Source organism: Castanea sativa, chromosome 4 (assembly GCF_040712315.1).
Source record: "Castanea sativa cultivar Marrone di Chiusa Pesio chromosome 4, ASM4071231v1".
NCBI classification, from domain to species: Eukaryota; Viridiplantae; Streptophyta; class Magnoliopsida; order Fagales; family Fagaceae; genus Castanea; species Castanea sativa.
Window position 1 is genome coordinate 43,623,093 of NC_134016.1, and position 56,786 is coordinate 43,679,878.

General features: G+C 33.0%; 5 protein-coding genes across 7 annotated transcripts in view; 4 read left to right on the forward strand and 1 right to left on the reverse strand.

Annotated features, from left to right (window-relative positions):
- Window positions 1–402, forward strand: part of LOC142631038 (plant UBX domain-containing protein 10-like) — a 1,930-nt gene extending 1,528 nt beyond the window's left edge. The window contains exon 4 of the mRNA XM_075805095.1: window positions 11–402. Coding sequence (XP_075661210.1) covers window positions 11–238 — 228 coding nt within the window. The 3' untranslated portion in view covers window positions 239–402. The remainder of the gene's footprint in view (window positions 1–10) is intronic.
- Window positions 403–15,265: 14,863 nt separating this feature from the next.
- LOC142631621 (protein neprosin-like) lies at window positions 15,266–19,057 on the forward strand. Its single transcript, XM_075805830.1, has 7 exons — window positions 15,266–15,963; window positions 16,069–16,155; window positions 16,311–16,523; window positions 17,124–17,288; window positions 17,564–17,617; window positions 17,699–17,845; window positions 18,418–19,057. Exons 1-7 carry the CDS (start codon window positions 15,577–15,579, stop codon window positions 18,793–18,795), a joined length of 1,431 nt encoding a protein of 476 aa, XP_075661945.1. The 5' UTR covers window positions 15,266–15,576; the 3' UTR covers window positions 18,796–19,057.
- Window positions 19,058–23,486: 4,429 nt separating this feature from the next.
- Window positions 23,487–31,697, reverse strand: LOC142631620 (arginine-specific demethylase JMJ20). Its single transcript, XM_075805828.1, has 9 exons — window positions 31,332–31,697; window positions 30,128–30,298; window positions 29,006–29,168; window positions 28,689–28,806; window positions 27,093–27,162; window positions 26,927–27,007; window positions 25,802–25,858; window positions 25,596–25,707; window positions 23,487–24,273 (listed from the first exon to the last, which is right to left on the reverse strand). The coding sequence occupies exons 1-9, from the start codon at window positions 31,539–31,541 to the stop codon at window positions 23,792–23,794; spliced, it is 1,464 nt and encodes a 487-aa protein (XP_075661943.1). The 5' UTR covers window positions 31,542–31,697; the 3' UTR covers window positions 23,487–23,791.
- A 1,505-nt stretch (window positions 31,698–33,202) lies between these two features.
- On the forward strand, window positions 33,203–36,239 carry LOC142632250 (zinc finger BED domain-containing protein RICESLEEPER 2-like). Of its 2 annotated transcripts, none has more exons than XM_075806677.1 (3): window positions 33,203–33,238; window positions 33,345–33,422; window positions 34,047–36,239. In XM_075806677.1, the coding sequence occupies exon 3, from the start codon at window positions 34,413–34,415 to the stop codon at window positions 36,141–36,143; it is 1,731 nt and encodes a 576-aa protein (XP_075662792.1). In that variant the 5' UTR covers window positions 33,203–33,238; window positions 33,345–33,422; window positions 34,047–34,412; the 3' UTR covers window positions 36,144–36,239. The 2 variants fall into 2 exon arrangements, with proteins under 2 accessions (XP_075662792.1, XP_075662793.1); XM_075806678.1 differs by having other exon boundaries at window positions 33,221–33,238; window positions 33,345–33,522.
- Window positions 36,240–36,706: 467 nt separating this feature from the next.
- LOC142632251 (splicing factor Cactin-like) lies at window positions 36,707–44,092 on the forward strand. Of its 2 annotated transcripts, none has more exons than XM_075806679.1 (2): window positions 36,707–37,009; window positions 38,351–41,134. In XM_075806679.1, exon 2 carries the CDS (start codon window positions 40,188–40,190, stop codon window positions 40,884–40,886), a length of 699 nt encoding a protein of 232 aa, XP_075662794.1. In that variant the 5' UTR covers window positions 36,707–37,009; window positions 38,351–40,187; the 3' UTR covers window positions 40,887–41,134. The 2 variants fall into 2 exon arrangements, 1 of the variants encoding a protein (XP_075662794.1); XR_012843758.1 differs by lacking the exon at window positions 38,351–41,134 and adding an exon at window positions 43,813–44,092 and having other exon boundaries at window positions 36,943–37,009.
- The last annotated feature ends 12,694 nt before the right edge of the window (window positions 44,093–56,786 follow it).

Here is a 56,786-nt window from a genome sequence, read left to right on the forward strand (position 1 = left end):
CATATTTCAGATTTTGATAAGGTTTCCAAATGGTGAAAGAAGAGAGCAAAGCTTCGCAAGCACAGACAAGGTCCAGTCAATATACAGATACATAGATTCATTAGGCCTCCCTGGTATTGGAAACTACAGATTGATATCAAGCTTCCCTAGAAAAGTCTATGGTGTTGATCAGATGGGAATGACTCTCAAAGACAGTGGCCTCCATCCTAGAGCAAGCCTGTTCTTGGAGGCTATGTGACATTAGTCATTGGGCACATGCGCATACATGCCCACATAATCAAATGTATGAAAATTCCAGGAACATATCCAATGTATCTTTCTTTTTTTATTCAGAGAAAGAAAATAAGTGTATCTTTTCTTTTTATTCTACAATGTGCTTTAATTTCTTCACTTGTCACGTCATTGATGTACTATCTGTACTATGGAGCATTTGGACATTAATTCATGCTGAAACACAAATTAGGCTTAGTCAAATAAATGCTGAATTGCTGATCACAGCCATGATCAAAGAGTTCACTTATAAAAACAGCTCGCCCACAATGAGTCAATGACGTCCCAAGTGACCTATATTTGTAGCTTTCTCAAAAAAGTACTTAATACTTATGGTTCGGTTGCAACAATAATCCACCTGCTCATCAGTAATCTGCTGTGCAACAGGTTTTCTAAACATCTCAACTAAAATAGAAATTCTTAATTGGTTTAGAAAAGGAAACAGTGGATTCCCTCTCTCCTTTCGATGAGTGAGTTTGATCCAGAGGGGTATGATAAAAAGATTTAAACCAATGACCTCCGCTTTATAAGACATTATCCGGACTATATTTTATCCAAAGTGCAGATTTCTTTACTTACTATCTTGAAAAAATTATATTTGAGATCAAGAAAGTGGATTCTTTTCTTCAACATAACTTCTTCAACCCCCAATTGAAGGAAAATTCTTGCTTTATATTGTATTTATTACTATCATAATGGAAATTAGTCACACCCCAGGTTGGTAATTTGTCTTATTTATATGCATAACATATCAATAATTTTCATTATATAAAAACATGCCTGATACACCTCATTCAACATATTTGATAGGCTTGTATTACTATTTATTATATTGTTTCTTCTAATTTCTACCTAACTATACCGCCCATCCACTCACTTAAAATAAAGAGATTTGGAAATTTTTTATGTAACAAAGGGCATGCAGGCTGATTAGTCTATGATAGTGCAGTGACCTTGATTTCATAGACTACATCTCTTCCAGAAAAATATGCTCTCTTTATTGAAGAGAAGTGGGTGAATATAGGATTCTATATTTTTGTTGCTTACTGCAACAGTTGCATTTTGTATCTTTCTTCAAATCCCACATTCCAAAGTCCAAACGGGGAACAAAGAATATGAAAAGTAGAAAAAAGAAGAATCATTAGAAAGTGATAGCTATAGTTTTGTGGTTTATTACTGGAAGATTTCTATTCACTTAATGTAGAGAATAAAAGAAAAAAGATGAGCTTATATATATATATATATATATATATATATATCATAGTTTATTTAGCTTATTGCTAAAAATATGCTAAGTATATTTGTATTTTGAAAAAGTAAGAAAAAAAGATGTTTTAAAAAGATGTATATAAAAGCTAAAAAGCAAAAGGTTAGGATCCGTTTGGTACGTATGTTTAAACAACAGTTTTCAGTTTTTTTGAAAATACATGTGGGTAAAAAAATGTATAAAAATACGTGTAATGTTGTTTAAAAACTGAAAACATGTGTTTAAATCTGTGTACCAAACGGGCTCTTAGCTTCTAAACTAGTCTCAAACATGCACGTAAAATGTTTTTATCATTTTGATGAATTATAGTGAGCTGCACAAATTCTCTTCTATCAGTTCACCTTATTCTAATTATGCATCTAATTGACAATTGGGAGTAGACATGAGAATCAAATGAGAAAATTGAAATCCTAGTTGATGTAAGAATCTAAATTTATTCTTCTTTTGGACACTTCCAGATCAATCAAAGAGAAATGATATATTCGTGTCACCAATTTTCTTCACCAAGGTCCATAATTCCTCAATTCTTATTCTTCTAATAATTGAGGTCTAGAATTCTATCGTTATTTTGGCAATTTAAATTTACTCATATATGACAAATAAATAAAGAAAATGACAACTAGAAGATGGAAATTGAGATTCAAGAAAAAAAATTTGTCTTACTGATAATAGATAGATTGTGAAAATAATGCGAACATTGCAATCTAAGGTTAGCACCCTTAACCTTTTTTCCTCTCCCTTGTGTGTGTGAGTGTGTTTGTTTCTAAAAAAAAAAGTAATTGTCCCATATTGCTTAAGAGAGTGTGTTGTGTGTAGTATAACTTGCTTCACCCTCCCTTAAAAGTTATCATGGCTTTTGAGTGGAGTTTGTGGTGTATCTTTGTATTAAAACGTTTTTTTCTCTCCTTTGTGTGTTAGCGTGTTTGTTTCTCAAAAAAAAAAAAAAAGGTTAGCATAATATTTTTTTTTACAATCATCGAATAAGAAATTTGGGATTCTAATATCACTTACACTAAAAACTAATTAATAATAAAATAAAAAAAAAACTGAATAATAGGTTGATTTGTACATTTAAGGACGTTTTTACTTAAAAAAATGTTTTATAGAGTCTTCAAATAACCAATAATGTATTAGATAATAATTGAAGTTCATCATTCCATTTTAGAATAGTTTATTTAGTTTTTTGTTAAAATTTTTTGATAAAAGTGTACTAAAGTATACTTGTATTTTGAAAAAAAAACATTTTATTAAAAAGTTATACAAAAGTTAAATAACAAAAAGTTAACTTATAAGTTAGTCCCAAACACAAAAATAGAATTTTTTTTTAACTTATTTTCTTTTATTTAGTGGATAGCTAGAACAAGATATAGTACAACCCATTTTCTTTCGTTTCTGTTACCACTTAACCAAAGCATAAGCAAAAAGTTTCGATGCAATGGGCTTACAAAATCACACGTGGGCCTACATGGTGTTATCAAAGTCATCAAAAGCCGCCATCAAAATGCGAATGCGTTCAATTGATTGGGGATATCATGGAAAATGGAGATGGGCCAAGCCTGTAGATGGTTGAGGCAGTTTTCCAACCAGCTTCGGCAGAAAAAAGCCTCGGCTTGTCTCCTTAGTCCTTTTTATTAATTTATTTTAGGCTAAAATCTAAAATTCGTTTTTTAAATTTCAATTTTTGTCATTTCAGTCTTATAAATTTTAATTTTGTCATTTTAGTTATCTAAATTTCAAATTTTGTCAATGTAGTATTTCGTTACCCTGTAGTTAAATGATTTCGTTAACTAAGCCAAAACGCCGTCGTTTTAGCTTCTTTTTTTTCTTTTCTTTTTTAATTTAATAATTAAAACGAAATAGGAAATTTTCTCAATAGTTGGAGTTCAAATTTTCTTTTAAAATAAACTGCACAAGATGGACTTCAACTTCAAAAGATGATCCTTTTCGGCTTTAATGAAAAAACTGCGCATAATTCAGTTTCTTTTTCTTACAATTTTATGAATATTTAATGGTAACACTCCTCGTCTCAGTGCATGTCCAACTCGAACTCTCTTTTACAGTACTGGGGCTGGTTAGCACAGCAAAGATGATGCCTTGTTAAGGAATAATAAAACTGAATTGCATATGCCTAGAGGACTCCATGTTCTGATGATGTCTGTCCTTTGAGCATATTCTGCTGATGCTGTGCACGTGTGCTCCATCAGGTGTTGCTTTCCTCCGGTCTCACATTTCCTCCTCTTGATCTCTCACTATTTTGTCAATTGTTTTCTCAGAAATCGGTGAGGCTAGAGGGTATCGGTGAGGTGGGGTTTTCCGTTTTGATTTTCAGGGCAGGGAACGACGTCGTTCCCCTTTCTTTTTTTATTTATTTTTTATTTTTTAAATAACAGTTTTCCATTTTGTTTTAATTACAAAATTAAAAGTAAAAGAAAAGCTAGTTAACAACAACACTTAACTGAAAGATAACGGAATACTTAATTGAAAAAAGAACTGAAATGACAAAAGTTAAACTTAAAAATGTCAGTTTTGAATTTTTGCCTTTATTTTATTAATCTAACTGGAATAATTATTATTATTTTTTTGAGAGAGTTTCAACCTATGACGTTTGTTCTTGATCCCAGATCTCTTATAAAACCATCAGAGACTTTACCAGCTGAGCTAATTGGAACCTACGGAATAATTATGGCTCTCAAAGAAATTATAACATTTTTTTATAAAATTTTAAACTATGGTGTATGTTTCGTGATTGTGTTTTTTATCATCAAATTAAAACACTAATTAGTTTTTGGTATAGACAGAAATTAAACCTCAGATATTTTATTTAACTATCAAAGTTTTTAGTAGTTAAACTAACTAAAACCCATAAAATTGAATTACAAAGGACGAGAGGGTGAAACCAAGTTTATATTTTAGGGGTCAAGGCACTAATCAAATACTGTAATTTTCTTAAGTGATAATCTTTGAACAAGTTAGTAGTTTATTGACCCTTCGGACCTATTCATTAAAAACAATTTATAATTATTTGTCAACTTTTTAAAGTTCAAAAGTTGAACTACATTATCTGTAATGATTAGATTATATTCTTTCAAGATTTGTGTTGTCTTATCAATAAATCTTGAAGGCGTTTGGATTGCGCGTTTGCGCGTCCACGTTCACGTTTGATTTTTTTTTTTTTTTTCAAGCGATTCTGTCACTGATCATTGGTCTTGAACAGTGATTTTAGGCCAATGAATAGTAAGTTTTGGCATGAACAGTATTTTTTACACATTTAAAAATTATTTTACTACAATATTTTTAGTTTTCAGCAATAGATAATCCAAAACTTGATCTAAGAATAGGTTCCACAGCATTTATTATTATTATTTTAAAGCTTATTTGCTTATGTACTTCATTTTTTAAGGTCCAAATGTTCAATTGCACTTATTCTAACTTTCAGTGAAATAAACTCTCAATTAAAAAACTAGTCCAAATGTGCACTTACAGATACATATATTTAAAAGCATGTGTTTTATTATTTGAAAATATGTATTAAATATGTGTGGGTGAAAAAATATATAAAAATACGTGTAATTTTGTTTAAAAACTGAAAATGTGTGTTTGAATAAGTGTACCAAACACCCATTAATTCTTGCAATTAGTTGAAAGTTTGGCATTTTTGTTCCTCAGGAAATTTTAGAAATTGGTTAATTAAGAAGATTTTTGTTTTGCTTTTGGAATGGGCCACCATCTACAGCTATGGGCTATCTGTTTTTTTTTTTGGCTCTTTGGGCCCATTTTAATTTTTGGGGCTGGATTTTTTTCAATAAAATTTTTGGATTGAAACTGGATTTCAATTTTGGAGAGACTAGATTTTTTTTTTTTAGACAAAAAAATTTTAAATCGATATATGTATATCTATGTAATTTTTTCCTGAAATTTTAAGGGGAGCCATGGCCTTTGTGACCCAATGATGTCTCTTATAAAAATGAGAAATTCATGGTTTAATTTGTTAGAAGGGTGTGAATTAAACTAATTGGAAAACTTTTAAAAATATAAAAACTAAAATAAAATATTAATTTTTCCCATATGGTTCCGCCACTTACAATTGTAGAAATAATACAACCCAAATTTAAATAGTGCAACCGATCTCCTTGTCAGTTTCTTGTTCACGATAGCAATGTATTTTGTTGGGCACAAGTTACTGATATTGATGTATAGCAATTGCTTGTGACTTGTAATGTGAAGCAAAAACTGGGTTTTGTTTCATTTCATTATAAGTTAGAGTTCAAACCAAAACAAAAGCGGCAACTTTTGAGTGGGACATAGGGTCTATTTGGGATCTATTTATTTTGCTGAAATTGAAAACTTTTTGTTGAAAGTACTGTAAATAAAAGTAAAAGTTAGTTGAAATAATACAGTGAGACCCATGAGTAGTATCTGCTTGACATTTTGTCAAAATGTTTTTCCAAATCTTTCCTTTCAAAGGAACAACACTTCATGAGTAAGAATTCTTCTCTTGCTACTTCTGTATAATGGGCCACTGAACCAAGGAATTCACTATGAATGATTGTGAAAAAGTCTTCTAGAATGTTACACTAAGCTGCCTGTCTTTGCCTGTATTCTCCAAGATTGATCTACCATTGTCTTAATTTTCTTGTAAGTCTTGCAACAAATTTGGCAATAATTTGTGCAACAGTGTTATTTGGAGCTTGAAATTCAGCTGTGCACCATGAATACATGTTAAAAATCTCAACATGCCATTTGGAAGGGGGGCTATTATCAACGGTGAACAAGTGCTTTGAATCTGTGGTTGATGAGTCGGTCAATCTTATTTGGTAATCAGGAATTAAAGGTGGTGGGGAAATTGATTAGGGCGGAGGACATCCTCTTCTTCTACTTTTGGTTCTGTCATCAATATGCCTTCTAAATCAAGATCAGACAAATCTAAATCTGTGTCATCAATGATTGGGAGTAAAAAAGGTTTTGTCTTTTCTTTAAGGGTAAGAGTTTTGAGGAATGACGAAATTGGGTTTGGAGGGTTAGGGTTTATAGCCAACATGTTCATATCTGGAGGTCTTGAAAAAGCACCAACAGTTGGATCTGGAGGTTGGTATAGTGGTTCTTTGTCTTTTTTTATGGGAGAAGGTTCATTCTGTGGTCTGGTTTGAGGTTCTAGGTGGGGGTAGTGCTGAATAGGTTTGCTACTATTCATGGGCCCCATATAAGCTGACTTTTTACTTTTTGCTAAACACAAACATAGTATTGCAAATTTTCAGGCCTTACTTAAGGTTGTGAGACTATATTTTTGGTCTTTCAACAAATGACAAAACATTATGAAAGAAATCAATTCATGTCCGATGTTCACAAATAGGTTTGTTCAACCCACATAGAGACTTGACCCATCCGATAGATTCAACTGGATCTGAGCCGACTGCCCTCTGACTTGACTACTCCAATGGTCGGTGGCGAGTCGGTTGATGGTCTCCTCCCCCAAAACTCGAAAAAACTTGAACTGACTGATTAGTATAAGATTTTCAATGAAAATTTCTAGATTTGGTGAGATTTCCACCGAATCTAGTGGGATCTCACCAGATTTTGTGAGATTTCTACTAGATTTGGTGAAATCTTATCAGATTTTCATTAGTTTTGGCGAAATCTCACCAAATTTTCGTCATTCAATCTTCAAATTTTCGCCATTTTCAAATCTACTACACCGACCAAACCAACCACCACTCGTTGAAGGCTTGATCTACCTAATTAGATCAACCTCCCAAGTCAACAACGGTTGAGATATGCTCCACCCAATTAGGTTAAGTCGGGTGCAGGTTAAGCCCTAACCCGATTTGATCCAACATGTGGACAGCCCTAATCATGAGCTTTTTCATTTAACTTTTAATTTACTTTGATTATGTACTTAAAAAAAAAAATCACTCTTTGTAAAAGATAAATATACTTTACTTCACTTTTAATATTAAAAAAAAAAAACCAAATAGTTGATATCATTATTGTAAGGACACATTTTACTCCTAAAGCCCAAATGGAGGGTCAATGACCCAAAAAGTCCAAAACAATGAATTTGTTAGAAAGTGGGCTTAAAAATGACTTTCAATGAATTAAATGGACAGTTGTCACAGTAGGTTAGTTAATCCTAGGAAGAATAAAACAAACAAATTTGAGCAAGAAAAGTTCTACTCGGCCAAATTTGAGGATGGTTTGTTCTTATATATCTCTCTTAAATTTATACAAAATTACAGTTCTTGAGTCTACAGTCATTCGTTCTTAGATTTTCTAATCATCCCCCTGTAAATTCCCCTTTCTCCCTTCATCTCAGCCCTCCATGTGTAGATCAGATTGCTGACCTTGATACTTGTCCCATCAGCACTTTCCTGAAGTTTTTGTGAGTATTTGTAAGACTGAATGTTACTGTTCAGGTATCACCTCCACATCAATGCAGCCAAAGAGTTAGCTGTTAAGCATTCACTGTGGGGGTAGTAGGTTTCTTCTCAGTTATTTTCCAACTCTCTTTTGTCTTATCCCTATCTGATGTTTATCCTTGCCAGCATGATTGTTTGTTGCCCTTTTCTTGATGAAGGGTCGGACCTTTGACCTCTACTCTGTTTGGTTGAGGAGGTACTTCTCATTGGACAACATTTTCAGCTCTTTACAACCAGACTTCTTCTACAACCCATTAACCCGTATGTCTTCATTAGTATTTACCTATCCTTGGGCTATCTGATGTCCTTGGGCACGGCCCACAGCCCAATACCTATATCTGGCCCTCCATCCCTACAATTATCATATGACACTCAAGTACTCAACACCTAATCCATCACTATTTGGCTCGTTTGGTTGGAGATTTCTAGTATCGTTATTTAAAATGATGTGAAAACTATGGTTTAAAAAGTGATGTGAAAATATATGTTTAAAGTACTTACAATGAAAAAAATGTGTTTGGTACCATATTTCATATAACATGTTTCATTGCAAGTTATGTGTTTGGCATGTGTTTTTTTTTTATTATTATTCTTTTTTAAAAAGATGACAAAGTTGTACCACTTTATAATTTTTTATTCAAAGAGAGAGGACCGCTGATGTGGGAGAGATGGAATGCGTGGGAGAGAGAGATAGCTCTATGGTGTGTTGTCTAATCCACATGGGCCCCACCAATTTGCATATATTTATGAGCATTTCACTGGAATACATTGTTTAAAACCTAAAAACTACTATGAGGAGCTTTCTAAAATAAGTTTTTAAACACCTTAATTTGAGAAACATTTTTCTAAAACCCTTAAAAAACCCAGTCTACCAAACACATTGTTTTATTTTTGTTTTGGAACAATAGTTTTCAATGTTTAAATACTAAAAACTATTGTTTGAACACTGATACCAAACAACAATACGCTAAACAAACCAACCACCACTAGTTGAAGGCCCGATCTACCTGATTAGATCAAACTCTTAGGCCAAGGACGGTTAAGACATGCTTCGCCCGATCAGGTCAGGTCAAGTGCGAGTTAAGCCTAAACCTAATTCGATCTGAACTATGAATAGCCCTAATCATGAGCTTTTTCATTTAAATTTTAATATACTTTTATTATATACTTTAAAAAAATCACTCTTTTTAAAAGATATATATACTTTACTTCCAGTGTCAGCTCAATGGTATAAGCCATTGATTCGGCCACCTAAGGCCCCAAGTGAAAAAAAAGCCCCTAAATTTTAACCAATAGTATTAATTAAGCCAAAATATTGACCAATAAATAAAATAATATTTTCTTATCAAATGAAATACTAATAAAAAAGAGAAAAAATGTTATGTCCACAACATTTTTCACAACATTTTTACAAAAAATCCCAAATAGCAAATTGTTAAAGGTTGTTATTGACAGCAAAAAAATAATTTTAGTGATAAGTTCAACTAGAAAACAAGAAGCAACTTAACACCTAAAATTTGTTATGAAAAATATTCTGAATGTAGCACTTTAATAAAAGAAAAAAGAAAGAAAGAAAGAAAGCAATTCACAAAAAAAAAAAATTCACAACATTTTTTACAATAATTGAGTTAGCAAACTTTTACTAGTCTTCAATTAGATTCACTATTAACATCACTTTTTTACTCACTACTATCAATCTGCCACATCAACAAATGTAAAAGGTTTTGTCACATTTTTTTGTGTTTATAAACTTTTTATTTTATTTTAAATTCTACATGGTTCATGTTAATTAATAGTAATTTTATATATGAAACAAGATAACCAGTTTTTGCCTTAGGCTCCCAAATTCATCAAGCCGCCCCTGTTTACTTCACTTTTAATAAAATAAACAAAATAAAATAAAACCAAATAGTTGATATCATTATCATACGACACACAAGTGGTCAATACCTAATCCATCGCTATTTTGCATTTAAGTTACAAACAAAATAAAACACACTTAAACCATCGCTTTTTGCATGAAGTTGCAAACAAAATAAAACAAAACGAAACAAAGCAAAAACAAAAGGAGGTAATGCCTTTTCTTGTCCGCACCGTTTTGCAAAACACCACAGGAAGACGCTTTACCATTTCTCTAGAACATAGCGACACTCGTACGTTACGTATAATATGACCATGTTGCAAGCTTCCAATAGTCAAAAATAAACTACAAGAAGACAATCACACACTACGTACCTTTAGACACCACTTTTGGGACCGCAAAATAATGAAGCCTACAATGTCTTGTATCGTATATCACCACAACATACTTCCAATAAGTCTCCCATAGGTCAATTTTTCGACCAGCATCATTATTGCCTTAGGTCCCGTCCCTATTGATCAACCTCCACAACCATAGTCATAGTGTAAAAATAAAGTAGCTATATACAATTAAACAAATACCTTGTTAGCAATAACTTTTGCTAGCAATGTTGGTACCCATGTGATACATACTATACCAATTTAAGTTCATTATAGCTTGTTAGCTTTGAGTCTTCAAGATTTTCAAGTGGGGCTTTAAAAAAGGCACATAAGTTTTTAGCTTTTCTTGGTAGAAATGATAGTGAAAAGAGAGTAACATTTTTTATATACATATCAGAAAGATAACAACACATGGTATCCACTATGGCACTATCTGCATACAAGGTAGATGATCTATCACCATCTTATTCTATCTTCACTACAGGCACTAAGGTGTAGTGGTAATGCACTCATGTATGCTTGGCTAACAAGCATGTTGGTACCAGCTACTTGTGTGGCGTGCTTGTACCATAATGGCATTGCAATTTTGACCATATATGGCTTATCTTGTGAAGAGAAAATGATTTCATATTAGAAATTAGGTGAACGTACTAACATTTCTTTCCAGGTCCAAAAGCTCACTAAAATCTGACTAGCTTTTCAATGGAACTGGATTCATATTGTAGTTTATGCTACGTTCTGGTTAAGTTCATGTGCTTTTCATTTCGAGTGGATCAAAAATCCTTAACTGTAATAGCGTCAACTTTAAATTCATAGCTCCGGCTTTAAACTGCCTTAATAGGTTAACATATTGTGGCAAGTTCTAAAAGCGCTGTATTAAGTCTCTTATAGTAGTGGTTTTCAAAACTGCTGAAAAAAAAAAAAAAACGCTGTTATAAAACAAGTTTTTTTTTTGGTAGTGGTATAATAGTAGCTAATTGTATCCACTTTTTCTGAACCGGTAACCATTGGATAATTATGATTTCATTGTTAATTATCACATTCTTTTGGAATGATGACCTGCATGATCACTCCTACAGCAATGGAATCTCCTTAGGGACATGGCTCTACTATTTTAGACATCGAATTTGCAAACATCAATAAGAATAGTAGAATACTAGAAAGGGAAAGTAAAAAATTGGTTCCCATACATGAGAATGATCAAGAACTTCAAGAGCCTTTGAGAGAATAAAATCTACTTCCTAATATAACTTAGCTGTTTACAGTTTACTCATACGATTCCTCTCTAGTAGCAGAACTTTGCTAATTTTATATATATTTGCTTGGTTGCTACGTAACCTTTTGAAAAGCATGGCAATGGCAGCCTTTTCCAAACAGTAACGTATTTTTATTTACGTACACACTGCCCTTAAACTACATTAATTTTTCTCTTTATGCTTTATATTCTATAACTAATTATAACACAAACTTCAAGAAGATAAAATCTAGGAAGACATGGAAAATATATATTCTTCAAGGTTTGTGGGGTTTGGGATCTATTCTCTCTCAAAGACTCAAACCCAACTTTACAAAGGGGTATGAATATGTATCATACTATGGTTCCAAAAATTAAAGAACCTTATACATTGTGATTGCATGACAGTTGTTTTTTTAAAGACAGTGGACCAATATTATTCTGCAACAGTACTCTTTTATTTTGCCGAATAGGTAGTTGAGAGAGTGAGTGGGTCTTTGTGAAAAGAAGAGATAATTAAAGAACGGCATGAGAAGAGGGGCATTTTGAAGTGGCAAGCACCTTTGCTCAGAACCCCAGAAAAAAGAGTGACCAGGTCAAGGGCCCATACCTCTGTGCTATATATGCCACACTATATTAATGCCAAGCCATGTTCAAAAAGAATTACTACTAGTAGCTTGTAGGTTTCTACATGGGAATATATATATATATGGTAACTTTCAAAAGGGAAAAATGGCTTAAATCTTAAACTATGCAGTAAAACACTCATCTTTTCTAAAGTATTTAGCAAAATACTCTTATTTTGAAACTCAATCTCTATATGAAACTAATCAATATTTTCAAAATCGAGTTCTATATGTATTTTTAAGCGGAGGTCAATATTAGTAATATAGAGTTTCTACTTAAATTTTCAAAAAAAATTTAAGTAGCAAAATATGCTAATGCTGAATTTTAAAAAATGGATATTTTGCTAAATACTTTGGAAATATGAGTATTTCGCTACATGATTATTGCCCGCTTTCAAAAAGCTAAGTTACAAAATTTTTACACGAAAATTTTATCATATACTTCTTCATGATCCTGGCCATCTTGGTAATTCAATTTTGATTAAATGTACTGCTTTTAACTTGCACGGTTTCACCTTCTATTGGAACTGGAAGTACTGATGTGTGTGTTGAATTTTCTTGAGTGAAAACTGAATGTAGGGGCCCTTTTTTACCTCGACAAACAAATGCCTTTTTTAATTTATCTTCTTCTATTTCTCTTCGGAGTTCTGGTTGAACTTCTTAAAAGCTTGAGTTATGACTGACATGAACCTCAAAAAATTCAAAATGGAATGCACCATAAACTCATGGACATCTAAAAAGTAATAAGCAGTGCTAGAGACACTTGAGAGAATGTCTTCTAATTGGTGTAATGTCATTTTCACGAGTTTATTATCGACATTATTTTTTTATTTTACATTAATATCAATAGGCTATTGCAACGATTGATTAAAAATATTATGAAATTTGTTGGCTCAATAGAAAAGCAAAATCGTGGAACATGGAAAATCACTTCGAATAAAAAAAAAATAGAGTTAGATCCCATGTGAGGAAAAATGTTAGAATATTAATAAAATGATTAAATTTACTAATTTTTTTATATGAGATAAAAATCTTATTCTAGTCTAATTTTAGCATATATGCATGTTTATTTTGGAGACTTGAACCCTGACATTTACCCCTGACTCCACAAAAACTTGTATTTGTGGAGTGATTATCATGTCAAGGGTACGCTCACTGCATAAGAAATTGTACTTATAAAGTGACCATCACGTTAAAATTGTATAGTAAATTCACCATTTTCTAATAATATAAATAATGTGTCTCTCAATTTCAGTAGTCATTCCAATGGTACCGAAGACTTTAATGGTTTAAATAGGTGTCGGCACAGTGGTCTTCGACTGCATTGACATCGTGTACCGATGATCCTGACGTTCATAACATCTAGCTAGCAAGCCCCACTGATCAAATAAAGGCACTATGGTCCTACAGCATTATTATTTCCTCGTGGAATTATTACAATGATTTTATGACCCCTCTTTGGAGTAGAAAATATAATCTGCCTCTTGAAAATCTGTTAAGTGTGTTAGCTAGACTTTTGGAATCTATGAGGCATGCATTGCGGCCAAGGTAAAATAAAAAACATGGATATCATAATTGTGTCAGCTACCAAAGCACACTTGTTTTGTTTTTTGTGCTTGATAAAAGAAAATATATAACTGATTGTGTTAAGCTTCACTTTCATCTCATTTATTTGTATTGGTATATGCTTTTACCATTTCTAAACCGAAATTATTAAATGAGTGTTTGTTTGATTGGTACTAAGCAAATAGGTAGCAAAGTGGAAGATTTAGCCTTAATTGCTTCATGGACAAAAAAACTACATAAATAGTGGTAATAATCAAGTCACCCATATATCAACCAAAGTAATAAATGAGTATCATGTGAGAAGTTGAGATCACTTTTGAAAAATGAGCATAAAATTGAATAAGATAGCATTCACTCATTGGTTATTTAAATTTTTTATTTTATTTTATATTATAGATATGATATGATAGTATTTCAAACTTATAGCATCCGCTTCATGATGATTGCTCTTTATCTTCAAGTCAAGACATTGATTTGTTTTCATGATAATTGCTCTTTATCATCAAGTTAAGACACAAGACACTAATTCGTTATTGGTACAAGGGGGATTGAATCCAAATCTCATATTCGATGCAAAAAACTTTATGAGTTGAACTAACCCACCCACTTATTAGTTATTACATAAGTGATTTGCATATAATCATTACTAATAAATTACAAAATATACTTTTACCTTATGAACAAGGAAGAGCAAATCTTAAACAGCAAAAAAAGGCACATGGTACAAAATTTGGTCTAACACAAAATCATTACAAAAAAAAACTTTTGAATTTCAATTATCAACAAGCTCTTTCTAATAGTCAAAAGCAATTGCACAATTTATTTTCTTAGGTTAAAAAAATTATACCCATTTGGAAAGCATGGAAATTATTCATCATCATGGTTTAATTGATACTATGATTAGAATGGTCCACCAAAATCCAAATGTCCAACTGTGCTCTAGTACTCCTACTGCACTGGATAGTGGAAACTGCACCGTGATATCATATCATAAATCTTGACCTCAAATTTTCTGAAACAAACATAGAATAAGAGAAACAGCACCAACGCAAGACCCCTAACTCTTCCTCCCAAAATGGAAAGAAAGTATTACAATGTAAAAAACCAAAAGAAAAAAAAGATTCTGCAGGTGGGATATAACTGAACACAAACTGATAAATTAGAATACTAGACATACTAGAACACACAAACTAAAGTTATTAATTTCCAAATTGGAAACTCTTTGTTACAAAAAACAAAAGTGGAATAAAAAATTTCAAAACAGAAGAGATGAACAAAATGGTAAACCAATGAAGTGTGATTCCTCTCTCTTGAAAATCAGAGAAAAGAATAAAATAGAATCCACACTCATTGGTCTGGTTAAATCCAAATCTAATGTCATCTCTCAATCTTATTAATTTCCAATTTGGAAAACTTTGTTACAAAAAACAAAAGTGAAATAAAAAATTCCAAAAAATAAAAAGAGGAAGAGATGGACAAAATGGTAAACCAATGAAGGGTGATTCCACTCTCTTGAAAATCAGAGAAAAGAATAAAATAGATTCCACACTCATTGGTCTGGTTAAATCCAAATCTAATGTCATCTCTCATTCTTAGTATTCCTTTTTTTTTTTTCCTTTCTTTCTTGGTTGTAGAGTCTTTGTAGTCACTATAGGTCTATAACAGAAACTGTGAAACACCCTCTCTCTTAAAGACTCAAATATTGGGAATTTTAAAAAACTCTTTTGACCACAGGCTGTTATGGGCTAGACTTAAGAAAAGGTACAGCCCCCACCAATCCAGGTCTTTTTTAATATGCTCGTGCTTGAAATTTCTTAGGTGTCAGGGAAAAAAAAAACAAGACACTATGCTCTTTATCTGAGAGTGAGAGAGGTTTGTTTATAATGTTGGAAATGGTGAAGAAGTGAGAAGTAGAACTAAAGATTGGTTATTTTCTTTGAACGGTTTCTACTGTTTTGTATGGACATGAAGGAAATAGATTCAGTTCCATGGACAAAACATAGAAACAAACCGTGTTGTGTAATCCATCACACAACAGGACAACAACACCAATGCATACAAACACTAATTGTTGCGCCAAAAAAAACAACAGCACAACAACAACATTCCTCAAATGAACTTGTTGCTTCACATTCTCCTACTTCCCACAAAACTCACTCTTCAACCATTCCCATGCTTCTTGTTGCTTTCCTTCTTGTAGTGTCCTTGATTAGCCCTGCTTTCTCAGATTCCGGTCACTCTTTACCGGCCAACCAAACTTTTCACCCGGCTTCACAGTTGAACAAGCTGAAGCGGATCACAGATTATCTCACCAAGATCAACAAACCTGCAGTGAAGACAATTCAGGCACCTAAATTTTGTGTATTTCATGGTGTTTCTCTATGTGTCAACCAATATAAATTGTTGTGTTTTATGGTTTTGTGATCTGGGTTCTTGTTTATTTTGCTTCAGAGCCCTGATGGTGATGTTATAGACTGTGTTCTTTCTCATCTCCAACCAGCTTTTGATCATCCTGAGCTTAAAGGACAGAAACCATTGGTAATTTCAAAATTTTCTTTTTCTTTTTCCCTCAAGATCATTGATATTCAAACAAGAAAAGAAATTCCACTACTGCTTGGTATTTGAATGTTTATAAAGATTGTTTTTGGATAACTATAGATTATGTGAGATAATAAAAGTCTTCAGTTCTACAGGATCCACCAGAGAGACCAAAAGGCCTTAACACAACAGATACAGTGGCAAAGAGCTTTCAGCTATGGGCAGAATCTGGTGAATCATGTCCAGAGAGTACTGTTCCAATTAGAAGAACTACAGAAAAAGATGTTCTAGGAGCAAGTTCCATTGACAGATATGGAAGAAAACCAGTAAGACATGTGAGGAGAGACTCTTCAGGAACTGGTCATGAGGTTGGTATTCTAAAGCAATTTCAAGTTTAGAAATAAGAAAATTTGGTAAATGGAAATGAAAACCGAATTCTGGAAATCTGTTTTCTTGCAAGTGATATCTTATTAAAGCTTATGCAAATTTTTTCCAGATTTGATTTTTGTTTCCATCGTTTGAAAGGTTATGTGTTATTTTCATTTTTTTTTTCTCATTCCTAGAATCCTTCCACCAATAAGTCTAGTTTAACACAAAAAGCCAAGCTTCTTTTTTTTTCCATTTTACCTCAATCATTTAGAGTGTTTTGGTAAATAGGGAGCAGACAATGATAAGACCTTAATTGTAAAAATTGGCTTTGAGTTTCAGAGTACTCTGTATTACGTAATATTGAATTCATATGTTATGAATGTAATTTGGATAATGGGTATGCTACTGCTTGCTCAAGAAGTATTTTACTAGTTTTTCTAATTCTTCTGTGCTAAAATCTAATAATTAGTTAAAGTCAGAGTAGCTCATTAATAAAATGACTCATAATGTACCATATTCTTCTCAACCTGGACAGACTTTTCTTTATATTTCACATCTGTATATTTTAGTATCTAAGCATTGATAATTTCATATTGCAGCATGCAGTTCTATTTGTAAATGGAGATCAATATTTTGGAGCAAAGGCTGGCATAAACGTGTGGGCACCTCAAGTAACTGATCGATATGAATTCAGCTTGTCACAAATTTGGGTCATTTCTGGTTCCTTTGGCCATGACCTGAATACCATTGAAGCTGGTTGGCAGGCAAGTGTATCATTGTGTGATGCTATGCATTTTATTAATGAACAACCCATTGAACTTTCTCTAGTAATACTAATTAAACTTCCAAATAACTACACGTGTATCATTTGAATATATTTAGTTGTCACTACTATAATACAGAATTTAGTTTATTCAATTGTTGACGACAAAGATTTTCATCATTTGGATTAGTTTTTGGAAGCTATTCAACTACTCATGGGTATTATTACAAAGGTTTTTATAGAGTTTAATGAGATATTGTAATCATATTTCTTCAGGTTAGCCCAGATCTGTATGGGGACAACAATCCTAGGTTCTTCACTTATTGGACAGTAAGTATTGTCCACTCTATTTTCCTCTTAAATATTTGAACCATAATAACTAGTGCTGACATTTTTTCAATATAATCACAGACTGATGCATACCAAGCAACTGGATGCTACAACTTACTGTGCTCAGGCTTTGTCCAAACCAACAACAGGGTTGCTATTGGAGCAGCAATCTCTCCAAAGTCCTACTACAATGGTAGACAGTTTGATATTGGCTTAATGGTTTGGAAGGTAAGCCTTAGCTTCAATCAATTGACAAATAATGTTACATAGTGTCTCCTTTGAATAAAATCCTAAAAAAAAAACATTTCGTTCAACATTGCATAATCATTAATTCGGTGGCATTAAAGAACTTAGAGGCAAAATACCTTTCTTGACATAGTTCTTTCTGATTTTTTTATTATTAAAATGTAAGATTCTCTTCTTTTCCTTTTAAAAAAGGCTTCCTGATGCATGAGCTTCTCTTCTTTAATAAAGCACTAACTTTTTTTTTTTTAATTATTTTTTTTAAAGATTGGGTTGACTCCCACCATCTATTATAAATTGAAGAATTAAAAGCATACATTTCTTTTTTTTATTTTCCCTAATATTTAGTTATTTACTCTTCCATTAATGGTTGTGATTTCTTTCCCTTCATTTGTAGTTAAGACTATATAATAAGATAATTGGACCCATGTTAGGGAAATTCATTATGTTTGCCTTTATGCAGTCAAAGACATAATGAGAAATAAGGAAGACTTAAGCAATGTACATCCAAAGTTTAGCCAAAAAAGTCACTAGAACATAATTTGTTTTGCGTGTAGGACCCTAAGCATGGACATTGGTGGTTGGAATTTGGATCAGGACTACTGGTTGGTTATTGGCCAGCATTCTTGTTTAGTCACTTAAGAACTCATGCTAGCATGGTTCAATTTGGAGGAGAGATTGTAAATTCTAGATCATCAGGTTATCACACATCTACTCAAATGGGTAGTGGCCATTTTGCTGAAGAAGGATTTGGAAAAGCTTCTTATTTCAGAAATTTGCAAGTTGTTGATTGGGATAATAACTTGCTTCCTCTAACAAATCTTCACCTCTTGGCTGATCATCCAAATTGTTATGATATAAAACAAGGGAGAAATAATGCTTGGGGAACTTACTTTTATTATGGAGGTCCTGGAAGGAATGTAAAATGTCCATGAAGAAAGAAAAAAAGCACAGGATATAGAGAGTAGCCTATATATTTTTTTCTCTTTTTTTTTTCTCTTTTTTTTTTTTTCAAATATGAGTTTTTAGTTTGCATCTTAGCCTTGACATGGTTTGGGTGTCATAAAAATTTTCCCACAAAATTCCATTTTTACTAACGAGTTACCCATTATTCATCCCACCTTTGGGAGTATGTAAATTTGTGGAAATACAGATTATCAATAACAATTGAGTGTGTGATGTTCTCAGTTCTTCACCTTTCTCTTCCAAATCCTTGAATTATATGAAAAAATAAATAAATCAATCAATGTTACAGGCAGGATCACGTTGTCAACACCCTTAGGCCTTAAGTAATATTAGCATCCTTGTGTGCTATTTTAAAAGAAGAAAAAAAAAAATGAGGTGTGGACTTTTTTTTATTAAAAAAAAAATTTATTAACCTTACTGTTTTTTTAACTTATTTGTCTTCATTTTTTTAGGTAGTAATATTAAATAAATGTCAGGAATATTTTGGAGTATAGAAAATTTAACCCGAAAAAAAAAATTATATTCCAATCATATATATAAAATTTACGATATGTTAACCTACCAAACCTACAATTACATTGTCATTTAGAAAACCCATACCACTTCCACAAATATTTATTTTCTTTGAAGGGAAGGACAATCCAAATGTGCTAGTGGTATTTTATATATGGCTTTGCATGTGCGGTGCATCAAAGAAGCAAATTCTGAAGGAAACAGACAGATTTACACATTGGACAACTTTTGCATAATATTATAATCTATACATTAATTTGGATCCCAGCTTTCAAACAATGAATTAACTAAAGTAGTGTATCTAAGCAAACACAATACATTATTCATATTGTTCCTATAAGTAAGCACAATACAATAATTATTAAAAGAAAACTGAGATATTGAAATACAATGAACCCAATACCAACAACAACAAACAAGCATTTTCCTCGAACCAAGTTTGTGCTATCAAATATTGACTTGAAGTTGAGAATTGATTAATACCAAATTGGGAAACATATAATTTTCAATGTCATTTGTCTTTTGCAGTTTCTTAGAAAAACTCAGTGCTATTCCCCTTTGAGCCAGATGTCCTAATCTTAAAAAGTCAATGGCATAACCACTTAAAACAGATCTTAGCCAATCCTCAAAATAATCTTCAGTTGATAAAAAAACAAGGGGCAGCCTTTGCATGATAGAAGCATAATATGATGTCAAATTATTGCCTCACTCCTAATGTTCACACTCTATAAACACCAAATATTAGTTTTAAAAAAATGTGGATACTGATATCCAAACTTTGTAAATAGTTCTCTTGTATGTATGAAAGGTGGATATTGAGGGTGTAAGACAATCACTACCCTAATATAATAAGGATTGAAATCTGATGCAATACTTGTAAATAGTTGTCTAGGATGAATGAAGCGGGGACATTGAGAGTGTGAGACAATCATTACCCTAATAGAATAAGGATTGAAATCCAATGCAATAGTTGTAAATGGTTGTCTGGTATGTATGAAGTGTGGACATTGAGAGTGTGAAACAATCATTGCCCTAATATAAAAAGGATTGAGATTCGATGCAATAATTAGGACGGGGAGAAAGTTCAATTTTTAACTTTCAATCTCATATACCAATTGCACTCGGTGCAGATCTCAATCCGTAAAATAGAATCCAGATGCATTTTCCGTTATGGTTTGTTATGAAAGATCAAGGATTTTCCTTATAAATGATAAGGTAAACACATAGCCAACTATTGTATCACATGAGACTAGGAGCCAAGGCCCAGAAGGAGAGGATTAAGAGCAGTAACCTAAACTAAAGGCTAGTACCTAGTGATGATTGATGAATGCTTAGGCAAGAAATTTCAGAGAGTGTATTGCAGAACAGTTCATATGCTTATGGAAGGAATGTTTGGTTATTGTCATGAAGTTGTCTCTCAGCATCAAAGACATGAATACTGACACAGACACTTTGTAGGACAGAACAGGAAAAGCAAAAGACATAAAAAAGCTGGTTTCTTTTGTTGTAGATGTGAAAGGGTGTGGAAGGAGGGGGAGCAAGGTTCAAACTTCAAACAGAAGCTGTTCTATTCACTTTATTGGGTTACATCTTACAGGACATAAATGATAAGGTCCATAGGTATTTTTGAGAAACATGATGCACTGAAACAAACAAACAAAATAGGTGTGATTGTGTGAATAAACTTTTTCTTTAGCTTTTTTTCACATTGAGAGCTTAATAAAATATTTAAAAACAAAAGTACTTGTTCATTCCTATCTGTTAGGTCTCTTTTTAGTTTTTTCACTTGACTCAGGCTATTTCCAAATGCCGGAGTCAAGTAGGGCTGCCTCTTCCAGTGAATCTACTTCTTCGTTGCTATTACAAACTGTAAATGTTAAGGTGACACTGAACTAACAGTGACTGTTGGATTGGAATAGGATTCAGCCAGATGTATATCGATACATGTCAAGCAAACATGCAATTCGAAACAAAATGAACTACACAAAGAGGATCTAGGATTGTCCTTTCTAACTTTCTTTTCTTTTTTTAATGCATTTCCTTATCGTTAAGACTCTGTTTGGGAGTTCATAAGGGAATGGAATAGAACGATCATAAGGGAATGGAAATGAATGAAATGGAAGGAAATAGAATGCATTTAAGTAAGGGAAAGGAATGAAAAAGAATGGAATGAAATGGAATTAAGTAACCTTGATTGGATATTTTAAAATAAAAGAATGGAAATGAATGAAAATGAATGGAATGTAAGTAATCTTTTTTTGGAGTAATATGAAGGGAATGGAATGGAATCATTTTATGACAATATTACTATTAGACCCATATTTTAAAATAAAGGATTGAATATATAGGGGTATTTTGGGAGTTTTAGTAAAAAATTCATTAAATCTAATTTCATTCCCTCTCATTCCTCCCAATTTCGAGGGGAATAAAAATTTGAGATTTTAAGGGAATAGAGAGGAATGAGTATTTCCTCCTACCCATTCCATTCCCTCCCACTTAAACTCCAAAACAAGGAAATGGACTTTTTATTCCCTCCATTAAAACTCCCAAATAAGAGAAGGAAAGAATATTCTAAAATTATTCTTTTCATTCATTTCCATTCCATTCTATTCCATTCCCTACTCCCAAAACGATGCCTAACTCAACGGCCAAAACTTCTAGCTATAAAAGGAAGTGATAACTCTCTAGCTACCAGCTTGTCCCTGACTCTCTCATGCTCTCTCCAGAGGTCCACATTACTAGCGTGAAGAACTTCAGCCTCATCTATCCTGCTATGAGTGCATTTCTAAAAGCCCTACCAGCTGAAGCCAATATCCCATCATTGACAACTTCAGACCCCAAGCCACATCACCCCTCAATACAACAGACTATGCATGTTTCTCAAATCATATAAAGCGAGATCTAGATTGTAGTCTGTTGCATGTTTCTCAACAGACTATGCAGTTTTGCATAATAATCCTCCCATTATTTATTTTTTCTTCCACCTTTTTTTTGTTCACTTCTTAGCAATGAGCTGTTCAAGAGAAATATAATGCTAAAACTGTCAAATTCAACTCTAAAGCTAGACTATTAGAGATTTTTTTTTTTTTTGGAATAGTACTATTAGAGAATTATGCAATTATCAAATCAACTGTCAGAGAGAACAGAGGAAACAAACGTGAATGTTGGTTGAAACAGAACTCTAATGTTAATCATGTACAAGTGATTGAATATCTTTTTTCATGATAAAAAGCATACATACTCTTTTTTAATTGTTAAATTTAAGTATTATAAACAAATAATTACTACGCAATTGGATAATATCCATCAAATAACCCTGAAAGCACATCATTCAGTTAAATTTGTGAATTACACTAGGGCAGTGAGTATATGACGAGAAATAAGTAGCAGATTCTTTGGAATTAGGTTGTCAAAAAAATAGAGAAAAAGAGAAATCTATAAAAGAGATGGACTTACCACAATGTTCCTGTATTAATGGAAAATGGGCAATTATTAAATAAACTTTTTCAATTTAGTTGGACTATGCATTCTGTGCTTAATTGTATACACACACATATATAATTGTTTTACTTTCTATCAAAGGGATTGTTTGTGGACAAACTTAATGGCTGGAAACAGCGTTGAACTATTTTTGAAAAATTCAAAAAGAAAAACCATTTGAGAAGAATCCACATTTTAATCACCTTGTCCAATTAAATTGAAAATAAATAATTAAAAAAAGTCCTAACAAAAGAAGCTGAGCTCTAAAATCTACACAACTTTATTGAATGAAAGAGTACGGTGGATCAATTAAAAAAGCAAACACCATCAATCACCTATTCACCTTGAAATGTATAAAGTTTTGAAAGGCCATGATACTTTTCCAAAGAAACGATTTCCAACTAAGCACAAATAGCAATAGCACTATGTCCAAAGCTAGGGTTAAAAAACTCATCTTTTAGAAATGATCTTCCATTGCATATCTGACATGACAGTTTTCAACTAAGCACAGAATGCACCGCCAAGTTAAGCATCAATATTTTTATAATTTTATATTAAAACTTTTATACAGTAATAGATAATTTCAGATTCCAAACTTTCACAAAAGCTGTGGACTAGACTGGCTTAATCATCACAGAGATTAACATCATGAATTCAGAAAAGGGGGGAACAGAAAATTTTCTTTTATTGTGCTAGTAATTACAGCAACAGTATTTGACTTAATTTAGTTTCTTTTATGTACCTTGTTCATAACATGAATTAGAAAGCAGCCAATGAACACACACCATTCCCAGAGCTTCACAGTCAGCATTCTTGCTATAAGATCCTCCTATAAGAATGATTCACAATCCAAATAATCACTTCCTGCATACTATAATCATATGAAGAGAGAGAGCCGTACACAAAAATAGCCACTCATAAAAGCAGGGAAAGTGGAAACAGTGTAGCCAAAAATCAATTCTTATTGAACATCTAAGCACCATCTAATTCAGAAGGCAAAACAATTTCACTGTTAATGCCACTGACTATTGCAATAGCACTGTCAATAAATCTAACCAGATCTTTGGCAGTACATATTTGGGAACCATAAGTTCTTATAATATCCAAGCTTGTTAAATCATCTACCAAATCTTTCTTTGTATCAAAACAGAAACTCTGATTCTTGTGCATCATCCCAAATGTTCTTTCCAAGCCCACACACAGATTAAGAAATGTGGGATCATCTAAAGTTTCCCTTATATCCAAGAAGAAGCCATGACTTCCTGCAACACCACCAATAGAGTTGATCTTGACTGCAATGTTCTGGAGAGATCGAAGGTTCAAAGCTAAATGCCGAGCTACTGTGGATGAACTCCAAGTGGGGTTTTTGCAGTCTCTTAGTAAATTGCAAAGTTGGGCCAAGTTTGCCAGGCAGAAGTGTGTTATGAAAATAAAGAAATCATAGAAGTTCATGCCTGTTGAAAAAGAATCAATCAATACAAGATATAGGATTGGCATAATCCCAGTACAGCAAAATTCTCATAGTGCAACTAGCAGCAAGGCATGCAAAATGGGAATTAGTTCTTCTCAACTAAAATGTATATAATGCACAAAATGTCATGGGAATTCTTCCAAATATGCTGTTAGTTCATCTACTAATGACGCAAGTAAATGGGGCTCACTCCATCCTTGATGCAAGCCTATTGTGGTAAAAAATTGAATAGCTTCTTCATCAATTAAGCTACTCTAATTGTTAGTTTGGGCCAGGCTGAGCACGACCTGCTCTATTTGTTATTTTAGTTCATTTCACTTACATTTTAGGTAGAATAGGCACAACTCACTTGATGCTCCCTCAAATTGAAAATAGTTAGTGGCACTAGCCTGGGTACATTTGAAACGAAGAAGAGCTTAAGAACATTATTGAAAATTTAGATCTTAAGTTACATTATAACTATATTAAAACAAAGTAGTACTACAGTTGGCCAATCACATATTCCCTTATAACGAGTTTTTGCCACTATCCTGTTTGTAAAATCAATATGGGGATTCACATTCAAGCTCTTGGAGATTGCTCCAGAAGTTAACACCACCTCTGGTGACTTTGGAATGAAAAGGCAGATCTATTCTGGTGATTTCAGCATGATTTGGCTAGATTTTCTTCCTCATAAGTTGTCCACCTAAGCTATTTTGTTTCTAATATGGTATACTAAAGAGAGTATATTAGAATATCTATAATTATTGGTTGTTACTCCCTCTGTCCCATTTTATTTGTCCAATATTCCACTTTTGGCTGTCCCTGAATACTTGTCCAGTTTATTGAGACTAAGCACTAAATGATGTTTCCTTAAAACGTTAAATCTTCTAAAATGGACAAACAAAATGGGTTGGAAGGAATATTTTACACTGTTTTGATCATGCCCTGTTGAAACTAGAAAGATCAAAATTAACTTAGTTTTTTCCTATGCCTAAATTGGGATATTAGTGATACTTTTGCATTTCATGGCATGTTAAAGAACAGGTTTACTACATGGGTAGGATACCTTATCATTAATTTCAAATCTTCTAGAATATTACAACTCTAGTTCAAGTTTTGCAAGCCATGCTTCCCATCAAACGATATCTAAGGATGGAGTGGAATAGCATAAAAAAGTGTGTGCATGGTTAGCAACCCCAAAGAATGTTAACTTTTTTTGGTTAAGTAAAGAAATTTTATATTAAAAAGCAAAAAGGAGGTTGCCTAGCGGCACACAAGCTGAGTAAAGAAGGACTAAGCAATCCTCTAATATTCATACGACACCTGTGTTAGCCGCAAGATTGCGCTGGCAGAGACCTTCAAAATCATCACATATATCCCTGATGTCTTCTATGTATTCCTTAGCTTCATTGTAGTCTCTCAAAAGTAAATTCCACTGGAAGAATGATAAAAATTGAGAAAGGCTTGAGTTCAATTAGAATAGGCCCAAATATTAATAAATTTACTACATGAATCTAGTATCTGCTTACCACCCAAGAAAGGTTATAGCCATTGAACCAGTTGTGGTTTATTGATATTGTATCTTCCTGAAAACATTACAAATGCATGTTATAAGTGACATTGTCATCCAACAAACATCCAACTTGTAGAAAAATTTAAATGAATTCAGCCTATGATTTAAGTCCCATCTGACCTATCTCTGAGCCTAAACATGTGATAGAAGTTGGAAAAGAACCCGAAAATTGAAGGAGCTCCAAATCAACCATACAAAAAATCTCACATGCTACATCAGTCTAATTAGATCAAACAGTCAGCCAAACAAGTGGGAAATGCCTTCAAATTGTCTAAAAGTACTTAATGTTTGACAATGACCCTAAGGAAAATAGCCAAACCCTTATCATCCCTTATAAGTATAGCCCCCAAATGTCTTTTGCTAATCACTAGTAAAGAAACAGTGTCCCAATTCTAGAATCAAGGGCACACATTCAGTTCCCATAAACTGTAATATCCCCAATGTAAAACCAAACACAGCTATTAGACATACAACCTTAATTAAAGGCAAGTAAACCAAAATGTGGCTTCTGCAGGCCACAGAATAGTTTAAGAAACACATCATGTTAATGGTTTTGTCTCTTTTTTTTTTTTTTCTTTTTTTTTGATATGTAATGGTTTTGTCTCTAATTACAAAGAAAACAGCAGCATATAATATTAATATATATATATATATATATTATTTTTAGGGTAACAAAAACAAAAAGTAGAGCAGATTCACAACTTCGAATCATACTTGATGAGGACCATAAGCCAGATATTGAGAAGAAGAAACACAGATTGCAGAATTTGTTGTCATATATTATGTATACTTGCCTTTAATACAGATATCTTGAGAAATCAGTATTGACTAATGACTTTAATAATGCAGACTATTCAAACACTTTACCTAAAGGTGAAAGAAGAAAAGAAGCATTATTGCATTTTTGCTCGGTTAGGGAAGAGGAATACCACAGAAATGGAAAATAGATAACTTGGACAGCCTTTGCAAAACTAATTGCATGTTCATTAATGACTTGGGATTAGAAATTAGAAAAGCACAAAGAAAACTATATATAATTGCACCACCAAAAAGTAGAAAGAAAAACAAAAGTTTAAGATACCAGATTATGAACTTGATGATACCATCCACTGGGTACAAAGATAATTTCATTTTGTTCTTGAGTGCAGTCCAACCAGATTGCCTGCACAATGAACACACAAGACATAACATATGCAGAAGACTAAAGGGAATTTAAAGTTACTAAAAGATCTAGGCTGGCAAGTTACCTCTGTAAAACCAGGAAATACTTTTTCACTCACATCATCAAAGATATTATACACAGAGCTTTTCATGTTCCTGAATGGAAATTGAAACGGCAATTAAAACAACAAGACCAAAAGACATGCAATAATAGGAACTAACTTCTATCATTATTTTGTATCACTATCAACTACTAATGAAGTTAACATAACATGAGCAAGTGTATGAGAGGATATATGGTCAAATGACCTAATTCTTTCTCCTCCATACATCATTCTACACAACCCTTTCGCATCACTGAGATTTGTCAACATGAGCAGTTAAAAAATACAAAAGTAAGCTCACCAATATACTCTTGACAGGTTTGAAAGTGCCCCAGAAGAAACAAAAAATTAAACAGAAATTTTGAAAAGGCTTACTGAATATCCCATCATGGGCAGCTAGGTGGGACTTATAATGAAATATGATGCAGGGTTTGGTATACAGAGGTGATAAACCTTATGTACAATAAAAACTAAGCCTTAGTTCCAAAATTTTGAGGTCAGCTAGGTGATCAACCTATATCATCTCTTTTATTAGAGGATTTAGATTCTTTTTTCTTTAATTACCAGGGGTAGGAAGTATGTTCAGATCAATTAATGACGCTAAGTGAAACAGAAAGTAGGCTCAAAAGAGCCACCAACAAAAGAAAACCCAACATTTTTCCTACACCACAATTATGACTGAATAATTCCTCAATTAAGCAACCATATAAATTTTTTTTTTTTGGATAAGTAATTGAACTAATTAAACAACCATATAATATTGCTTCCAAACTTTTATTACACCTCAATGCTACTTAGCAAATGAAAATATATATGGTAACTAATTTTTAAAAGTCCTGTCAGTATATTCTTGAGTTTTTTTGTGCACCAATTAACCTGATAGTTAATAGGAACAAACGGTTGCCCAAAGAAAATATGTTTTTTATTTGGTAAGTTACACACACACCCAATGGTTTTGATCCCACAGCCTCACCATCCACCTAGCATTTACAAGGGGAGGAGGTGTCATTTGAGTTAGAGCTCATCGGCCCCAAAGAAAATATGTAGAGGCAGATTACTGTAATAGAATGGATAAATGGCAGAGGTGGTCACCAGTTGCTACTGATATCATACGAAAGTGGATAAATGTCTAAGCTTGTTATAATAGTTAATTGCTGCATAAGAATGGAAAAATTCCAACATATTTATCATCGCAAATCCACATGTGGAAGATGAATAGTACCAGTTGCTATTTATCTTTATCTAGAATGTATCTGATTCTCCTCTATTCTATAAGTGAAAATATCTTCTTCTCTTTTTCTTTTTAAAATTATTAGTCAGTTGACACGTGCACCCAGTGGGTTTTGAACCTACAACTTTACCCTTCACCCTTTCTTTTGGGGGATGGAGAGGTGCCATTTGATCTATAGATCACTGGTATAAGTGAAAATATGTTTACAAGACAAAGTCATTCTTGTCCCAACATACAACCAAAAGGTTCATCTAGAAGCAAGCGCTCTTCCTACATGAGCACATTTTTTTAAGGCCACAAATACTGTCTATCTAATTAATAGAAAGCACAGGAAACTATATTCATACCTGTCAAACACAAGATTATGTTGAGAAGGAGACAGAAAGAGCCATCGTTTCTTCCCACACACATTTGCCGACCAACTATATGACCTGAAAACATCAGCATGAAGAGGAGTCCAAGATCCTACATTAAAATTTAAATATTAATTAATTGAGCATCAGATTACATTTAAACAATAGAAAGGGCAGCCAATTCTCTCTGTTCAAAGGAAGAATCAAGCTTCCCCCCCTCCCCTCTTTCTCCCTTCTCTTAAAATAAGTGGAACATCAATTAAACAATATCTGTAACTAACATGAAAGAGGAATAATATTGGTGCTCAAACCTTTTGCTCCCATATAAACAAAACGATAGTCAGAGCAACTTATTTCATTATTCTCTTGAAAAGTGTCAGGATCCTTATGCATACGATAATTGTCAAGATACAGGTTGAGCCAATCATCACAGAAAAACAGTGGAGTTGTGTATGCTAAATATTCTGGGTACTCCTGAGCATAAGATTAAAGAGGATAAAGGCAACATATCAGACTGCTGAACTAACAAGGATCCAACATAGATGCCTTAGACATTAGAAACTGACACAGGCAAAGTGACACTGCCCCACCAAATATATTGGTGAAAAATAATTCTTTATAAGAAAAAAAAATGCCCAAGGGTATGATTAATATTGATGGCTGAATGATTTGAATGCTAACGGATCAAGGTTTATATAATTTTTTTTTATCAGTAAACCAAATGTTAGGAAAGTTTATGTACATCCATGATACATGTCAAAGCATATAACCAGACTTGAGAAAGAACTAACGGATAGTTCACTTTCCATCTTTGTATAAATAGACAATCAAACACCTTGCAACTTAGCCAGCTTAGTCATTATCAAAGTGGAGTTCCAAAGGGGCATTGTGACTTTTAAATTCAAAACTACACTTGTGAATTATCGCGTATTTGACTCTAGTATGCTGACACATGCATGAATTTTTTTAGGTATAGTTCCTTGCGACATACTCTAATTACATTTTTTCTTTTCAAAAATTTGAAAAAAAAAAAAAAAGGTAATTAGTAGTAGTAAAGAATATATAATAGCATTGCAAATCTCTCTCTCTCTCTCTCTCTCATTGGATATATGAGCCAGTTTTCTTAAATTACTTGTCATTTGTAGCTGATAATAAAAGTTCTTAGCATGATATTGCCATGTCTGTATGCCTTAAACTCTACCAATTATTGCATTGAACACTCATAATGACTTGGTCACTTCACAACCAGGTCATGTTGATTAAACACTAATATAGCTAATTTATTGTGTAAGTTGACTAACTATCTATGGAAATTGATTTTTTTTCAAACCAAGATATAATGTTCTCACACTCTTAACTACTTGTAGAAAGACAATCTTCAATAGAACTGTAAAGTAAGCAGACAAATTAATAAAGCAATTTTTTTATCATGCCTTCACAAAATGCCAGTCCTTCAAATATAGCACAGGATGTCTATTACTGTGATCTGTTAAAGCACTACAATGCTCCTGCACAGAATCCTCCAGCCAGTGGTCAACAAACTCTGAAACAGACATCTCCACTCTTTTCTGATCTGTGAATTCTCTGGTACCACAATCGGCAACCTTTAATTTCCACAGTAACAACTGAGTTCAGTTCCTAATAAATTGATTTATAAACAAACAAACAAACAAAAAAAATGCCATAGATGAATCCTATTTTTATTTGATATTAGAAACAGTTAATGGTGTAACATCTAGTCACTGAACTTTACTAATCAGTAAACAAATGCACAAACTATTAGATAGATCATATTTGGTTTTGACACTACAAGACTTGAGAATTCAATTTTATAAATTTTCTCTAAAATTGAAAGAAAGGAAATTACTTGACATATTTCATAGCATTTAGGTGTAAGCACATACTATTTCCACATCCACATGATTGACACACATTATGGGTTGCATTGTATTTTGTTCATGGTGTTCACTTGCACATACACACAACTCTTACACGTATCAGCAACTAACACAAGCTTTACTTTAAGTGCCAATCCTTAACAAAATGCCTGGTACCAGTCTTTTCTGAAACAAACTCTCCACTACTGTAGTGTAATGACAAACACAGGTGTACCCACTTGCAAACACATTGTGGGCTGCATTGTGTTTCATTCATGGTGTCCACTCACGCTGCGCATACACACAACTCTTACACTTTTTCTGCAACTAACACAAACTTTACTTTAAGTTCCAATCCTTAACAAAATGCCCGGTACCACAATCTTTTCCGAAACAAGCTCTCCACTACTGTTATCACACGCACACATTATGTGTTGTATCGACTTTGGTCATGGTGTCCACTCGCGCATACACTAATCTCTTACACTTTTCAGCAACTAAAACAAGCTCCAAAATTGAAAATTCTCTATGATCATGCCAAAAGTACTTGAATTAACCATATTCAAAAACTCATACTAATATTTCTTATCCTAAGGAACTATACCCCCCAAACCAACATTTCTCTGACCCAAACAGACCCTCGAGCAAAATCAAAATAAATAAACAAACCCATTATTCCACTGACATCTTTCACAACAATGGCATAAAAACCAAGAAACATATATAAAATAAAATAAGGTATTGAAGACCAAATTAGTACCTGAACTGTGGAATTGCCAAAATGGGTAGAGAAGAAATGGAGATTGGGTTTTCCATTATCAAAGACCCAATCTTTACAAGCCCTCCAATCATCCATGAGACCTGTCAGCACCACTGGCTGGTTCTTTTCCATATACCTCTCCACAAACTCACTGTAATTCAATTCTTTCCCATTCACCTTCTCTATCTGACCACCAATTCTGATTCCCATTTTCTCTTTCTCTCTCAAAGTTACAAAGGTTGGGTTTTTTTTTTTTTTTTTTTTTTTTAAGCCAAAGCCAACGAAGGTTGTTTTTTGAGATGGAACAAAGGTTGCTATGGGCTTTGTCTTTGCAGGGAAAAATAGACGAAACTTGAAAAACCAAAATTACATACCCTTACGTTTGGGTTTGATTTGTTCTCATTTAGTCCTTACCTCCTTTAAGGGTTTTTTTTTTTTTAATTTTATTTATTTAGGATAGTTTTAACATTTAGTCTTCACCTTAATGATGGTTTTTTATCATCAGATCAAGATACCAAACTAGTTTTTAATATAAACGATGATTAAACTCCAAAGTCCAAATCTTTTATTCGATAATAAACTTTTTCTTTTAGTTCATCAAATTTAGTCATATTTTAAAAAAAGTCTTCCCAATCATCTTGAAGTATTACTTCCTTTTCTTTTCTAATGAAAATATTTTTCTTGGTCTATCAAATTTTTTTGTTTGAGAAAAAAATTAGGTTCCATTTCCAAAATGATCTTTTTGTCCACCTTCATGTATAATCTGATTTTTTATATAAAAAAAATAGAGCATAATTTTATTAAGTGTTAACAAAACAATGTTTTTGTTTCCCATTTTATTAAAATGGCTAGAATTAGTTACAAACATAGGTAAAAGGATAATTTTAAAAATTAAATAAAATTTGATAGATTAAAAATAAATAAAAATCCTCAACTTTAGAGAACAAATTAAGGACAAGATTGCTGTATTTTTTTTTAAAGGAGTGTAAAATGAATAGAGTAGGGCAAGTCCAAGCTCAAATTTGGCCCAATCATCTCTCTCTCTCTATGTGAGTAACAAAGGTTGTTAATTTGTGAGATTATATATGGGTTTTGTATTTGCATGATTAAAGAACTTATAGCTCCAAAGAAAATTTAAAAGACTAAATTAAATTTCCGCCCTTAAAAGTTTAGGTTATTTTTATTTTTGTCCTTACCTTTGAGATATTTTATTTTGATCAATTAAATTTGAGTTCATTTTTAAAATGGTGCTTCCATAGAACGTGAAGTGATCTACATTATGTTATTTATGAAAAATAGTATTTGGTTTTTTTTTTTATATACGAGATAAAATTTTTACTCTGACCTAATCTAAGTGTATATGTGTGTAAAACTTCTTCTTGGAGGTGGAGACTTGAACCCAGCCATAAGTATTTATATTTGTGGAGTGACCACTCTACTAAGGATGAACGGAGGTTAGTATTTGGTTTTAAATGTTAAGTTTCATTTTAAATCCAAGGAAAATTTTTTAAACTGAATCAAATGAAATTAATCCTAAACTTTAAGGACAAGAGTGTAATTTAGTCAAACTTAAAATTAAGCCCAATTGATTTCAGGCCTTTTGCACTGCCTTTTTCTGGAAAAAAGAATAGAGAGAGCTAGGCTGATCCAGGCCCAAATTCGCGGCCCAATTTATAGATAACATAGAAGTAATAAGTAAAACGCCGCCGTTCCATCACGCAGCGCCGCGAGCGACGGTTCGGTTCGGTTCTGCAACACACCGACCAAAAACGCCGCCGTTCCATCAAACCCCAAAAAAAAATAATTAATTAATTTTAAAAAAAAAACCCCTAAAAATTTAAGAAGCGTCTCACTCACAAAAAACTCTCTCTCTCTCTCTCTCTCTCTCTAAACTCAACTTTTTTCTGGTTAGTTTTTTATTTTTCAGTAAATTCTTTTACTGTGAATTTGAATGCTAATGCGGTGTCGTTTATTTTGGTGATGATGGATTCTTGTCTGTTTTGTTTATGGCAGACTTATATGTTTTTGTAAAATTTAGGGTTAGCTGCTGAGATGGATTCGGATTCGCATTCCTACGACGCGGACTCACCGGTAAATTCTCTCAAAATCCTTCTCATTTCGCCATTCTCGAAAAAAAATTTTAAGAAAATTCGTTACAGTTTGTAGAAAGTGGAAACATTGTTTGGCATTGGTACTTGTTTAGATTTTTTTTTTAATTTTAAGCTACAAGGCTTAAATTGTTGTAATGTTGATTGGAAAATGCATTCATTCAAAACAGATTGGCCATTGTTTTTGAGAATTGTTGTGGTTTGTGTATTTTGTTAGGTCATTTTTTTTTTGGTGCTAAATTTTTAGTTTTTGCAAATATATATAAATATATATATATTATTGAAATGCCTCAGTCCAAGGTCCCTTTTGGAACTTGAGTTGCAGCTCAGTCAAAAGTTCCTTTTGGAACTCGAGTTCCAAGTGAAAATCAAGTTTGGTGAACTAAAGTTCGAAACAGGTAACTCAAGTTAGCAAACTCGAGTTCCAAGCAGATAACTAAAATTAAGCATAAGCTTTTCAGTAATATTTTTTGAAAAACTGAATATTTGGCAAAAAAAAAAACCATTTTGCTAGAGATATTGGTTTTTTTAAAATTTTTTTATCATGTTCTGTCCAGGCATGCTTGATTGATCTTGCTCTTTTTTGTTTTTCCCTCACATTTATTAGATGAATGATGGGGAGGCTACTTCTGATTCTAACCCTGCAGACGAGTTTGAAGCTCCTCCAGATGCATCATCACCCACCGCACAACATCGGGTGAGTACTAAATTTTTCACTGAAGAACCATGTCATGTCTGGGATCATTTTGTAAAATTACAAGATTGTGACCCCAATGATCCCATAGCGGAATGCAATCATTGCATTAAGCGATTCAATTTTCATCATAGGAAACATGGTACTTCAGCCCTGTTGGCACATATTAGTTTTGGTTGTGAGGAGTATCCTTACATTCATGCCCCGGTGGATAAACCAGAAGGTAGTGAGAGAGAAGGTGAGAGTGATGTGACAGAATTTAGCGTGTAGAGATTAAGAATGGGTCTTGCTAGGATGATAATCATCGATGAGTTGCCTTTTAGAATTGTGGAAGGTGAAGGTTTTCTTGACTTTATGGCTATGGTTGAACCTAGATTTCCTGTCCCATCTCGCCTCAATGTGACAAAAGATTGTATCATACTCTATGTTAAAGAGAAGGAGAAGTTGAAGAAAGTGTTGAGTGCCAGCCAAAGGGTTTGTTTAACCACTGATACATGGACCTCACTAGAAAACCTTAACTATCTTTGTCTCACCGCCCATTTCATTGATAGTGATTGGAACTATCACAAAAAAGTCTTAAACTTTTGTCTAGTTCCTAATCTCAGAGGGGAGACCATTGGTAGGATGGTGGAGTCGTACTTGCTTGAATGGGATCTTATTGACAAGATTTTCACTATTACAGTAGATAATGCAAGCTCTAATGATGTTGCTGTGGAATTCTTAAGGAGAAAAACAAAAGATAGAAAGGGTAGCTTATTGTCAAGTGAGTTCCTTCATATGAGATGTTGTGCACACATTTTGAAACTTATTGTGCTAGATGGTTTGAAAGATCTTAGTGAGTCAATCATGAAGATTCGTAATGCAATGAGATATGTGAAGTCTTCTCACTCAAGATTTGAGCAGTTCAAGGAATGTGTGATGCTCGAAAGAATTTCAAGTAAAAATTTACTGTGCCTTGATATTCCAACTAGATGGGACTCAACATATATGATGTTAAATGCAGCGCAGAAGTGTAAGAAGGCTTTTGAACGGATGGAGGAAGATGAAGAATATGACAAATACCTTCGTCACTTTCGTGAAGATGATGGGAATGGGAAAACGCCCATAGGCCCTCCCAATTCTTTTGATTGGGAAAATATTCAAGCTTTTTCTAAATTTCTCAAGCTTTTCTATGAAGCAGCCTTACAATTTTCAGGTTCTTTGTTTGTCACTTCTAATGCATATTTTCATGAACTTGTTTTGATTCAAAGCGAATTAAGTAGTATGTGTAGTAGTGGTGGTGATCCTCTCTTAAAGGATATGGCGGGGAATATGAAGAAAAAATTTGACAACTATTGGGGAAGTATCGATAGAATCAATTCAATGTTGTTTGTGGCTGTTGTACTTGATCCTCGATACAAGTTGAATTATGTTAAGTTCTGGTTTAAGAAGTTGTATGATAATGAGCAAGTGGATGACATGGTAGCCAAGGTGCGGGGTGCTTTAGATAGATTGTATGAGCATTATGCAACCAAGGCCGCAAGTGAAGGTGTAAGCAGGCAGCTAATTTATAAGCCTGATTCTTCACAATTGATGGTTGATACTAACATGAAAGATGTTCGAAAAAGGCTGAATAGTTTATACAAGCTACACTTGGTTGATGAGGATAATGCAAAGCACAAATCTGAAGTGGATCATTATTTATTGGATGGTTGTGAAGATCCTGAGATGGAAAATTTTGATATTTTAAATTGGTGGAAGGTGAACTCATCAAAGTATCGAATCCTTGGCCAAGTAGCACGAGATGTGTTGGCCATTCCTGTTTCCACTGTTGCATCTAGGTCTGCTTTTAGCACTGGAGGTCGTGTCTTGGATCCATTTCAGAGCCCGTTGTCTCCAAAAACAATTGAGACTTTTATCTGTGCACAAAATTGGCTAAGATCTTCACATTCACCAATTGATATGGGAGAGGCAATGAAAGAAGTCGAAGGCTATCAAATTAATTCGGGTAATATAATTTGTTTGATGTAATTTATCTATTCATTAATTAGTATTATTTACTTTTCTGTTCATTTACTTGTCTTTGTTTCTTCTTTTCTCTTAGAACTGGCATAAAAATGCTAAATACTTGGGGAACCTACCATCATTGGTTTTTGAAATATATAGAAAAATAATTTATTTAATAATTATTTAAAATATAAATAAATATATTAAATTAATAAAAGTAGAAAAATGAACTAAAATATTCTATATAAATATAAAAATCTAATTTTCAAATGGAAATCTTTCATACAGCCCTACCACCCACCACATCTGAATAAAAAGGAAATTTATTTATTTAAACAGAGCTTCGTAGAATCATAGCTGGTTACCATGAAACCACCATGTACTCATCTATTGATTTAAATAATAAAAAATAAAAAAATAAAGCAAAGAATTATGAAAGTCAGGTGTGCTTGTTACCACGAAACGACCATGTACTCATCCATTGATTTAAATAATAATAATAAAAATAAAGCAAATAATTAAAAGGAAACCTCCTTGTAAATGAGAATCTTCATGCAGCCCCCACCACCCACCACATCTGAGTTAAAAGGAAATTTATTTATTTATTTAAACAGAGCTTCGTAGAATCATAGCTGGTTTCCACGAAACGACCGTGGACTCATTTATTGATTTAAATAATAATAATAATAATAATAAAGCAAAGAATTAGGAAAGTTAGGAATCAATGACTTGTGGCAAAATACAGGGGATGTGAAATTGTGAACGCACACGGAGAAAGAAAGAACAGAGTCCAATCCTTTATTAAATCCGGCTTTGTTTCAACTTTCAAGAGGGTTTCGAGCATTGCAATCACTACTACTACTACTACTGTAATTTCAATTCCCAAATCTGTGAGTTGTCATTTTTCACACATATTCATCCCTCTTATTTCTTTGCTTTAATTTTTTTCCTTGAAATGAAAAATTCATACCAAATTGTTTTAATTTTTATTTCTTTATTTCTTTTTCTGTTTGTTTTAGCATTAACGTTTTTTGAAAAATTGATCATTTTCCAAGAAATATTTTCTAGAAAACTATCTTATTTTCCTACGTTTGGTAATGATCTTGAAAATAAGACTGAGAGCATTTTCTAGTGTTTGGTATGCTCAAATTTTTTATAAAATTTTTTATAATTTAAAATATGTATAACATGTATATTGTGTAAACTCAACTAATGGAATCAATGTAAATAGTTAAAAAAAAAAAAAAAAACTAAGTATGAATTTGGTTTTCAAATAAAATTGACAATAGATACAATTAAATAGTTTTCCAATTTATATAATCTTTAGTACTCATCTTGCTCATATATTATGGATGGTAACATATATACACACATATATATCAACCATACTTCTCATAATTCAAAATAACCATAGTTCCATTTCAAATAGTTCAAAATGCCACATAGACTAAATAGTTCAACTTGCAAAATAGTCTAGTACAAAGTGTTTGATAAATACCAAAATGCCAAATTGTCCAAACACTTGATTTATATTTGCTTTTAAGTTTTAAGAAGCAGAACACTGGATTTAATGTTTTCAAATGTTCTATCAAGAAGCATTCTATAGTCAAAAACTCGAGGTTTAGAATTTTTTTATTTTTTAATTTCTTCATCTTCTTAGCAAATAGTTTGTTGATTACTTTATTTATGTGGCAAATCAATAAGAATGGACCCATAAGAGACTGCAAGGGTCGCCCTCTACTAACACCAACCAATAATTCCAATCCACGATGGTCTGTTTTCCAGCAAGCTATCACAACAGTTGGAGGGAAACTTGCGAAGCCTGAAATATTGGCTTCAACTACTGTTACACGATTTATAAAACAGTTGGGTTTCTCTCCAATGAAAAATATTCCCGTCTTACTTGATGAGGTTTGACAAGTTTGCTAATCTATGGGAAGAGAAGAGAGAAGCGACCAGAGAGAGAAAAAATATTGTTTCCCGTGACCAAAAGAATAAGAGTTGTAAGCCACGCAAGACAGAGATTGTTTTCCAAAAAAAAATTTCTAGAAAACATCCTATAGAAAATTAGCTTTATTTTGATTAGAGTTTTCCATTGACTAAAAGATAATTTTCCATTGACCAATTTTTTTTATGCTACCAAACACTAGAAAATATGAAAAACTATATTTACAAAATATTTTTCAATGAAACAAATAGAGCGTAAGTATATTTTTTACTATTTCCATGAGCAACCAGGGCGCCTCAATGTCATCACCATCTCCTCTTTCAACACCTCGATGGAAATACGTATATATATATATTCAGTTTTTGTTTTAAATCTATAGTAATTTTTAATTTTACATTTTAATATGATCCCAATTTTTAATATTTATTTGTCATTGAGCTTATAATTGTTTAAACCTATTTGTTTTGGGTATGTAGTTCGCTTAAACGTACTTGTGTAACTTATTGGCTTGTAGCTGTGTATGGTTTAAGATGTAAATAAGCTTCGAACAACGTAAATTGACTTGTGTTGGCTTAGAGGTCATTAATTTTTATATTGATTTTTTTTTTTTTGAGAAAATTTTTTGTTATTGATTTTGGTTGTAGGTTCTTTTGTTATAATTTAACTTGTATGGGAGGATAGTTGTTTAAAATTTCAACTTATTGATTTTCAAAAAAAGGTTTTAACTTATTTGTTATTCTTATTGGCTAGTAGGTTTTTTATTTTTTATTTTTGGGGAAAAAAAAAACTAAGGGGGATACGTGTTTGGGCCCAATTTCATCATTTTTCAAGGCTCAAACAATGTATCCTAAACCCTAAATCTAAGTACTCTATCAATTCAAGGCCTAAAATTTTTTTTTTCTCCTTTTTCTTTTTTTTCCCCTGTTTTTTAGAGGCCTAAAACCGAGAGAGAGAGAGAATGATTTATTATATAAGAATATTATATTTTGTTGATAAGCGTATTTCTTTTAGTTGATCATTTCATTTGCGTTAAATTAATTTATATAGGGGATCATTTAGTAAACGGTTTATTTTTTATTTGACTTAGGTTAAAAAATCCAAAAGTTTAAATGGTTTTTTTTTTCTTTCAATTTGACAAATTAAAATACTAAAAAAAAAAAACCAAAAGGATAATGGAAAGGTGCTCAGGGGTGTTTGCAAAACATTAAACTGTTTCAATTTTAATACAAGTTGAATAAAAATTAAAATTAGTTCAATTTAAAACCCGTTTAGGGTTGAAATCGGTTTTATCATCTTATGTTATATTTAATTCAAAACCTTTTTGTTATGAAATTTTGATTGTAATAATTTGAAGAAAAAAAAACTTTATTGATAACACAAGTTGAAAATTATAACGAAGAAAGTCCGAAAAATATATAAGAGTGAAAATTTTAAAAGAATTTTAGGAAAAAAGATAAGCAAAATTTGAAACTAATTTTGGTGGTACGATTTTTCGTGAAAACATCAAAATTAAAACGAATTTATTTTTGGAAATATGAATTGAAAACACTAAAATTTTGGGGAATGCTTGCAATTGGCATATATATCATACAAGCCTCTCTCTCTATACCCAGAGAAAAAAAAAAAAAAAAAGTGGTTTTGACTTTATTTATTTCAAATACACAGTCGGTCCATCCATGCTCAAGTTTTTAAATTAGGTATATTTTCTTGAGAATTACCTGAGGTTTTTATGTTAAACTCAACACCTATAAAATAAAAAAAATAAACTCAACATAAAAAAAATCATCATATTGGAGTATATATTTTTTGATAAATTATATAATTATTATATGTCATATTTAAAAAAATATATAATATATTTTGGTGTCGGTGGTTTGATATTCGGCCAAGTCCTACATATATTAGGACTCTTATAACCGACTCAGGTAGTCTATATATATATATTAGATGTTTGCCCTTTTTGTAGAACCATAGTTATTTGTGAGAGAGAACCAAAGGTACATTTGAGGTTCTGCGTCTTGTGTGTCTGTGTTGTGGAACCAACATGAAAGAGTCGTCAATTTGTTTGGAAGAAGAAAATAAAGAGGGATGTTTCTTTAGGTGTTAACATTGTTGCTGATATGAAATCAAGATACATTGAAAGAAAGGCAGAGCTTGGAAAGCTGAGAAAGAGAAGGGCTCCTGAAAAGACTTTCAAGGTTCTACGTGATGAGAGAGCCAGAGAACTTGCTCGTTCTCGTCTTTGTGATGAAGAAGAAGCAGACCCTGAACCTGAAAAAGAAGAAGAAAACAGGGCTATGGCTTTGGCTGTTGTAAAAGAACAACAAAGGAGGCTTCAAGAAGCTTTGGCATCAAAGGCGGCTCCTTCTTCAGAAGATAGTTTCGCCATTAATGAACTGAACTTGGACTCTCAGGTTTATTGGTGGCATGACAAGTATAGACCAAGGAAACCAAAGTATGTGAACCATGTTCACACTGGATATGTGTGGAACAAATACAATAGGACTCACTGTGATCATGAAAACCCACCTCCAAAGTTTGTGCAGGGGTATAAATTTGATATCTTTTATCCAGATGTTGTTGACAAAACAAAGGTTCCAAGTTTCATTCTTGAGGAGGACAAGGATTCTGAAAGCAACAATGGTGAGAGTGAGACTTGCATTATTAGGTTCCATGCAGGGCCACCTTATCAGGACATTGCTTTTAGGATTGTGAACAAGGATTGGGAATATTCCCACAAGAATGGCTCCAAGTGTACATTTGATGGTGGTATTTTGCGTCTGTATTTCAACTTTAAACGCTGCCCATACCGCAGTTGAATTGAGTAGCTTGTGAAGATTCTAGAGCCAGAGCTATTACATTACTGATGAGCTTATAACAGAACCAAAGTTAATTAATTTGTGCTGTAGCTACTATTCAATGCATCAGTTTAGTTTTGTGTTAATAAATTTTACTGTTGAATTTTCTTCCAACAGTTTTAGACATTATCTGTTTGATTGATTGTCAATTATTTCAATGGATAAACCATGGTGTTAATATTGTGATTATGAATAGAGAATAATGTTTTTCTCTTTGTTTGGTGTTGGTGGTGATTCTAAGCACCCTAATTGGGTGGTGAAGTTTAGGATTTGTTTGGTTTATTTTCTTTTTCCCTTTTATTTCTATTTTCCCTGTCCTGCATTGATGTCAACCGTCATATATATACTTGTTGTCATAATCTCCTTCTCCCTAGATTTGCACGATGTTTCAAGTAAAGGGAGAGGAATGGATTGTAATTCCTAATGTGAATGTTTGTTCCCGTGCACATGCATCTTCACTCCCATCTTATTTCTTCCTAGGCATGTCATCCTTAAAATACAAAAGGTATCAATATTATCCTCTTCCTTTACAGCAAAGGAGGGTTGCAGATGATCAAATCTTGACACTTCATCTGCAGATTAGAAGAAAAATAAAATAAAATAACCCAATTTTATTTTCTGGAGAATTGTATAGATATCTCTCTAGAGTCATGGTATCTAGGGTAATGGTGTTTCTTTGGCTGAGTAGTGTCATTACTTTGTTATCACTGAAATTATATTTCAATAGCCCTGTTTACTCAATTTAAATAGAAAACAACAGAGTAGCCTAAGGGTTGAGGCTAGCTTACCTTATGAAAAAATATGGGATTGGTCTCTATCAAATATAATCCATATCTAATGTGAACTTTTCAAATTAGTTAGGAAAAAAAAGCCTATCATTGTCATGTTCCAATCATTATTATTATTTTGATAACATGAAAAAAAGCAACACAACCATGAAATCAGAAGCATAAGTACCTGAAACCAACAACAAAGCAGACAAAAATAACAAACAACCTTCCATATCAGCCAGCAAGGGAAACAAAATAGAACAAATCACCAAACCACATGTATGAAGTCCTGAGCCACTACGTTTGCAATTCCATGAATGTTCCCCGGGCACTTTGATGTACATGGCTAATGCAAAGGCTTGGGGATTGATGAGAGTGAGGTATATGGATATGGATGTTGGTGAGGTGTTTGTTGAAGATGCATAGGGGATTGATGGGAGTTAGGATGTTGGTGAAACAGGTACTGGTGAATTGGGGAGTAAGAAGAGAAAAAAGGGAGATAAAGAGTAAGACTGAGGGAAAGGATTCTGGCAAGTCAAAATGCTTGAAGAAGATGGCTAAGGTGAAGAAAAAGATGGTCTTACAGACAGAGAACTGGTATGGGCTGTTGGCTGCTAAGGGGAAGAAGGAAGATGGTACAAAGGAGGTGAAGGCTAAGAAAAGCAACAAAGCAGTTGAGTAATTTCAATTAAAGACTAGAAGTTAGAGATGTTAATCCATTCTCTGACAAATTTTGTTTTAATTGTCTAATACATAGTACTTTGTGTGTTTGTGTGTGTGTGTGTGAGTTTTGGAGTCACTCTGAAAATTCTGCTCATTAACATTACAAATCACTTTAAATGGTATCTTTTTTTTTTTGAGGGTGTCTTTGACTGGTATCTTGATTCTGAGGATAAATATAGAGTTTTTTTTTTCCCCCATACCATTCAAGGGAGAAAATATTACATCAGTTCATGTTACAAAAGAGTAGGACCAGCTGCAGGAAACCAACAAAAGTGCATTGGCATACGAGTTGCCAAGCAAGCTACAGCTCTCAAGTCCTTTACAACCACAGTGTATATCCAAAAGACATCACAGTAAACACTATTTTGATTTAAAAGCCTCAGATCAGTTAGTCTAGTACTATCTAACCAATCAATAGCTGTGTTGTGCCTATAAGTCTGCATAAGACTTCTGCTATTGCTAAGAACCAAAATATGCTGAAAACCTTGACTCTTTGCTGTCAGAACAGCTTCAATCATAGCCTCCAGCAGTGCTCCAGTTGACGTCCGAGCAGTACTACTAATAGCTCCAAAAAACACCTTCTCTCCTTGAACTGTTAGACCCTCATAAACAGTACCATATCTATGAAACTTTCTGCTTCTACTATTTACAATCTTGATAATTATCTGCCAATCCCCTGCTACACTCTGCCTCCCTAATCTGCTCTGATCTGATGCACTCTCCCTTCCTGATCTAAGGCCACTACCCTCCCTGCCTCCAAGACTATTCCTGTTTGAGATTGTATCTCTGTACCTGCAAGATAGGTGTTGAGCCATTAGTATTACTTCCACTGGATTTGGGTTAATCCCTTGGTGAATAACTTTGTTTTTGTGAGTCCATAGTGTCCAAAGTATGGTAAAGACATCCTGCAAAAAACACATTGAATCCACACCATTCCTATTATGACTTGAAATGAGTTGCTCAATCCACTGTTGGACAGATAAATGGTTGAATGCAGTAGTATGAATGGATAGCATAGAGCCATGCCAACAAGCCCTGAGGCTTTCTTCCTCCTCATTACACATTGGACAACATTTGACATTAGTGATGCCCCTGATATGCAGATAGAGTAGTTGATTTTATGTTTTAATGATTTATATTTTCCTTATTTTTAGATCTGAACTTTGGTCTTGTTCTTGTATGCAAATTGCAAAGTTTAAAATTCATTTTGTCCTTGTTATTTTGATATTTTGCATCAAAATGGGAGCAGAATTCATTTCATGGTTATCTATGTTAAATTATACAGCATAATGTTAGAAGTTCATCAAAGTAAAGGGCGAGTGCCTTGACCAAAACCATTAATGTTGTTCTGGTTAAAAGTTAAAACTCTGTGTCGCTCTATTTGCAATTGGCAGGGGTTTAAAATCAAAGTCCTAGAAAATGATGGAAGAATGATGAGTACTAAGTGACAATTATATAGAGGATTAACAGCTCATTAATGATGACTACTTGGCAATAACTATGGATATACGATTCATTCCTCAATGCCACTTTGATATGTTTGGCCCTCAATATTCAATTTGAGATGATTTCTTAGACTTATTTGTCTATTAATTGTAACTAGTATATAACCGTGGATATGCACGGTACAATTAAAAAAATTACAAATTATACATGTATATGGATTCAAATTACTCTCTCTTTTTATTTTATTTTTGGATATACACTAGTTTACTTTTTTTTTTTTTTTTTGGTTTTTGATGATTTATTTATATTAGACTCATTGTCTTTTGCACCTCATTAACTCACCTTGAACAAAAATTGAAAAAACTTAAATAGGACATGTGACGCAAAATTAGATAACAATTGAAATCCAATTTAAAACCTAAATGGATTTTCTCTCAGCTTTACCTATTAATATATATAGACTAACTTGTAACAAATGCATATGCATGAATATACTTAAAAGATATATATTAAAATACATAGTACAATTCTTATATATATAATTTAAATATTATTGATAGTCATTTTTATTATATTTTTTAACTCTTCAAAAAGTCTTAGAAGAATATTATTAACTACAAAATGTAAATTGTCCATTTTTATTATTATTATTTTTTTTTTTTTTGGAGCTAATACGATAGAAAATCTTTATATAAAACTAGTGTAGGGAAGACACCAACTCCATGCAGTGGGTCCCCAGAGAAACACCGAAAGATGAAGGAAAAAAGTCAAAAAAACCCAACCATAGAAACAATAAACTAATTCCATTGAAATAGCCATTAGTATTTGGTATTCTTCCAAAAAACCACTAGCACCTTCAAGGATTGTCTTCGGGTGAACCTAGACTTGCTCAAAATAGTATTTGTTATTTTGCATTCCAGAGTGCTCACCACCTGCAGCCTCTGACCACCACCAAGAGTTGAATCCCCATTTGGAATACAGCAAACTGACAACTTTAAATTCATTTTTTTATTTCTACTTTTGTAGTGAATTGATTATGAAGAAAATCCATCTATTTCAGCAACTATCTAATGCATTCAATTGTTATTTAGTTATCTTTCTATAGCAGTCCTGACATTCGCAAGATTCAACATCTAATAGATTTATTTTTTGTTATCAACCATACTCTGTGATCCTATTTAACTATCTGAATGATGTGATGTATAGTAGTTATTAATAAAAAATAAGGTTTGTTTATATATGTGTGTATGTATGAACTGTTTGACTCATATTTGTTGAAAAAGCTATTATGAAATAGGATGGAATAAATAATATCTAGTTAATGATTATTTGTTTGTCACTTACAATATGCTTTCACTCTACCACAAGCATTATTATGAAACTAGTTGAGTTCATGCATGATGCGCGGTTTAACTTATTATTAGTTTTCTCCAATATTTTAATAAGTTTTACCAAAAATCTTATAACTTAACTAATTGATACCTCAATTTCCAATAGAAATATTTAGGATTCAAATCCCTACTTCCATAAAAAAGATATTTCAATAAATTTCATTGTAAAAAATTGTAATCTTTAGTTATTTTATATATTGACAAAATAGAAATTCACTAAGAGTAGTATAGTGATTTGATCATACTATATATATGCGTTTACAAATTGAAAATTGCATGATATACTGACTAATATAGATAGACATGTTTCATGCATGCCTACTAAAAAATGCATATATCCTTCAATTTTTTTACATTCTTGATTGTGTGTTACTAAAAAAATTTCCCTTTTTTGTTGAACATTGTTTCAATTGTTGCAAAAACAACTAAATTTGAGTAAAAGTGCCATATTTCAAATCAGTTGTTTCTCACATTAAAAAAAAACAATTGTTTCTCATATAAATCATAAAAAAATGATATTAAAATTTCATTATGCTTAAAATTAATAATTAATATAACAAAATTGTATAGTTTATTTAGACCCCTTAAACTACAATTGGATTAACCTAGTTAACAAGTCAAGTTATTACTTAGTCCAAATTCCAGATTTAGGTTAACACAATCATATAATTATATCAATGCAAAGTGCGGAATATAAAAAAACACAAAGATATGATGACCTAGGAAAACCAAACTGGTAAAAAATCTAGGGAGGATTTAACCTAGCAATCCTCAAGGTAAACCTAAATCCACTATGAAAAAACCGAAATTGTACAATAGCGATTTAGACCACTAACATCCTATTGCTACCCACCAGTAGAACTTACTGACACGACCACGTGCAAGCTCCAAGACCACAAACTCCTTCTTTCTTGGATTCTCCAGCAAGTACAAGCACCCCCGCTTGTGTATCTTTAAGCTCTTATGGCAGCAACTGAACGATCATCAAGCTCTCGAAGAAATCTCCTTCTTAATAATCCCAAGCTTGTGTGAAGGCAAGCACCTCTCTGATCTCACAAGAGATTCACACAAACAGCAATATGAGCAACCTCAAAAACGTGATTAGGGTTTGCCTTTTATACCTAGGGCAACACATAAAACCCTACACGTCATATGGGCTTAGGGCTGAGTTGGAAAATCTGCAGAAAAAAACAATCTGCACGACTTTCGATCGGTCAAGTCTAATTCTCAATCGATCGAGTCAGGCAGAAATGCACAGTAACTTCTGCAGTTAACTCGATTCCAACTTTACATAAATCACATACTTTGAGCAAGTCCAAAACACAACTAGACACTTGTTTTGATCATGGTTTGCCAACAATACATATTAGAGTTCTAATACATTAGTTCCTAAGTACTTAGAATCTAACAAAAATAAACATATTTATTATATTAGTAATTTATCTTACATAGAATATACTACTGTGTTAGTTCCGTGCGCACACGCACACACATACAAAGGAGTTATGAAATTTAAAGGATTAAGATTAATTTTAGTGAATTCACAAATATTTAATATTTGGCGAAAAACTCATTTTAGTTTTTACATTTTCACGCGATTCCCACTTTGGTCCCTAACTTTTTTTTTCCACCGCTTTTAGTCCCTATTTTGGAAAACACCTCTCGTTTTAGTCCCTGACGTTACATCAGAGACGGAACTTGCTGAGTTGGCAAACGGACAAAATTGGAAATATTAAAATAATACTTATTGTGGCCACGTGGCTTTCCACATCAACCTCTAAATTAAAAAAAAATTAATTTATTAATTTTAACTGAATAAAAAAATTAAAAACATAAATAAAAACCAAAAAATTAAATTCAAGAACACCAAGAACAACAACAAGAACAACAAAACCCACAACAAATTAACCATCACCACTTCAAATTAACCATCATCTACTCAAATCCGGCGACGATCAGCCTCCTTCGCTCAGCTCCGGTGACGATTTTTCTCAGATCTACTTGGATCCGATGATTTTGGCTCAGATCCAAAGATATTTTCAAAAACCCACTTAGATCCGACGATATTTAAGCCTAAACCGGTAATGTTTCACTCTCCTCTGTTCAGATTCGGCGACGTCTGGCGACGTTTCAATCTCCTCTACTTAAATCTGGCGCCGTGGTGATGTGTTTGCAATTTCTCTTCTCTCTTCCTCTTTGCGGTGGCGCTATGGTTGTGGGTTTTGTAGTGGATTAGTTTTGCTTTGGCGGTTTTCGATGGTGAGTGCAGTGGTGGCTGGTCTGGTTCGACGATGGTCTAGGTTTGATGGTGGTTTTTGTGCCTCTTTTGGTCTTAGTTCGGCGGTGGTTTGGGTTTGATGTGGAACGGTGGTCTGGGTTTGATGGTAGGGTGCTGGTCCAACACTCTTGGTTTGAAAATCAAGCTCAGATCTATTGGGTTTTGAGGGTGGATCCAAGGCCCCATAATCTGGAGGTTGTATTTGTTTATATGCTTGTTTATGTGTTTGTGGAGGTTTTAGATTCAAATTTCTGAGTTTGGGTGTGGGTTTGGCTGTGGTTGTTTTGATTGGGTGTGATGTAGCTATGGTTATGGTGGATTCTAGAGTGTTTTGGTGGTGTAGGGGTTTGAAATATGGGTTTGAATTTGTTGTTGTTCTTGAATTTAATTTTTTGGTTTTAAATTTTTTGTTGTTCTTGAATCTGTTGTTATTCTTGGTGTTTTGTTGTTCTTGAATTTAATTTTTTGGTTTTTATTTTTTCTTTTAATTTTTTTATTCAGTTAAAATTAATAAATTAATTTTGTTTTTTTTAATTTAGAGGCTGATGTGGAAAGCCACATGGCCACAATAAGTATTATTTTAATATTTCCAATTTTGTCCGTTTGCCAGCTCAGCAAGTTCCGTCTCTGATGTAACGTTAAGGACTAAAACGAGAGGCGTTTTCCAAAATAGGGACTAAAAGCGGTGGAAAAAAAAGTTAGGGACCAAAATGGGAATCGCGTGAAAATGTAAGGACTAAAGTGAGTTTTTCGCCTTAATATTTTTATGGTTTTTGTGACAATTGTTGTCAAAGCAACTAAACATGAGTAAGCATGTCATGTTCTAGATTTATTATTATTATTCCAACTAAAAATTATTTTCTATATAGAGTTTATAAAAATAATCATATAAATTCATTTAATATAAATAATTGATTCACAACAATAGATAATTAATATATGCATTTACTTTATTGGCTAATTTAATGAACTAATACTTTAATATAAATGTAAACTTTGTTGAAGTAGAAAACTAAATAAAGATAACTTCAAGAAATGCGTCACATGGCACAACTTCATACTCTCCAACATGAGGTATCTGTTTTTATATATATACTAGTAAGTTGCTCGTATGATGCACAGATAATATTGTAATGTTTTATGTAAGATGATTTTGAAGAATGTTGTACATATATTATAGAATAATCATAATAAAACTTTGTTAGTAATGAGTTTATCATAAGAAGCAACAATTATAAATTACACACACACATCCAATATAACTATTCAGTTTAAGAAATGAGGGAAAAAAAAAAACACTCACAGTCAAAACAGAATGTCTCTCTTTCTTTCTCCTTATTTATAAAACAAAATATATATTCCAAACACTCATAGTCAATCTCAGTTTTTACAAAGACCATAAGTCCAAAGTAAACGATAATATTAATTTTTTAATTTGAAAAATCTTGAAACATTGAACTAAATAAAACAAAAAATCAATATTTAATTTGTTTTTATCTTTGATATGACAATTGAAAATATTTCAATTTTTTTTACAAAGAATGCTAATTCTATTATTGTTAGTCATAGTTAATCTATAAAGTTTGCTAGTAAAACTAAATTCAAACTAAACCCTAGTCCTTAGACATATTTTTTATTCCAAATTTGGGCATTCTTTGACTATGTAGTGTTTCATCATGAGTTGTAGAAGAGTAATGAGACATATATTTACAATGTTAAAGAAATTATATACGTCAACATAAAACATAAAAATTACCATTGTCCTCCAAACATCAATGTTTAATCAAATCTTGTTGAAGCTTAAAATGAAGAAAATTTTCTAGTGAGCAAAGTTAGTGCGAAATTCAAATTTAGCAATACTCTATTATTATGTATCCAAACTAATATGAAAATAACCTTTTGCAATATGCAATCACGTATCAACCAAAAACCACAATGGTTGAAAAGTGATTCTTAGAACATATATATGGATGCCCTCATAAAGTTTTCAAATTTTCATCATACATAGAACATTTTGTGAATTTACATAGTAAACTGCCAAACATAAGTATGCATATGGATACTCACACTCCTTTCCAAAAGCTGAATTTAAGAAACCATATTTTGGATTGCCCTCACAACAATAACTGCAGCAAATATTGCTACCACAGGTGCCACCGCATGTGCCAAAATTGGCACCATTGTTGCTACCACCGGTACAATTGTGGCAACTGCAAGTGCCACAACCTCAACAAAATAAAAAATTGGGCACCAAAAAACAATTTTTTGACAATTTGCTTTGTTTGTCAAGATGTCACAAACTTGTGTGTATTGCTATGGAATAAAAAGGTTGATATGGTCCTCTATTTATATGTTAATAAGATGGGAGAGACATGGTTAGTGATTAGCCTAGTTCTCTTGGACCAATGCACCTCCAATGGATTCATCTACTTCTCATAAATTCAAATACAGGAACTGACTTTGGAATTTTAACAATTTTATGATAATTCTTTCAATTTACCAAGAATTGTGTATCTACCATTTTTACTATTTATTACTATTCAGTATTATATCATGTATACAATCAATGATTCAATGCAGAATATTAACCTCAAGCCCAATGGTTGACTATCAAGGTAAAAAAAGAACCTTTGCTTTTAGAAAATTAGACCAAAGGTTATGAAGAGTCATTAATGATTAACATCCCTCTATCTTATCTATTACTGAAGAGTTATTAATGAAGTTTAATTAGTAAATTACTATTGTTGTATCTAAAAAGAGTAGTAAATTAATGATGATGCATTCGCCCCAAAAAAGAGTATTTAATGACAATTTGGAAGATTGTGGTGAGAGTTCAATTCTCCTTTTAAGGAGTGTGCCACTTGGCAAAACCTCATGCACTCCCGTATGAGGTCTTTACTTGTGTGTGTGTGTGTGTATATATATATATATTGATTGATTGATTAATGGACATAAAAATGTCACTTTAAATTCTTGAGGATGTTAGTCATTTGTTTTGGTCAAGAATTTTCTAAAACTTGCCGATGAAATATATCTCAAATGGAACTTCCTTTTTCCATGGTATGGATAGTGAATGGATTAAGACTCACTATTGTGTGTGTAACTTACCTAAAATAAATAAAAACTGGTTCCATGAGTATGGTAGTCAATTTGCCTCTTGTTTTGAGTGCTAGATAAAGAGATTGTTTAGGATGAGAGTGGGATGACTTGTCCAATCTATGCAAGTTGCCTCCTCTTGCACATTGTATTGTGATGCAATTTTGTAACTAGCTAATGTTTACTGAGGGTCTGAAATCTCAAGCTTGTGAACTGAGTATGTGTAGAAGTGATGTTGCACTTTCTTTATTTTTTTTTTGGTTTCATGGAACCTTCATTACTCATAGACACAAGCATCATGGCATTCTTGCAAGAGATCAGTAGAGGGCCATGGCAAGAAGGCCCTCCATTTCTCTATTGACAAGCAAGGATATAGATCATTGGAAATTGTAGAGTGGAACTATATTTTAATTATTCTGATAGTTATAGGGGTGAGGGGTAGGCAGCGGTTGGTGGGTACTCTTTTTAAAGGCTTGTTTTGATTGAAGGAGGAGGAGGGGGAGTAGAGGGGAGTTGGCCAGAAATTAGTCAGAGTTAGTCGAAAATTGGCCTAATTTCCGGCCAAGTCTACCCCCCTCCCTCTATCTCAATCCAAACAACCATAAGAAATTAAAGTTGGCCTTTAGCGTCAAATTGTGTAGGCCTGATATTCTATAGAAAGAATATGTATAAACTTTACCAAGTTGTTGGCAATTTAAAAGGGGATAAATTATAGGTCATGAGCTTCAACTTCAAAAGACATCATTTATAAATTATTTGTTTCATCCAATTTGTACTTGCTACCTTTTAATCTGAACCTACACTTATGGCTTAGTTTTAGGCTTTCAAAGAGATTGGTCTTAGAGATACATTTTACATGAATTTGTGCAATCTATAATCTCATCTTGCACATATGAGAAGCATTCCTTGGTATTTGGTTCATTAACTATTTTTGTTTATAGTTCTTCAATGTCATTTTGCATTGTATACCTATTACCAATTCTGACATTATTGCATAAGTTGAATTAGAATGGTGAAAATTGGTCAAAACTAATAAGCTGCTGATATTGAAATAGAAATTCACCCAACAAATTAATGCTTAGTGATAAGGGTATTTTTGGCAAGGAAATTGGGACCTATAAACAAGAGAAGCATATGAAGGCTAATGGTACCTACAGAACCGTCGGCCTTATAAAATCCAATGAAGCCTTCAAACGACGGTAATGTGGACGGTGCAACCATAAAATTGACGGGTGCGTCTCCCCCACGCACCGATAGAAGATCCTTGAGCGACGGAGGACCATAGACCAATGGAGAGGGAAGTCAATGGGTCCTACGTGGCCTCACTTGGTCCCCACGAATACTCATATATAGAATCATCTTGCGTATCATGCACAAAAACCCTACTATGTACCCATATCTACCTCATATGAAAAGACACCCTAAAATCTCGAAAACCCTAATGCCAGATCTTCCCTACAAGGAAGAATCCCCACTTTTGAGGGATCTTGGTTCACTACTCTCCACTATATAAGCACTAGCCTCCTCTTTTCTCAGGTACACAAGAAATCCCCAGCTCTCTCACTTTAGGGTTCTTAGAGATTTCTCATTCACTAACTTGACTTTCAGAGGGTCTTTGGCTAGTACCATGTTGGTGCCTTTATTTTGTCCTCGTGTTTTTGTTTTGCAAGTATCCATTAGCGTGATCTGGAGCAAACAATTCACTGACAATTTCCGTGCATCATCACTTAGCAAGAAATTCATAGTGCATGAAACTATGTTGCATTGTTTAAATAAATCATCTTTTGATATTGTGATTGTTCTTAATTTATTTATTTTTAAATAATCAACTAATCTTGTAGAATTTTTATTTCCTATATATTTTTTGCGGGGTGCTTCATTTATATATATGTGCCTTGTTAATTGTTTGATATAGGTGTAAAATTTGGTGGTCCTTAACATGAAACCTGTTTTTTTCCCCTAAAAAAAGGAATTATCATTAAAATTTTGAATTTGTCAAAAATATCTAATAGCAAAGGGCATTTTGGCTATCACGAATCAATCACAGAGGATATTGCCCAGTTTCATATTTTAGGATGAGACTCAGAAACTGACCCAATATATATTTTTTGAGAGGGGTAGTGCAATTAATTTTTTAAACTAATATTATGTTCACACGTTGCATGAATTAATAAAAAATAAACGTAAGAAAATATTTTCAATAATATGAATGAAATTTAACAATAAAATAGATAATAAAAATTTCCTAAGTTAGTCAAAGTGCATCAAATAAGATTGATTTTTTATTCAAAAAACCATTATGATAGACTATTTAAATAAACATAATTTGAAACACCTTTTAAATTCTTCAAAGTGTTTGAGTATTAATTAAAACTTCAGAAGACATTAGCAATATAGAATTACAAAAAAAAGGGTAAATCATTGTAATTATTATTTTTTAATCATTTATAGTGCATCACATGGCCAAAACACTTTGTATAATACTTACGTTGAGCCATGCAAAGCAAGAACATTTGCATATGTAAATATGTAATACTCAACTTTTCTTATTAAAAAAATGTGATAGATTTTTATAATAATATAAAATAAATATTAAAACTTGTTAAAAAATTTTAAAAACATTTATTAGCAACATTTTGATAAGAATAGCATTTTAGACCAACAAGATATTTTAACTAAAATCCGTACGATAGACTTTTTTTTTTTTTTTGAGAAGAAAAATACGATAGACTTGATCATAGTCAAACTATTTACAAAAATCTAAAAGTCTTTAATATCATAATTGGATCAATTTATGATTTGCTAAACAACTTTTAGTATTTAAAGAAAAGAAATGTTAGATTTATGGAGTACTCTATATATATATGGGAAATGCACATGGTACAATTTTATATTTTTTTTTAATGAAAAGTTATTGAACTCATAGTTTGTAATATATAATTCGAAATATGTGTATATTTCATTTGATTCGATTCAGAGTTATAAAATTTTTTAAAATCTAGCATACCAAATGAAAAATATAAGCAAGCATAAAATATGGGTATATTACAAATTGAAAAGAAAAATTTGAGATTAAAGATTAAATATTTTACATCCCTATCATTTAGTATAATTTCATAAATTATTTGCAAATACCAACTAATGTTAGATATACTGAATATGTGTATTGTATTTCTCAAAATAATAAAATATACATGAGTGCCTTTATATAGGAGGCAGATGTGTGTAGTACAAGTAAGAGTGCTATACAAGTAAACAAGATGGGCCTAAAGCCCACAACCCAATATACGTAAACAGCCCCCCTCAAACTCAAGGTGAATGTGAGACCAATTTGAAGTTGTCAACCAAAGCACGATGACGTCATTTAGGATGTGACTTAGTGAAGATATCTGCAAGTTGATCTTTAAAGGAGACCGAGAATAGCTTGAGAGCACCATGAACTTAATAACGGATAAATGACAATCGATCTCGATGTGTTTAGTCCGTTCATAGAAAACATCATTGTGAGCAATATGAATGGCACTTTGGTTGTCACAATAAATAGGAGTAGCAGAGAATGTGGATACACCTAAGTCCTAAAGAAACTATCGTAGCCAAAGGAGCTCAGATGTGGTATCAGTAAGGGCAATATATTTTGCTTCAGTACTAGAGCAGGCCACATGGGTTAATTTCTTACTTCGCCAAGAAATCAGAGAAGAAAGCAATAACCAATGGTGGACCTACGTTGAGTGGGATTTCCCGCCTAATTAGGATCAGAGAATGCACGGAGAACAAGAGGAGATTGAGCTGAGTAGAAAAGGCCATAGAAGAGAGTGCCCTTCAGGTATTAAAGAATGCGTAGAACAGCAGCATAGTGAGTCGATTATGGAGCAGACAGATACTGGCTCACTTGGTAAACAACATAGGAAATGTCTAGATGAGTGATAGTGAGATAAGCTAGGCTGTCAACCAATCGTTTGTAAAATGACAATCGATCTCGATATGTTTAGTCCGTTCATGAAAAATATCATTGTGAGCAATATGAATGGCACTCTGGTTGTCACAATAAATAGGAGTAGCAGAGAATGTGGACACACCTAAGTCCTGAAGAAGCCATTGTAACCAAAGGAGCTCAGATGTGGGATCAGTAAGGGCAAGATATTTCGCTTCAATACTGGAGCAGGCCACGTGAGTTTGTTTCTTACTTCGCCAAGAAATCAGAGAAGAACCAAGAAGAAAACAATAATTAGTGGTGGACCTACGATTAGTGGGATCTCCCGCCCAATCAGCATCAGAGAATGCATAGAGAACAAGAGGAGATTGAGCTGAAGTAGAAAAGGCAATGGAAGAAAGTGCCCTTCAGGTATCAAAGAATGCACAGAACAGCAGCATAGTGAGTCGATTGTGGAGCAGACAGATACTAACTCACTTGATAAACAGCATAGAAAATGTCTAGACAAGTGACAGTGAGATAAGCTAGGCTACCAACCAATCGTCTGTAAAGAGATGGATTAGACAATAGTTCCCCCCCCGAGGGAGTCAAATGCGCATTCAACTGGAGTGTCAACAGTCTTGCTATCAGTGAGTCCAGCTCGAGACAAAAGTTCAGAAGTATACTTGGCTTGAGTAATATAAAGACTATCTATGGAATGAGTGATTTCAAGACCCAAGAAATATCTAAGATGTCCAAGATCTTTCATCTTAAACTGCTGACTGAGAAAATCCTTGAAGTCTTGAATGCCACTGAGGTCATCACCAGTTATGATCATATCATCCACATATAAGAGAAGCAAAATGGTGCTTTTGTCAGTGCGACAAAGAAATAAGGCAGAATCATAAGGACTGGCATTATAACCCAAGCGAAAGATGGTGGAGCTGAACTTGGCAAACCAAGCTTTTGGAGCTTGTTTAAGGCCATAAAGAGCACATCGAAGGCAACAAACCTTATTTGATTCAACAGAGAGACTAGGAGTAGGTTGCATATAAAATTCTTTACTTAAATCCCCATTAAGGAATACATTTTTGACATCCATCTGAAAAATGTCCCATTTACTGGCAACAACAACAGCTAAAAGGGCACAAACAGATGAAATATAAGCAACCAGAGCAAAATTTTCTTCATAATCAGTCTCATACTCCTATGTAAAATATTTTGCAATAAGACAAGCCTTATAGTGCTCAATGGACCCATCAGAACGAGTCTTGATTTTGTAAATCTATTTACAACCAACCACAGATTTTCCAAGGGGGAGAGTCACCAAATCCCAAGTATGATTTTTAGATAATGCATCAAGTTCGTCTTTCATTGCAATCTACCATAAAAAGGTCAGTGGAGGCCTCATGATAGGTGTGAGGCTTGTGTAGTGTAACAAGGGTAGTATAACAATGATAGTCAAGTAAATGTGTAGGAATGGATTTTACCCGAGTTGAGTGACAAGGTGAAGTGTCTTGCATAAGATCTTTAGGCGGAGCAGAAGCAGGGGACCCAAGCTCAAGGTTGGATGCCTCATCTTCCACCTGTTCATCAGAGGGTGATCCAGGAGAGGCATAAAAAATATCTGGTGGTTGGATAGAGAAGTCTATAGGAGGATTAAAAGTAACTATAGAAGGAATATGTGGCTCATCTGGAAAAAGTTCTAAGATGGAGGAGGTAGATAGGGAGGCATGAAAGTGAGAGAGCTCGACAAATGAGCGATGTTCCCAAAAGAAAACATTGGGGGAGATGCAAAGACGATGAGAGACAAGATCATAACAACAAAGTCTAGACCGAGGTTTAAGTTTGTTATGCTCATGTGGCTGAAGAAGAACAAAACAAGTAGAACCGAAAGAGCAAAGGTGATGATAGTTTAGAGGTGACCCAAAAAGGCGCTCATATGGAGTTTAATTTTGGATATCAGGACTTGGAATGCAATTAATAGCATGAAGAGCAGCTTCACCTCAAAAAGGAGCAGGAACTTTGGCAGAGAGAAAGAGAGCATGAACAGTGTCAAGAATATGATGAAATTTTCATTCAGCTCTACCATTTTGCTAAGAGGTACCTGGACAAGTTAGTTGATGAACAGTGTCATAGGAATGCAAAACATTTTGGAAAGCATATTGACTGTACTCAAGAGCGTTATCAGATCGAAAAATTTTGATACGTTTGGAAAATTGAGTTTCAACCATTTTTGCAAAATTA

Coding starts and splice junctions, on each gene's coding strand:
- LOC142632251 (XM_075806679.1), top strand. CDS start 40,188: ATGAAATCAAGATACATTGAAAGAAAGGCAGAGCTTGGAAAGCTGAGA.
- LOC142631620 (XM_075805828.1), bottom strand. CDS start 31,541: ATGGGAATCAGAATTGGTGGTCAGATAGAGAAGGTGAATGGGAAAGAA. Junction 29,169..30,127: donor AGGACTGGCATTTTGTGAAG/GCATGATAAAAA, acceptor TCTTATGCTCAG/GAGTACCCAGAATATTTAGC. Junction 25,708..25,801: donor GCTATAACCTTTCTTGGGTG/GTAAGCAGATAC, acceptor TCATTCTTCCAG/TGGAATTTACTTTTGAGAGA.
- LOC142631621 (XM_075805830.1), top strand. CDS start 15,577: ATGGACATGAAGGAAATAGATTCAGTTCCATGGACAAAACATAGAAAC. Junction 15,964..16,068: donor CTGCAGTGAAGACAATTCAG/GCACCTAAATTT, acceptor ATTTTGCTTCAG/AGCCCTGATGGTGATGTTAT. Junction 17,846..18,417: donor TTGGCTTAATGGTTTGGAAG/GTAAGCCTTAGC, acceptor TTTTGCGTGTAG/GACCCTAAGCATGGACATTG.
- LOC142632250 (XM_075806677.1), top strand. CDS start 34,413: ATGGGTCTTGCTAGGATGATAATCATCGATGAGTTGCCTTTTAGAATT.